Source organism: Sphaeramia orbicularis, chromosome 22 (assembly GCF_902148855.1).
Source record: "Sphaeramia orbicularis chromosome 22, fSphaOr1.1, whole genome shotgun sequence".
In the NCBI taxonomy this organism is placed as follows: domain Eukaryota; kingdom Metazoa; phylum Chordata; class Actinopteri; order Kurtiformes; family Apogonidae; genus Sphaeramia; species Sphaeramia orbicularis.
Window position 1 is genome coordinate 18158513 of NC_043978.1, and position 72089 is coordinate 18230601.

The window sequence follows — 72089 nt, forward strand, 5'->3', positions numbered from 1 at the left end:
TGTTTATCTCAAATCAGCATGAACATAACATCTTACAGCTGTAGCCATGATATGTCCAAATATTTTTGTCCATATAGTTTATAAACATCAGAACACAGTCATGGATTAAAAAAAAATATATATGGAGAGGAATTAAGTAAAAACTATCTCTGAGGCATTTTGGAAGCAAAGATTTTTAAAAAATTAAAGTAAACTAACCAATGAAATGATATTATCACAATATAAAATGTGTCCCAATACTTTTGTCCATATAGTTTATGTTTTTAGTATCGGAAACCACCAACTTACCTGACCATAAAAAACTGACACCAAAGAAACACAAAGCCAAACATACGGTGAGCAAGAAACACAAAATATTCTTTATTAAATATACAAAATTTGTGAAACAGAATTGCATCACGAATTGTAAACTTTCCAATCTTACACACTACCTTGAGCACATTCAACCAGCTACACAACCGAGGACGACGAAACACAATCTCAACTCAAAAGGTCATTAAATGGAAGACATGGAGAGGACATTTACGCTTCGTTAAGTGCCGAGTCGCGCTTTTTAAGATGCGTTGCGGTAGAACAGCAGAACTGAGATGACGAGGCGGGTTTTTGTAGACGCGTCGTTAGTTCATCGGTGAGTCTTTCGTCGTCGTGGAGGCCAAGGACGGCGAGCGCTCAAATCCCCGGAGCGATCGGAAAAGTGCGGCAGGTACTGCGTGACGTTAAATCTAACTCTACCGATATCGACGGACGGAGACGGTAGAGTCATGTTCGGACGAGTAATTAGTGCAAGAACATCCACGAATGCTGTTAAAAGTGGCTTCATATCAGAATACTTTATGGTGTATTGATCTGCTCCGAAGGTTAAAGTTCAAGGCTTGGCTTTTTTTTTTTTTTTTTTTTTCTTTTTTTTTTTGTGTATGTGTGTGTTTTTTTTGGCTTTTCACAGTAATCACCTACTACTGGTATGCATACAGGTTATTTTTGTGCAGTGATCTAAAACGTATAAAACAAAAAAAACAGTGAACAGATGGCTTTTCTTTTCCCCCCTGACGAGTACAATGAAGTGCAGAACGGAACAGAAATAAGGCAGCGTTTGGCATTTCAATACGGCATATATGCTGTAAATGCGGTATATATCCCTTTGTAACACCTGAAAGCGGTAGCGTTATGCGTGCTTGTGCAGAAGCAGATGTAACACACAGACACTGAGGAAAAAGAGGTCAAGTACCAGCACGTCGCAGGCATTTTTTTTAATTCTCTTTCTCTACGCTGGAGTCGTGTTGATAAAGCGGGAAGAGCAGCTGCGATGGCTGATCCCGATACCGATACCGACGGGATACTGTCTTCACCTGATAACGCCGCGACCCATACTAGACTCAGGTAGCGGACGCCGCCGCTGAGCACTGTGGGTAAAGTTTCAAGACATGCCCGTATTTTTTTTTTTAAAAAAAAGGGAAAAACAAGGAAATAAAGGGGAAGGAACAAGCAAAAAAGATAAACCGACGCTGGAAAGGAAAACCGCTCGCTTGCACTTTGCTGGCAGAGAACACTGTCGGACATTCGGAAGCTACAATCAGTTGGTGTTAATGTGCACACGACAAGGCTGAACTGTCACACCGCTCATTTGGTTTGTAGTTTCCAAAACTAGTCAGAGCACTTGGTATTTATCAGGGAACATCTGTAGAGCGTCAGTCCACAACAATATACACTTCAATGCTGGAAAATTACACTTATTACAGTGATTAATCTGCACCGATTGGACTTTTTTTAGAATATTATATCAGTAGAAGTTGGTGCAAATTGTTTAACATAGGAATTCTTAACTAGGAATACTGACTTTGAGGGAAAATAAAAGAAATGTTTATTATCAGATATTTTAGGTGAACACTGCTCCAAATTTCCAGACTTACACAGAAGTGTTTATTTGATTAGATGTTACTTTTATTACAGTTAATGGTCATATTTTGATCCCATGTGAATTATTCCATCATTTCCACATTCTTTTACTGCATTTGATGTTGTTTAAAGTGTATATGACTTAGTTTTTACATGTGTGGTATTTTATTATGTGAAGCAACATGTAACTTGTTTTGACATTAAGGGAAATAATGTAAAAAATAATGCGGATTATCAGATACCTCAGGTGAACACTGCTTTAAATTTCCGGACTTACACAAAAGTGTTTATGCTGTTACAGTTGTTTCTGATGAGATGTTAATTTTATTACAGGTAATGGTCATATTTTCACCCCATGTGAATTATACCATCATTTACACATTATTTTTACTGCATTTGATGTTGTTTTAAGTGTACATGACTTAATTTTTACAATTATGTGAAGCAATATGTAACTTTTGTTTTGATGTGAAGGGAAATAATGTAAAAATAATGGTTATAATCAGATATTTCGGTGAACACTGCTCTAATTTTCCAGACTTATACAGAGGTGTTTATGCTATTACAGTCGTTTCAGATTAGATGTTAATTTTATTACAGGTAATGATCATATTTTGATTCCATGTGAATTATTCCATCATTTACACATTATTTTTACTGTATTTGATGTTGTTTTAAGTGTATATGACTTAGTTTTTACAGTTATGTGAAGCAATATGTAACTTTTGTTTTGAGGTGAAGGGAAATTATGTAAAAATAACATTTATTATCGGATATTTCGGTGAACACTGCTTTAAATTTCTGGACTTATACAGAGGTGTTTTTGCTGTTACATTTGGTTCTGATTAGATGTTAATTTTATTACAGTTAATGGTCATATTTTGATCCCATGTGAATTATTCCATCAATTCTACATCATTTTACTGCATCTGATGTTGTTTTAAGTGTATATGACTTAGTGTTTACATGCGTGGTATTTTATTATGTAAAGCAATATGTAACTTGTTTTGACATGAAGGGAAATAATGTAAAAATAATGTTTATTATCAGATATTTCAGGTGAACACAATACAAGTATTTAGGCTGTTACAGTTGTTTCTGATTAAATGTTAATTTTATTACAGTTAATGGTCATATTTTGATCCAATGTGAATTATTCCATCATTTACACATTATTTTACTGCATTTGTTGTTGTTTTAAGTGCATATGACTTAGTTTTTACATTTATGTGAAGCAATATGTAACTCGTTTTGATGTGAAGGGAAATGATGTAAAAATAATGTTTATTATCAGATATTTCAGGTGAATACTACACTACATTTCCAGACTTATACAGAAATGTTTATGCTGTTACAGTTGTTTCTGATTAGACGTTAGTTTTATTACAGTTAATGGTCATATTTTGATCCCATGTGAATTATTCCATCATTTACACATTATTTTACTGCATTTGATGTTGTTTTAAGTGTATATGACTTAGATTTTATATGTGTGGTATTTTATTATGTGAAGCAATATGTAAAATTTTGATTATCGGATATTTCAGGTGAACACAAATGCTACTCCACATTTCCAGACATATAAGGAGGTGTTTATGCTATTACAGTTGTTTCTAGTGAGATGTTAATTATATTACAGTTAATGGCCATATTTTGATCCTGTGTGAATTATTCCCATCATTTACACATATGATGTTTGTCAGTTTAACAGATAATTTTCCAAGTGAATAAAGTGTAAAACTCTTTAAGTATCATTCTGTGAAAGTACATAAATATAAAGATTTTACACCTGTTAGTCATGGAGGTGACATTGTTGTAACCGTTTCTGTTCAGAGTCTGAAGTCGTCTCTGCAGCTTCAATGTGACCAGAATGGAGGGATTTTCACCTGTGATATAATTTTTCACGTCGTTCTTGCAGAACAAGGTGAAATATGATGATTAACAGTCATTGTAGTGTTAGCGATGTGTATGGTGTGCAAGTAGAGATGCAGTCCATTGAGCCGTTTCATACTAAACTAGATCTTTCTGTAGTATCTTCACCACAAACTGTAACTTTCTTCACTTATAAAACTATCTTCTAAACTGACAAATGTGCATAAATGCTGACACAACTCAAATGTGATCATATTATTTGTTTCTTGGCACTGACCATCATTCATATTTTTTTCCATAGAGAAGGGACAACTCATTCCAACTGGAGAAATCGAATGTGATTTACAGATTTTACCTCATTCTTTTGCAAAAAGTCACCGAAGTAGAAGCTGGAAACACACGAAACAAGCAGGAAAAACAAGTCAGTTATGACAAAATGTTTCAGTTGTATTGTTAATATATTATTTAGACTTAATTAATCTATTTTAATTTCCTTCTGACCATTTAGGAGACAGGAAGTGAATGTTTCATGTAACTGGAAAAGCTCTATCTTTCTAAAGAGGGCGTTTTACAGTCTATATCCTTAATTAAATTTTTTTTTTTAACTATTTCTTTTGCTCTATTTCTTCTATGCTAAAAGTTCACTATTGGTCGACACATTACAAACAGAAAGAGACAGATGAAGTAAAATAAAGAATCCGGCACTGACAGAAATTAATGTTATAAATAAATGTTTAACTTCATTAGAAACTGGATGCTTAGATTTCGATAAATAAATCTGGATTACTGAACATCAAACACAAGGTAATTAAGTAATAATGTGGACTTTGACCTCAAACTATGAGCAATTTCAATTATTTCTGACTTCTTATTTTCCCTCAAACTCAGTAATTCCAGGTGAAAAGTCTGATGTTCGCCATCACCTCAGTTCCATATTTTACATCTTTGTCTTCTTTGGTGCAGCCACTGGTTTCCGTAAATTTCAGTTTAGATGAAAAAATCAATTTACAAAGACATGAAACTTAACTTTCGTCACTGATCATCTGGCTTTAGTTGTGTTTACATGGACTCTAATGTTCCACTAATAGAATCATAACGCACTATGTAACCGAACCAAACCTCTGATAAGCTTTTCAACAGGAAAGCATTACAGCCTGATCATCAAACGCATAATCTGATAATCTGATTAAGTCTTTTTTTTTCTACTGTACATGTAAAAGATGCGCTGTGGAAACAATTAATGCCTCGGAGGTCAAAACACTGAACCAAGAACTATGTTTCTGTAGAACTGAGGTCTGAACAACACCCAAAAAAGACAAACTAAATAAGTATACCTCCGTGTAAACAATTGTGAATGTCCATGTTGGGATCAGAGTTATATCTGTGTAACTGAGACTAGCATGTGGAAGAGCAGTTGTGAGAAAGGGCAGTTTTGAAGTTCTTTCCTTTTTTGCAAAATACGAAGCCTGATTGTCGGTCGTTACTGCAAGGCACAAACACATTCACAACTGTTGACTGATTGATTAGTCAATCAACGAAAAGGAATCTGCAACAAATTTGATGATCTGTCAGTCATTTCAAGCAAAAATACACAACACATTAGAAGATTAGCCGCAATAAGTCATTTCTCTTCACTTACTTTTTATCTATTTCTTTTTTAAAAATTTATCCTTTGAGAATAAAATCTCCTCAACTGTTCAGTCAAATGTATCTGAAGACAGAAACACTTATGGGAATGTTATCGGTCATTTCTGATGTTTTTATCAACACTCGACATTACTTGAGAAAGTTAATCAATAATGAGAATCATTATTGGAGTGTTTTCTGAGAAATAAGCGCAACATTAGTGCAGGTTTTAAGATAAATGTTCAGTTTTCATTTCCATCACTGCCTCGAGGAAACAACTACGACCAAAAGCAAAATTGTCAAATCTCAGCAGGTTGATTTTCATGCTGTGCTGAATTCACTGAAACCAAACTCTGCCCTGAAGGTAAAATATCATTTTCCAAGCTGGTTCACGGAGGAAGTGGCCAGCATTTTTTGTCATGTACATACAATCTGTAGTTAATGGGCTAAAAAATGTGCAGCCTTCAGAGACGTTAGCCCTCCTGTTCATTAATCGGCATCATTTTGGTATTTTCCTGCATTCCCATACATCACTGTGGACTGAAACCCTACGTTTTCTCTCTGGTGTGAAAGGGTGACAGAGGTGGCAGGTGAGGTGAGAAGGACAAATCAATGTTTCTACAATCAGGATCCTAAAATGGAAGCATCGGGGTCTGGAAACCCACGTGGCTCACTTCCCCGTGAGCTTAAAACCAACTGGCTGAGTGAACCTGAAAACAACCTGAGGACCCGCTACATTCAGAACCGCCTGACCCGAACCGTTCGACGAGGACGTGTTTCAGTACAGTAAAGCATGCTGTCTGGAAAACATCTCTCAGTGCCTAAATATTTGTATCAAAAAGGACAGCATAGCAGTGAAAAGACTAAAGAGCTGTTGTGGAGGTTAGAGTGAACAGATGCGGACTGAACTGCAAACCCTTTTCTCCCGCCTCCTTCGTCACTTGAACTTGGAGCGGACTTGTAGGAGGGTGGGCTTCTGCTCCATGATGCGCACCAGCAGTGTGTCAATGTAGTCCTCCAGATCCTTGACCTGTGGCTTCAGCCTCCGCAGCTCCACCTCCCGCTTTGCCAGCACAACTCGCTGACGCTCAAACTCCGTCTTCTGACGCTCCAGTTCCGCCTCCCGCTGTACCAGCAGAGCCACCAGTTCACTGTGGGTGAGGTGGTAGTACGAGCCCGCCCCCTCCGTCAGAGGCTGAGGAAGGACGGACAAGGGGATCAAAGGGGTCAGAGGTCAAAAGAAAAGCCCACATATGCTTTAGATGTACAGATATATAGCTGTGTACTGATGAAACATTACAATAGGAAGGAGGAGAAAAAACAGAGGAGGATGAGACAACAGAACAAGGAGAAGAAAAGAAAAAGAATGACAAAAGAGAGGAGGAAGAAAAGAAAAATCCATTTTTTTGAGATTATTTGTCTTATTTAGTTTGAGATAATTTTCTACACCGTTTGGGGAGTTTTTCCTCAACATTTTGTTGTGTTTTGAATGAATAAATAAAGATGTGTGACTATTGTGTCTACTCTGAGACTTGACATACAAGCAGTACAGCAGTCTCCTATTACCAGGGTGTGATTTGATGAGGGGGATGGGGGAGATCAACCATCCCTCTGGTTTTTACATCCCTACTTCTGCTGAATTAATTTCATCCTCGGGGGGGACAACCAACCAATGTAAATAACAGGCAGGTAGAATTGGTATGTTTGGTCACGGAAATTTTTAGGATAACACAGCATGAATTATCACTGTATCATGGGTCATTTTGTTTATATCAGTGCATCATCGTATCATCTTTTATTCCCCGTACCTTCTTCCTGTCGGTGTCGTCGCTGAGATGGCTGCTCCTCCCGGGATTGATGGTGGACTTGAGCTTCTCCAGTCCGGTGGCCAGCACTGACCGGCCCTCAGTCCGCTTCTCTTCAGCCAGTATGGCAGTGGTCAGGGGCTTCACTGGGTGGGGGCTGGACGGAATGAAACGAAACGGTAACACAGCAGAGCGTCAGGTTTCCATTACATGACAGAAGACTTTACTCAGATGACGTTCAGGTGAGGGAACAGTCTGGATGCCACACTGGAGGTTTGGAGGTCCATGAAGATGTTATTAATACACAGTCTGTATATGTATAGTAACACAAATTTTGTTTAAAAAAAACAAGGTGAATTGTTTGAGCAGCATTGAATTTTCAGAGTGAATGTATTATAGAAGGATACAGAGACCTTCCCCTGTTTTAGCATAAATTTGAGGTATTTGTACTTTACTAGGGTATAATCCTACTTTACACCAATCAGCTATAACACTGAGCCCATTTACATGACCAAACAAATCCGAAATAAATCAGATTAACAGGTATACATGCACAAAGAAATCACAGAAATCCAGGTTTGTTAATCTGATTTCTCATAGTCAGATTACTGCTGTTATCTGATAAAGCATATCACTTTATTCTGTTGATATGATGAATAATCTGATAACTCCAGAAACTGGATAATGATCAGAGTTTTAGTATGCATGTAAATAAGCTCATTGTGTCCACTGACAGGAGAAGTATTAATAATGTTGATTATTTCATTTTTAAATTTCATTTAATATTTTTCGTTTTTAGAAATACATGGCTCTCACAATATCTTATAGAATATGATGCATCACTATAGAGCAAAATACCAAAAGTCTATAAAGTAGTTAAAATAAGCTCAACCATAAACAAATACAGTGCTAAAAACTACTTTTACTCTTCCTACTTCAGTGCATTGTGCTAATAATTGCATACATGCATGCATAGTTGAGTACTTTTGCAGCATGCATTAGTACTTTTGCTTTGTATTCAACAACTGCCTCTTACACACTCTACTTTCCTTTAGCTTTAAAAACATGATTTGCAATTAGGAAAAGGAAAAAACAAAGGCTATTAGGCTTAGACTCGGCAACTTAGTGAATGATTAAACAGCTCAAAACGTTGATTTTGCTTCTGCGAGAATAGCACAATTGAAACCACTGCAGATGCAGTTTCCTGTATCAGTGACCTACATTTACAACAATATCTTTACCAGACAAGTCTCTAACTGCTTAGTTTTGCTCCAGTGTAATAGATTTCTGTGTTTTCGAGCTCATAACAGTGTTGAACCCCCAGTGTGACACCAGATATTAAAAGTGAAAACAACCTTTGAATTCCCTGTAAATGTTTGCTTTAGTGACTGAAAGTAAAGGAAGTTAGACAGGTGTAAGATTCCTCATTAATGGAAACACTGGTGAAAATTGAAATTAAATGAGCTCAAAATTGAAAGACTTAATTGCATGCGTTTGTGCAATCAAACATGTTAAATGTGTTATTACCCTGAGGTGAAAAGGAAATGTTATCGTGAGACAACAACACTTTTTTTCTGTACAAAGTCTGGTTTCTGGTTGAGATTTTAGCAAATGAGTGTGGTTGTGTGAGAAAAGTCTTTGCCCTGTGGGAGGGGGGAGGTGTGTGTGTCTGGTGTGTACATGTGTGTGTCGAGGGGAGGGGGTGAGTGGTAGGAATCAGGACAAAATAATAACTGCTAATTGGCCTGAGGCTCTGTTTCGCCTCCTGTTACCACAGAGCCAGGACACACTAGACACCTGCAGTGGAGTCCTGTTAACACCTGAGTGTGTGTTCATGTTTGTTCATGTGTACGCGACCAAAAGAGCAGGTCACACCACAAAGGAGAAACCCCAGGAGATATGGCGGCAATCAGGTGAAGCCGACGGAAGCAGAGCGGCGGAGGCGCAAAGACGAGACGAGAAAACAGGATAGAAAAGTCTGAAAGTGGGAAAAAGAAGAAGAAGTGCGTCCCTTCCACCATTTTTCACCTCTGCACTGAGCATGTGCAGCCTTACCTGTTTTGGTGGCCGTCTGTTTGCTCCTGCGTGTCCGGCTGCATTGGTTGCGGATCAGCGGTGTTCGATGGCGATGTCGCCACCAAGTTGGCAAAGGGAGGAAGGGGACAGAGCGCTAAGAGAGAGCTACTACTTTCAGGAGTTAGAGAGGGTGCGAGGGAGGTCAGATGGATCTGGGAGGATGAGAACGAGGACTCCTTCATTGCGCCGGGATCGCTGCCGAAGGAAGCCCGACGTAGTTCGTTGAGGTCTGGTGCCAGCTTTGACTCGGACAGGGAGCGGTGTAGCGTGGCATTTTCCGCCTCAAGGCGCTTTGAAAACACGCCATCCACAGATTCTTTGCAGAGCTGCTTCGGATTACAGCTCATGTAAGAGTCTACAGGGACTAAACCGAAGTCAAAACCTATTGTGAAATCTGACTCAAAGGTTGCTCGTCCCTCAGATACAACAGTTCTTTTATTTTCTTCAGTAGTCGATTCCTCTAGGCCTGGGATTTTGCTCAGCTCCTCACATGGCATCAGGTTTGTGTCAAAGTTTGGTCGTCTCTCTTCCACCTCACAACAAGATTCTTCAACTATGCTAGTGTTTTTATTTTCTTCATTACTTGATTCCTTTAGGCCCTGGATTTCACTCTGTTCCACATAAAGCGTTGAATTTACGGAGTTACAAGTTGCTTCATTCTCATTTGTTCCACAACGAGATTCCTCTAATACATCAACTGGGTTGGTTCCTTCAGTGGTGGATTCCTTTACACCCTCGATTTGACTCATCTCCTCACATGGCTTCAAGTTTGCAGAGTGGACGTCTGAATCCAAAATTGGTCTTCTTTCCTCTACCCCAAAACAGGATTCTTCACTTTCACCAGTTTTTTGGTTTCCTTCATTACTTGATTCATTTGACTCCAGGGTTGCTCCTCTCTCCTCCATCACACAGTAGGATTCTTCAAATACGTCAGACGTGTTGATTTCTTTGGTGGATTCCTCTGGTCCTTGGTTTTTGCTCAACTCCTCACAAAACATCACCTTTTCAGACTCAACATTTGACTCCAAGGTTGCTCCTCTCTTATCTGTCACACAGTAGAATTCTTCAAATACATCAGGCGGGTATATTTCTTCTTTGGTGGAATCCTCTAGGTCCTGGTTATTGCTCAACTCCTCACAAATGGTCGAGTTTGCTGAGTGTAGAGTCTCAGAAAGCTCCGAGATGCATTTGGATGAAGTCTCGGACTGGCAGGTTTGGTATTCCTGGGAGTCTGCGCTAACATACAGGCTTTGGAGAAAACTGCTGTTGCTGCTTTGGTCGGATGTTTGAGTATGCAGAAGTGTATTGTCTTGGCTTGGACTGATATGACTAGTGTTGAGGAAATCACCAAAAACTTTGAATGGCTGACTAGCATCATCCTCTCCTAAGGTAGTGCTCTCAAAGATGGAGTCTGAGAAGGTCTGGGTTACCCCTGGGGAGGAGGTTATGATGAATATGGATGGGTGTGTGGAGCAAAGTTCATTATCTGGAGGTGTAGAAACAGCTACATCTGGCAATAGATTGGGAATGGAATAGTTTGACATCTGAGTATCTGCTCCTTCCTGAATTGCAGCAACAACAGGAAGATCTACTGACTGTGATGGTGGCAACTCTTCCAAACCCTTTCGGCCATGATCATTAATAACAGTTAAGGACAAATCATCTGACTTGTCCATAACATCATCTTCAGATTCTGGGGTCTTTAAATCTTTGACCAAATCATCTTCTGGGTACTTCTCAACATCCAGGAAGCTGCTTTCACAGTTCTGTACCTCAGATTCCTCTGAAGATGATGCAGAGAGTTTGTCGGATGCTGAATAAGAAGAGACACATGAAAGGAAATCCTCCTCTGCTGAACTACCCAGACCTGAAGAACCGGGGTCCGGGGAACTGCTGTTGATCTTTTGAGATGAGGTTTGACCAGTCATTTGGTGCATGTTAGTGTCAGTTAAAAGATCTGTGTTAGTAGTGCACTTAGTTCTGTTAGTCTCCATGGTGACATCCGGTTTTGTTGACATATTTGACGATTTGTGGTCGTCTTCAAGGCTGTTGTGTTCTGGGATTGTGTCGAGAAGTTTGGCAAATGTGTAGAAGTGATGTATGTTAGTGTCGGTCAACTGACTGATAGCTTTGTGCGTTTCAACTGCTGCGCAGGGGATATTTAAAGGCTGACGATTTAGTGTGTCATTAATATTTATGTGTTGATCAGCATCTGCTGTGGGTAGAAATGTTCCTTTATTAATGCTGTGTTTTGGTGGGTCGCCACTGGGTGTGTTTTGCTGTGTTTTGCAATCTGTGGTGAGATCCTCTGGAGATTGGAGCCTGCCAGCTGCAAACTCGTCAAAAGACTGGTCCCACTCTGAATCCATCTCCAGCTCCTTCGCCGACACAAAAGGGTTTGACGGCTTCGGGCTTAGAGGGTTTTGTTTTTCTGATAAAGCAGGAGAAAGAGGTCGATTCTCATCTTTGGTCATCACTTCGCTCTCTACATCCAAGCCAGTGACGGAGTCCTCTGCAGGTGGGTTGTGGTGGGTCAAGGTAGGGATAGGGTTACTTGCCTGCGGAAAGAGTTGAGCTATAGGGGGGCGGGAGCTGGAAAGAAACGGCAAAGGAGGCGGCGAAGGTTTTAGGGGCTGAGCAGTTAGCATGTCTTCATAGAAAGGATTTTGCTGCAGGAGAGAGAAGAAAGGGTTGCAGGGGGATATGGGAGGTGGTGTGGACTGTGAGGGGTAGAAGGGGTTAGGGTGGTGCAGAGAGGGATCTACAGTGGGACCCAGGAGGTGGAGGGGTGGTGGATGGGGGTCAGTGCTGGACTCTAGTTTAGGTGACACCACCAGGCTGTGAAAGAAGGGAACACAGTCCTTGTGATTAGTGAGGATTGTTTGTATGGATCAATAAGAGCACCATGAATGTAAAAAAAAAAATGAAAAAAGGTGTACTTTGGTGCCTTATGCCTTATAGTCGTAAAATCCCAGCTTTCCTCAAACACACTTGGACTGACCTACAGCAAGAAACAAATTCACCTGCATGGCATTGCACTTCATCTGTTCAACAAAGTTTTTTTTCGTTATACAGATGGCTGTAAATACACTGCTGATGTCATGATGATTGGAGTTTTTCTTTTTAATTAGAAATAGTAATAGTTTCAATTGTTTCACTGATTCTTGTATTGTTTGTTTTACTTTTATTACCACTGATTACCCATGTTCTAAGTGTAATAACTTTCTATTTCTATTATGTCTGTTAGATTTCACCTCAGTATATACTGAGATGAATAAATTAAAAAAAAAAACATACAGTCCTGTGCAAAAGTCTCATTCCACGTATATCTTTGTTGTTTTTGCAGGGTTTATATGATCCTACATATTTATTCCTCAGTCTTTTTTTCATAGGAATTATGTGCACAGCCTTAAAAGACGCACAAAAAACCGAACTAAATGTGTTTTAAAGGTAAAAGTCGCTATTTAGTGTGACCTCTGAACCCATGACAAGAGGCAGCACTAACAATTAGAAACATCTGATATGTGTTGACTGAAACCTGGTATAAAGCATCAGAAAATTTAAGCTATAAATCTCATATTGTCTAAACAAAAGAGTTAGACACGTAAAGTGCAAAGGGAGGTCACACTAAATATGACCACTTTGGTTTATAGAAGCTGTTTTTATGATGAAATGTTTGTTTTTCCTGTTGTACATACTTCACGGATATCCAAATTGGATCTAAATACAGAGATTGACATATGCATATATGTGATCATCACAAACATAATATTGGACTAGGACTTGCACAATATTCTATAAATACGTATATGTATTTTTTAGGTCATAATATCCCAAAGCTTTAACTGTTGCTTTAAACGTGACAGTAAGAGTGAAAAATGTCATGATTACTTTCCACCTGCTCCGATAGCGACTCTAAACCTAATGCACTACACTCATCCGCGAGTCTCTTCTACGTTTTCGTCGGCTCATGATGTAATATTTCCAGAGAAAACGTGGCTGTAGCTGGGTGTAGTGATTACTTAGTGCTACCTCTGCCAACTTGGCACTTTCCCCAAGGATGTCTGAACATGGGGGTGTGTAAGCTGTGGAAATGTATAGTTCCAGAGCTGGCTCAAAGGTATTGGGTGTACTACAGTCCAGAATAGCTGACCTCGCTTCACTCACAAGGTGCTTATGGGTCCAATATTTTACTTCTGCTCTGTGGATAAAAATATTACGGCAGGAGAGCGGGCTTGGTCTTTTTTTAATCTCGAGCTTGGTTGGTTAAATGAAGAGTAATAAAAAAGAAAACTTACTCTAAAGTAATTAAAGTACTGATATTGAACGCCTGGATTAAATATTAATTCTAAGGCCAAATAAAAGTGTGGAGGCAACACGTTCAACCGTGAGAAGTGCAAATACAGCATGTGACACCCCCAAAATAAATTACCCACTTAAGAGCGTGCTTGTGTTGGAAGTGGAAATAAAAATAAGATGTTTTTTTTTCTCCCACACAGATTCATACACACAAAACCTGTAAAAGGAATAAAGACTGTTCCAGCTCACATCATCATCGACATTATCACTGAACCATAAAACAGCCTGTTGTAGATTCTTAAAGATAATTTCACTGGAGCAGCTCTCCGCTCCCATCTGCATTGCAGATACCGGCTGTAACCAGAGACTGAGCCCGGCAGCAAAACGACAGATTTCTACGGAGCCGGGAATGACTTCCAGGACACAGGAAGTGAAAGGGAACTGCTCCGATGCCAGTTTAAACCATAGATATAAACCAGAGATAGGAAGGCTTTGGTCCAAGTCGCCGCCATCTTACCCAGGGAAGAGGTTTACTGTTTGGAAACAAGCCTCGCAGCAGGAAATGGGAACCAACGGGAGTAATAGAGTATAAATAAAAATAGCTGAACTATCACGGCTGATGGGGAGGTAAAAAAAAAAAAAATCCTATAGGAAACACTGATTAAGTATTGAAAAACCATCACTACTTGTTCTATTTCCACTTCAGCGCTTCCAGGCCACAATAACATTACACCAAGCCAACTCAAGCTTAAAATGTGTTTGAAACTGGACATACATTTTGGTGAAAAAGTCAAATTGTGATTATTATCGACTATTATCTATTTGCTTTGGTATCAAGCAAAATTCACAGCGTGCTGATCATTGTCAGTTAGTAATTTATCATTAAACTTATCATTTTATATGTACCATTTCCTTTTAAAATGTGGATTTTATCTAACTTGTTGCATATCTTTTCTTTTCACATAGTGTCACTGAATCCACAGAGGGCCTTTAAACTATAGCCTGTTGTGATCATAACTGCAAAGGTTGACATTATGGTTGGATTAATTGTGGAGTTTTACCTGAAATATTCTCATATTGGTCCACTGAGTAAAACTTTTAACTGCATATAAGTTAAATACCTCATCATAGGATCATTTTCTGTAACATGCAAAGACTGAATGAAATGCAGTCCCTGGTATGATTTGTGGCATACGGAAACTCTTATTTCTATATCTGTAATTTAAATATGTTGCTTTATTCTTTCTTATTCCGATGATTTACTGTTACTTTATGGCATTTTCACAATCATTCTACTTCTATGAAAACGTCAGCCTATACATGGAAAGGTACACTTATTTCTGCAAAATAAAGTCATATTTGCAGCAACAGTCTAATCTGTGCTAGTTCATTCATATGCACTATATGGACAAAGATATTGGGACATGTTGAATTCAGGTGTTTCTTTTCTAACGGGGGTCTGGGATGCAAAACAATAATGACAAATGTCCGAATATAGTTTTATATTGTGATAAATATCATTGCATTACACTGGTTGGTTTTGTTTAAATTGTTATCTTTGCTTCCAAAATGCCTCAGAGATGGTTTTTACGTAGTTTCTCTCAACATTGATTTTGTTTTGTTTTTTATCCATGATTATAATTTTAAATGTTTTACCTCTAAATTTCTAAAATATTGAGTGTGCTCTGACTGGAAATAATAATTTTCTACCACAACTAACCATCTGCTTTCTTCACATCTCACTTAGGAAGAAAAACTTCCCATTAAACTTTAAGTAAATATTGAATATGGATATTGATGGTTTGATGAAAACCATCTGAGGCATTTTGATAGCAAAGATAACCATTTAAACAAAACTAACCAATACAATATTTATCACAATATAAAACTATATTAAGACATTTGTCATTATTGTTTTGTATCCCAGACCTGTTAAAAAAAACACTGGAATTCAACATGTCCAAATACTTTTGTCCATATAGTGTATTTTACTGCTGATGGCTCAGTCGTCTCCGTGGTCTCGTGTGAATCTCACCTGAGTTTGCTGTGCGAGTCCTTAGATCCAAACCACCCCCTGTGTTTGTCCTCTGCACCCGGGGCCTCTTCAGACTCATCCTTGGACTGATTCGACCCTTTTCCAGAATCACTCCTCCCATGAGAGAAAAAGTTCCTCCTTGGTTTCTTCCCCTCGGTCTCTGCTGCAGAGGAGGAGGAGGAGGAGGAGGTGGGCTTCAGCAGGGTGGCCTCTCCTAAATGCTCCTCTTCATCACTCACCATGGGGCCACTTTTCTCCAAAGCTGCTGCTATGGCAGCCTTCTCCTCCTCGCCGGGCTTGTCGAAGGACCAGCGGCGGCCATCTCCCACACCTTTGGACAAGTCTGTGGAGGTCCGCGGGCTGAGATTCTGCAGAGACGTGGAGAGTGGCAAAGTTTTCTGCAACAGTCCTAGACCTAACGACCCTGCAGGTTTTCCTGAACCTGAGTCCTTGGTTGCATGGCTTCCGTTAACGCACGCTGAGGGCTGAGGCACTGCTATGGTGATCTCACCGGCCTCATCACCGAACTCACATCTGGGAGAGGACAACTTTGGTGACGTGTTTGCTGTGTGCTCTAGAAAAATGAAGCAAGAGAAGGAAATAAGAAGATGCAGAAAAGGGAAAGAGAGAAGTGGTTGCATGTAATCAACACAGATTATAATAAGAGTCAGTTTAATCAGGTGATGACGGCTTTGACCAGACAGTGAGTCTGTTTTCATGACCATAAAAAGCTGATAACTTAGAGTAATCAGATAATTATCCGTAATAATCAGATGTTAATGTATTTACATGCACTTCACAAATGCAATAATTGTTTCAGTCCATTACTGGATTTTTTGGAGAGTACATACACATGCAGAAATGGTAGAATCAAACTTATTATTGTCTTCCACTTACATTGGACTACATCACCTCCATTTTTTACTATTTTTAATCATGTTTACACATGCACAGATGTACAAGAGCAAGTATAATCCAGGTGGGTTAATCTGATTTCTCATAATCAGATTACTGCTGTTATCTAATATAGCATATCAGATTATACCAACCACACCAGCACTTGAATAATCGGATAACTCCAGAAATTGGATAATGATTGGAGTATTAGTGTAAATGTAATTGGGCTCATTGTTTTTCCGAATATCTGGTTAGAATTACTTTCAGATTGGGGTCAAAGAACAATCTGAAATTCATGAATTGATCTCCAAGTGAAACCTAACATTTTCCAGTGCAACACAAACTCCTGTTCTACTTTTTATTATGAACTTTATGCTGGAACAAGGGTGAATATTTCTATATCACAGTGGCATGATGGTCATTTTTCTTCTTATCTCTATTTGTGTTTTATTGCTATGAAAGTCATCCTAACTACACAAAATGACAGCAACCTTTGAGCTGCAGCTTCACCCGAAAATAGCAAATGTCATTGTCTTTTGTAGGAATTTAGTCATCTTAATACTACTTCAATACTACCACTTCACTGGAGGGTCACTTCCTGTTTCAGCATCACATGGTATCTCCAAAGCCCCGGCTCTTTATGTGGCTGGACGCAGCCCTGTCACATCTATTCTTGCAGTGGATGTAAACATGATTAAGAGATTACAACAAATTGTTTCACTGCTGAGACGAAAACATAAATATTTAACCCATTTTCCATAAGACACATGTCCGCTGAACATTCTGACATTACAATGACATTTCTCAGACACAGATCAGGAGAAAAGTGACTTTGTTTGAGGACTTGTGAGATCTTTTATCACAAATCTCATCTGAAGGAGGTAAAAAAAACCAAGAAAATTAAATGAAGTAGAACAGCGTTCGTTACCTGCAAAAAATGTGTTTTATGAGCGTATTTTATCTAGACCAATGTGACCTCTTAAGCCCTAGTGCCTCGAGTGCCCACAGTTCCATCTGTGTTGCCATGGTAATGCTATGTGATGCTTGTGGCAATATACACGTTCTATACATCCATGTGACCAGAACATCAGTTAAAGCTCACCAAAACGAATTCTTGGAAAAACAGAACTCTAACAAAAAGCCCTTAAATGGTGAAATATGTAAACCAATCTAACAGTCTGAGACCAGCATATGTCATGAATAATTCAATAAAACAACAGACCAAGGAGACAAACTTAAGGTAACACTAAGCAGATCCAACAGTACAAATATTATTTCTATACTGATAAAATTCACTGAACGAGGCAAAGAAGAAGAAAAATAAAGGTGACATTCTGAAGAGATGATTCTGAATATTATCTTACCTTAGCTGTTTTCTGATCATAACTTGATTTTATATGAAGAAGCCTGGAACTGGACTGGAAATAAATGGCCTAGTATAGGGTTTAACAGTTTAATCTACCTTCATCCATCCAGACAACATTCATAACCCTTTACTTTAAGGTACTTATGTCCAAAGCAAATCATGATTTAGATAATGTTTCTAAATGGTTTGCATTCAATAAACTATCTCTTAATGTTAAAATCCAATTTCATCATATTTACATTAAAAAACAAAAAATACTGCAATTCTAACATCTATTTATCCACAGGAAATGACCCAATTACTCAGGTTTCATCAGCAAGTTTCCTTGGAGTCTTGATTGATGAAAATTTGAGCTGGAAGAGCCACATTGACTTTGTAAGAAAACAGCAAAGTCTGTTGGCATCATTGATAAACCCCTCAGACCACGCCCACTTAGGAAACAAGAAGTGAACCACCTCATACCCACCAACTCTACCTTCCTTTAAAAACCCACTAATGGTTGACTCTCTAGTGTCCCGTTGTCCTCACCTGGGCTGTTGTCGGCTGTCAGGTTGCTGCTGTTGCTGGGTGAGTTGGACAGGTCCGAGACCACCACGCTGATTCCTGCCGTGGGACTGAGGCTCCCACCCCGTGACGACGACTCGCTGCTCTCCGAGCCCAGCGACGTGCTAGACCGAGTGTCTGACGACTTCCTCAGCTTCCCCCTCAGGAAGAAGGTCCTCATCTTGCTCCGTCGCACCTCACCGCCTTCGTCATCCTCGTAGTCCTCTTCGCCCCCGCCGTCGCTGGGCAGCCGCTGACGCATGCGAACTAGAGACCCGTAACCGCCGGGCAGCACAGCTGACGACGAGTCCTCCTCGCTGGATCTCCTCTTCCCCCTCATACGCTCCTTCAGCTTGATGAAGGTGGAGACGCCCTTGTCCTTCATGACCAGGTCGTACATGCTGGCTGTCAGGTTGTTTCGGGTGAACTGGACACTGATTTGGATGTCGCCTCGCTCTTTCTCCTTCTTCCCCGTCTTGGAGTTGAGTCTATACCACCTGGAAAACATGGACCCACTCATTTCAGTGACATATTTATCATTTAGTAACACTTAACAAAGGAACTATGACCAGTATGAATGAGAGAATTTGAGGCTTTTTCTATCCAAAATAAGTAGAGATGCACAGATTGTAAAATTCTGGACCAATACTGATATTTCACAGAAGAATTTGCCCACTAAGAGGTCTGATAGTGAATATTTAAAGGCTACGATATAGTAAAATAAGATATGAACGGATGCAATTACAATATTTTGGAGTACTACTTTAATCAGCCAATACCCCTTCACATAAAATATTCAACACTGCTACAAATGAATCATCTTTGACTCCATTAGAAGCTGTGTTTAAGGGCTAAAGCAAAGTAATTCATCAATAACTTTAGAAATGGTCATCAAACTGGCCATAAAAACACTGACTTTTCTTCGAAGTTAGTGTTTCTAGTAGAAAAACCTCATATTACCAACCAAGGTCTGGTTTTCCACACCTCAAAAAAACATTTTCTCAACTACTCTGCAATGGTAAAACTCAAACTAAACTAAAATGTCCAAAACTGTAATGCCTAGTGTTTATATTTAAGCATCTAAAGTGTTAAGTGACTGAGGGCTGTGAACATGTGAATGGTTGTATTGTTATGGTCATGAAAGGGGCTAATCTGTCCTCACACAGTCCGACACTGTGTTTCTGTGTCCTAATACCATAACACTGTGTGTGGCCAAACATCCACACAATTCCTTGGAGAGGCCTTCTGTTTTTGTTACCAGTCCCGGTGAGCAAGAACAATGACGTACAACAATGCAGGGCTCTGATTTAATTTAGCGTCTGTCCTACATAAACTCATGCGTCTGAGCGACAGGTGACCCCAAACAGCAATTCTTTAACTGAAGGGCACACTTCTTAGAAACACTGTGGGAGGAAAGGCGCCAACATGTTGACCACATCATGACTCATGGGAAAGTCTCATCTGTCTGGTTATAGAAAAAAAAAAAACACAACCAAAAAAACGATATGACTGAGAAAAATCCCCCCAGTTTGCATGTGTTTCTGACACTTGGTGCTGCCAACGGGAAGTTATCAGCACAGGGAGGATGAAAGAAAACTGGGCGTGAAACCAAGGCCTCCTTTATTCTTTCACTTCCTGTACTGCTGCTGGGCTATTTTCACCTCACACCTCTACCACATAGTTGCTTTTCTCAGCCATTTCTGCTTCTGTACTCAAAGGCCAAGTCACAAACAACTGCCCGAGCTGACAACTCAATCGAGAACAATTTTTACACCTCTGTGTGTAAGAAACAACCCTATCAGGCTGACAATTCAAAGTTTAGCAGACTTAAAAGTACCTTGAAAGGGAAACTAGGTCAAATAAGGCAACGTAGGAGTTGGGAGTACAGCCAAAAATGTTATTATGATAAAAACTTCTGTATCAGCTGAAAGAGATAATTACCATAATGAATGGAAAATTGTTATGTCATAAGAGTTTGAAGTTTAAATTTAAGCTACAGTTAAGGTTAAAGGTTAACTCAGTTTACAGCTGCTGTAGTGAAATTCAGTTTGCATCCCATTGTAAAACATACAGTGCCTAGCATTAGCATTTAGCATATTAAAAGCAATGAGCTGCCGTTGAAAGACAACATCCAGATCTTCATCAGCATATATGTACCTGTTTTGTACCTGCAAGTCAGTTTAAAGTTTGATTTTTGGGTATGACTAAAAGTTGAGGGAGAGACATAGTTATTTGTGGTGTATTAAATTATGTTTCTTAAATTATGACAAAAAACTAAAACGATATGAGACATAACACGATAAAAATGAGACAAAAATGAGAAGAAAACATGCAACAAGACAAAAAGAAATCAGCATAAAGACCAAACTAAATAACATGACACAAAATGAAAACAAGTTGAAGAACAAAAACAACATAAAAAGACCTCCAAAAAAGAAGAAAATGACAAAAAACAATAATAAATGTTGCAAAAAGAGCAAAACAATACAAAAGACCAATTTGATGTTAAATTTGATATAAAGCTGGATGTATGAACTGGATTTTAGCACTAAGTATTACACTATCACTCACTAATAAATGAATGCTAATTACGTCAAGCTATTCCTATTTTGTAATTACATGATGTGGATGTGAAACTTCTTAAAGCAGTGAGTGAATTCAGTCTGGATGCACAAATACAGAAAAAGAGAAAATAAGCAGGAAGTCAAATGGTAAAGAAATGCTGTTTCATGAAAGCTCAGCGATGTCCTGTTGGTGTTGAGTCAACAGGAGAATCTAAATGTCACGCTGTGGGATGAAGCATTCATGATTTGAGGTTCAATACATAAAAGACCAGACTCGAAAGTGTCAACATGAAAGAAAACTGAGTGAGGTTCCTCAACTCAGAAAGGAAACGCAGACATCGACTGCTTACTGAGCTGGAAACCAGAATGCTTTTTATCTCCCCACAACATCCTCTAATGTAATGTAACCGTACAGTGTAACAACGCTACAATCAAGACTGAAAACTAACAGATAGACTAATTAAAGTTTAGACCAATAGTCACTAAGTTTTATGATTTGGCTAAACAGTTATATTTAACCCTGTAGAAAGTACGGCATCTTTTTTTTCTGATATGATCTTACGCTTTCTTTATCAGGGTGTAACTAGAACATTTCCTCCAATATCAAGCAATCTATATATCACACATTACACCATTAAACAACAAAATATGACACATTAAAATGTCCTCTGACACCTATTGATTCTGTTCTAGAGTTAAAAGTGTTTTTACGGAACATTATGAAGACAAAGTGGAGCTGATCTTTGAACTTCTGGATATAAAACACCATCTCTAATCATCATCATTTTATTTTCTTGTATATTAATATTAATACATTTGTGCAAAATCCTAGGTGGACATTTGTGCATAATTTGAGAAATTCCTTCAAGATGTTTGATGAGATGTCACATTCACAGCTCAAGGCACGTCTCAAACATCCAGCATGGGGGCCAAAAACCTGACCGCCAAAGGATCCAATCCAGCCCGTGGGATGAATTTGACAAATGCATAAATTATACTGAAGATATTAACAGTCAAGGATGTCAATATCATTTTAATTCAGGCTCCACATAAACACCAATATAATCTAAAGGGGCTCAGACCAGTAAAATACTACCATAATAACCTCTAAGTAATGACGACTACATTTTTTTCTCTTTGTTTAATTGTTAAAAAAAAAGTAAAATTACATGAAAATGTTTAAATTTACAAAATATCTTTTCACAAAACATGTAAATAACCTGAAATTTAAAAACAATTTTACCAATATTGTACCTGTTACTAAATGTTTTGTGTATTTGCAGATCCACTGTGACCTGTAAGTTGTAACGCACACGTGTAAATGACAAACTGAGGAATAATATTGTTAAAATTGCACTAATTTTTCCTTAACATTTTCATAATGTAATTTTACTTCTTCTACCGTTATTATTTTACTGGTTTGGCCCACTTAAAGATCATATTGGACTGAATGTGGAACCTGAACTAAAATGAGTTTGACATCCCTGGCTTAAGGCATTGAAAGAAACATGGGCGGACCCTTTGCTAAGCCCCTCCCAATCTTACGTTAGCAACTGTAACCAGGCACAGGAGGTCTGTCAACCTTTTAGAACAAGTGAAGGCTGTGAATGGAGCTCAAAGATATAAATCTTTATATATTTAGTCACATAATGTGTTGTCAATGATTGTCTGCTATTTATCAACCAGTAACTCCTCTGTTTCTATAACTGATTAAAGTCATGATTGACATAATATAGTTTACACTTTCTATGAAGTCACTAATTAATTTATATTGTCTGTGTGTTTATAATATCTATGACTGACCCTGTAAGTCCAACAGCAGATTGGCCTTTACATTTACAAGAAATAATTATTGTCATTCATCAGATTAATCGCCAATAACAGATGTGATTTTTTTTTTTTTTTTCAGGATAAGTTTTAACTGCAACACTAGAGGATATACCAGGGTTTACTGATGCCAGATGTTCTTTTTAGGTTAATATAGCACTGTTGGGTTACATAAGAAATAAAAACACCCTGAATAGTAGAAAGCAGAAGTCCTCTAAGTCACCACAGAGGCTGTTATGTAATCGTATCTGCCCCTGGCCTGAAGTTCAGCTCTGAAAACTCGGCAACACCCAAGACGAATGAAAACAATTAGAAGAAAAAGCAGCTCCTTTCAGCTCTGAGGATCTGAATAATGAGCAGGTGGAGTCCAGAGGAATGCAGACGCTTTTTATAGCACAAGACGTCATACGGACTAAATAGAAAAACAGCACAACTGTGACAGACGTGGGAAATAAAGTTGTTTTCATTAACTAATCCAGACAGGAACGCAGGAAATATGACATGTAGAAACAGAGACACTCCTATTAGGTCCTACTACTATTAATCAAGATCGCAGATTATCGAGACACAAAGAAGAATTTTATCTTTGATCGTCTGTTTGCATTGCCAGGTGTCCAGAAAACCAAAGTGTCTTAAAGTGTGCTGCCACAAGTGCCTCTAAGGTGTGGACTTAAGTTTCACGGTGATGGTCCAACAATAGTATCAGTTCTGCTCCTGACACGGCAGCCAACTCCCTGTGGCCGAGGTGGGGTTCGCATTCCTGCAAGCAGCGAAGGGAGGCATTTTTAATCTAAAACCACCAGCTACACCAGTAGTAACCAATAGAACCATTAAAACCATTAAAAAGAATTAAGGCGTCAATTTCAGCTTCCCAATACAGATTTTTTCAGGTATCTTCAGCTGAGGAGCTTTTAGATAAAACATAAAGAGTGGAAGAAAGTCCTGAATCCCTCACCAGTTGAACAATTATTGGTAAAAATTCAACATGGGAACAGACTTCCAAAAGCAATTAGCCAGTTTTACCGAGCACTTTCAAATTTTACAATTAATAACACTTCGAACATAAAATGTAGATGAGAATTGGAAATTAACACACACATACCAGATGAGGTGTGGGCAGATATATGCTCTGAAGCCCACATAGTCACTAATTCTAGTTCATGGAGAGAGTTCAAATGGAAAATTGAATAAGATTTTTAGGACAACGGAGTTAATTTCAAAAATTAACCCTGTGATCCTCAATACCTGTTGGCGAAATTGTGGGGCTCACTTGGGGAACCATACCCACATATTCTGGACGTGTCCTTATATTAGACTTTTCTGGGATGATATATTTGTCGCTGTGAACACAGTTTTCAAGCAAACATTTTGTAAAGATTTGAAGTTTGCTATTTTAGGTGTAATCCCAGAAAGTTTAGAGGGAAATAACCAAAAATACCTCTTGAGAATTTTACTAACAGCAGCCATTAAATGCATCACTGTCAAGTGGTTGAAACCTGAACCTCCCACATGTAACTAGGGGTGTTAGAAAATATCCGTTCCGCAATATATCGCGATATTTCATTTCACAATACTGTATCGATATTAAAAAGTACTGTATCAATATTTTTAAGTATTTATTCAAATGCAGATTTTGTGGAGGTTCATTTTGTTCTTTTTGTTTTTCTTTTTTATTCCTATTTCATTTATTATTATTTAACACTCTTTTATTAAATAATGTTAGTCCCGTTGTTGGGATTGCACAAAAATAATGTTCTGATGTTAGTTCTGAACTAACAGAATATAAACATTTGAGCAGGATCTTAAACTGTAATGTCTGTAAAACATCATTTCAGTTTGAACACAGGAACATTTTGTGATATAATATTAGATCCTGTTGGGATCAAATAAAAATGTGTTTAGTATTTGTGCATATTTCTGGTGTAATTCAATTCTACAAGGAAATAATCTTTTTTTTTTTTTAAAAAAAAGGAACGGACAAAAAAACTGCCTTTTTTTTTAACAGTATCACGATATATCGTGATATATCGTATCGCGATCCTAGTACTGGGATTTGTGTCGTATCGCCAGATTCTTGCCAATACACACCCCTACATACAACATTTGGATTGAGAAAGTGAGGGAAATCTATCAGATGGAGTAAATTACTTATGTACTTAGAATTCAGGGAAATATATTTACAAAGACATGGAGTCACATGATTAACCTTTTAATGCAATAAACATTCAGAAGTGGTCATATACATGCATGTTATAATATAATATGTATATATAATATAATATGACAGTCCCTCCCACTCCATCTAACATTTGTTTGTAACTACAGAAACAATACTGACTGCATCTTCACCTGCAACTCGTGTCTTAAAATATAGTTTTCAGTTACAGTAAGTACACTTTTTTTTCTCCCCTTTTTATACCTATAACAGTAACAGTAACTACACTTCAAGCAAAAATAAATCGTAAGCAACAACAAAATACAAACTGCTGAATCCATCCAATCTAATTTTATCCAGCACCTGAAAACACGCCTGGACAGTTGAGTCATTTAATAATGTGAACAGTTAACGTTGGCATCTATGGACTGTTATTGAACATGTTTCACATCAGTGTGTTATTACCTTTACTCTAAAGGGAGGATGAGTACATTAAATCAGCACTTGTCGAATAGTTATTTCGTTGCTGTTGGGCGGAAACCTCTTCTGTCCAAAACAGTTATTTTTTGGAAAACTGGAAAAAGGATGTATGTTCTAAATAAATGAAGGGAGTTAAGAGATGTAGTCACAAGCCATTTTCAACACAAATATTTCTAAAATTGTCAGGCCAACGTGAAGACTGACCAATAGAATCATTTTATAACAAAAAAAAAGACCAATAATTGACTTACGAAGTTTCGCCCAGAGATTGACAATTTATAAGTGTTTTGATATTCATCATTTTCAGAGCCCCAGTTCTAGAATATCCCTTTCACTTCATGATGATGTTGTTTTTAACTTTATATGGAAAGCTTTCATTGTGTTTTTATTTGACATTGCATCGCTGTGGCCTGTTAAAGTGAGTCAGAGCTGCTACTGTTTGCCATTAGATACAGACATGATGATACAGTCCATTCTTTGAATTCCTCAGATATAGAAATGTTGTGTTCTAAGCAGAGCAGAGGGGCCTGAAGCACATCATACAACAACCAACAGAGACTCAAGACTTGACTTGGACTTGAAAAACTGACTTAGTTTAGCAGCTACAGGTACTGTTTAGCTCATGGCCTTTGTAATGACATGTAGTTTGTCTTATCTACTGTTGCTGATGCTTTACTTTTCACCTCCTGACCGAACAGCCTCATCTTATTGCAGATAAAACAGTTGGGTTGAATTGGGTTTTTAGCTTGATTCTGAGTTGGACAAGTAAATATAAATTCTATCAGTTCAACTAGTTCAGGGGTGTCAAACATAAGGCCAAAACTTGCCTGCTCAATGGTCTGATCCAGCCTGTGGGATATATTTGAAAATACTGAAAATATTAGCAGTTAAGCGTTTTCAGGGGCCACATATAACTCAATGTGATATCAAGTAAAATAATAGCATAATAACCTAGAAATAATGACAACGCCATATGTTCTCCTTGGTTTAATGTGGAAAAAGTAAAATTATATCATGAAAATGTTTACATTTACAAACTATCCTGCCACAATAAAATATGAATAACCTGAACAAATATGAACAACATGAAATGTCTTAAAGATATGTGCAATTTTAACAATATTATGCCTTTTAATAAATATTTTGTGCATTTATAGATCCACTGTGATGTATAAACTGTGCTAATAATAAGCTGACAGATAATATTGTTGAAACTGCACTTATTTTTCATTTCAGATATTTTTATTGCGAAGCCTTATCATAGTACAGACTTGAGATCAACTGATTAGTACATTATGCTTCACTTTTGATATCAACATAACAAACGCAATCAGAAATGAAAAGAAAACAACATGAAATTGGACTTATTTTTTTAAAAGATATTTCAATGTATACATGGTTGTTCAGGTTATTCACATTTTTAGAATGTAATTTAACTTTCACACGAGAACAAAGAGAAAAATTTGGATTCTTATTTATAATTTATTATTATACTGGTCCAGCTCACTTGAGATCACACTGGGCTATTTGTGGTTCCTGAACTAAAAATGAGTCTAATACCCCTGAACTAGTTCATTAGTTTAATCCAAATAATGGCAGATGATGTTTGCAAATGCTCATTATTATTATGTTTGATTGGCATTTCCTCTATCCACTTCACTAAATCCTTTTAATAAACTTAACTTAGAGTTACATCAATAAAGAGAACAGAGAAAGACCAGGGGTTGTAAACACATATTCAAACTTTAATCATGCAGGAAATAATTGTCGATATCATAGTAGAATTTTCTCTATCTTCAGGCTTTGTTTTTATGTTTTCAAGTAAACAAGCAAAATGTTTCATTGTTATGGTGTTTTATTTCATGTTTTTAGTGTTTTACATGTTTGTAGTTGGCTTCTTCTTCTAAAAAAAAAAAAAAAAAAATCAGCCTGTATAACTTATTATAAAAAGGTATAAACTTTTATCAAGATGATTATTTATTCCAACTGATTTCACTGTTTATATTTTTGGCCCAAATGTATTATTAACACAAAAATTTCAACTGCAATTCTGTTTGATTTCAGTTTGTTTTAAATCATTTTCTGTAGTTTGTTTTATTTCAGTTAACAATAATTCTTTTCACTGTTAGTTTTTGTCTCTGACTAAAATAATTCTCAGTATAAAGAGCTGAGTTACAAAGTTAAAAACAGCACCACTGATAATTTTAACATCTATTCTCATGATACAGAAACCTCCTTTTGTTTCTATAGGACACCTATTTATACATGTGCACCTGCACTGCTTTATGTTTGTGCAACAAATGAATAAATACGGCAACAAAAAAAAAGAGGCAACTTGACAGAGATTTAAATAAGGAAAGTGCAACACAGACAAAAAATCAGCTGCCTACATATTGAGCCCACGTACAGAGACAGAACAGGCTGTTACTGAAGAACAGGACCCAGTTTCCTGAAAGCATCGTCCCACACAGCAGCTCAACAAGGCACTGTGCAGGTTTAAGCTGAAGCATCCGCATTTTATTATCCCCACTGACTGTCAGAGACCTAGAACTGTTTAGTTTATGGGTTTTCTAACCTATCAGAGAACCTAAAGTTTTGCCGAATTCATGCAAAGTCACAGTTTTACATTAGCTTTATCTGAGGATGGGTGAATTTAGCAGAAATTAACCCAAAACACAGTAGTAAAACTGTAGTGTTTGGAACTGTTTTTTGACACAGCCATTAAGATGTTTGTTCTGAATGTAAATGCATTAGACCTCCAAGGGATTTTTTGTCTAAATCGAGCTTTTCCCAAGCAAGTTATAGCCTCCAGTTAATTAATTATAACAAAACTATGCAGCCTACGGAGAATGTGAATGTCTAAAATCCTTCTTCGCTTGATTTTATGAAAAATATGACAAGGATTAGTGGTTTTAAATAGTTTCTATGTGGTATTGATATTCAAAATTGATATTCCAAGTTCTCACTGGCAGGTAGAAGTCTCATACCAGAACACAGTTAGGACCAAAACCATCAATGAATCAATACCATATATCCACAGACTGCATCACTCACTAAATAAAGTATAAAGCTCATTGTTTACACACATCTGTATTATGGCATCATCAAGTTTTGTTCTTCAAACTAAAACACATAAACACTTATTTTAACAGTCGCTCAAAATAACAGTCAAATAATCTTCACGTGCTGCATCAGATGAGAGTTTACATTATAGCTCTGTTAGCTTAGCTCCGTTTTTAGACTGAAAACAGCCACAGTAAAACCACTAATCATCTCTATTTTCTGTACGGTTTGTGTTGTCAGTAGCTGAACTAAAGATCTGTTTGGAATCCAACAAACAAGGTCAGAGCTGTCACAGTTTAGTCTGAACCGTGGACCAACAAACGACAACTTAGCAAAGATAAGAACATCCCATAATAACTTCATACCTCCATTATCGTCAGAATCAAACTCATCCATGTAGAAGACACGCTGACATTTCAGCATCAGATTCTATTATTTTCATTCACAGCTGAGTCCAGTGGAAACAACACAATGCATCCACTTATTTTTCTTTGACTCTACAGGTTGTTTCTTAATGGTTCTCATCCCATCTGGTCACTGATGCTTTGGTCAAAATCCCCATGGTGTTGGTTTTCAACACACGTCCTGCCCCCTCAAAGTTTCCAAAAGTAGGGAAAAAGAAAATTTGCTGCACAACAGCGGGAGGCTTAGAGGAATTAGTAAAGCGTCAATAAGTTTCACTTTCACGATAAGGTCCGATAGTGATGCGCAAGTCGGACCCACAGGGGCTCTTGTGGAAATATTCGACCCGACCCAACCCACCCCGCAAATAAACTGACATTCTTTTGACCCGCCCCAACCCGACCCGTGAGTAACCGGCTTTACATCACTAACGCATGACACCGAACGCACCCCCATATAATACCTGGACGGGCCTGTCCACAGACACACTACAACAGTGGCAAATATAAGGTTGTAATTTGTCCCATAGTATAAATTTGGAAAGTGCAAAAGTTATACTAAAGTTATTAAAAGTCAAAGGTGTCATACTTGTTTTAGTTCAGGTTCCACATTCAGCCCAATTGTGATCTCAAGTAAAATAATAGTATAATAATAATAATAATAACAATAATAATAATAATGATGGATTGGATTTATATAGCGCTTTTCTAGACACCCAAAGCGCTTTACATTATTGACCCATTATTCATTCACTCTCACATTCACACTCTGGTGGTGGTAAACTACATTTGTAGCTACAGCTGCCCTGGGACAGGCTGACAGAAGCGTGGCTGCCAATTTGCGCCTCTGACCACCACCAAACATTCATACACCAGTGTGGGTGGCACGAGAGGCAGGGAGGGTGAAGTGTCTTGCCTAAGAACACAACGGACTGACTAGGACAGAGCAGGATTCGAACCGCCTACCCTCTGTTATTGAACGACCCGCTCTACCACCTGAGCTACAGCCGCCCCGGTCCGGTATAATAACCTATAAATAATGCCTCTAAATTTAAATCAAAATGCCTCTAAATTTAAATCAAAATTTCATTGTAAAAAGTCTGTATTGGATTGGTTTCGGCAAAACTAATCCCAAAAAAAAAGGAAGCAAAAAAATCCATATCGGGACATCACTAGTAAAAAATACTACATAAAGCAACTTTAAAATTCTTGCACATTTTTGACCAGTAATCATTTTAGCCAAAGATGGTGTTGTTGTTGTTTGAGGGTTTAAGTACTTTCATAAAAGTCTCCACAAACACAGTCTTAAGTCTTCGTCTGCATAGGTTTCATTCCTTCGCAAACAATCCCATTCCAGAGCTGCAGAGCATAACCCCGTATCTGCTTCCCCATCTTGCAAAAACAGGAAATCACAACACTCCACCCCATCCCAGCGTGACACCATCTCCTCATCTCCTCCTCCTCCCTGATGATCCACTGAAGTGCAGGAGCCGCCGTCTTATTCCAGGCTTCGGCTTACAAAGTATATGTCTTGTGTGGAACGAGTCGATCCCTAGAAACCACCCTCCGAGGCAGGAAAGGGCTGAAATTACAAGACAAGTAGGCTATCAACCTATTTTATGCTGCATGTTCGCCGTCTCAGTGGAACGCTGAGAGTCTGTGTGGTATCAGAACCAGACAGAGGAGACTCGAAATTAAACTGGTGCCAAAGGCGGCGGATCTGTGTCAACCATGGAATGTGTTAGAAAACCTATGTATATAAGATTATTTGGGCTTTTCCTCCGAGATACACTTGTGCTTTCAAGAGAGTAGTCAGTGTTTTCAGAGCCTAACACATGTTCACACTGCAGGGTTTTCCATTTTACAGATTTTTGTAGCGACAGAACTGTAAAACACTGTATCATGAGGTCAGCATGACTCTGTAGAGGCTTTTTTTTAAAGGCAGAGGTAGAGCAAAAAAACAAGGAAATAGAGTGATGGAGATTTCACTAACCACCGAGTGTATAAACTGACAATTAGTACAGAGTGTTATCGCTAATAATTTAGTCACATTTTTAACTTCTCTGATAGACACACTTTTAGCTTCTGTCTGTAAAATCTGCAGAAGTTTTATCTCATTTTAAACATCCCTGATCATTATCAACACCGATTAAAACTGCACAGTACTTGGTTTTTAGCTTCTCCTCATAAAAATTGACATATTTTTGTCTTATTTTTAATGTCACCTTGTAAAATGAATATAACTCTTTGCTTGTTTTTACCTTCTCATAAAATTTGCACAGTCTTTATCTTGATGTAACTGAAATTCATGGAGTTTTTCACGTAGCTTTATATTGCCATGAGTTTTTTTTTCTTCTAAACTATTCCAAAATTATCTGATCAGTTCTCATAATTTGAAGTTTGTAGATTATTTTAATGTCAAACTGAAACTCATGAACTTTTAAACACTTAACTGCTGTTAAATTTTTAAATATCACTTCATAAAATTTGTGTAGTTCTTAGCTTCTCCTCATAAACACTGCATGGTTGTCATCTTAATTTAAATGTAAAACTGTTAAATTGATGGAGTTTTTAACTTCTGGTCAAATTTGCATTAGAGTTTTTAGTTTGTTTTAATCATCACTGTGTTTTTGGAGTTTATCAGTTGTTCTTAAACTTCTCTCTGTAGGCTGTTGGCTACTCAAATACTTGTTGAGCAAGTAGCCATTAGGTTTTCAATGTTAATGATGAAACTCATGTTTGTTTTTTTTAATTGCATAGCCAGAGATGAACAATAGGGAGATCCTAGACAGTCTATGTAAGGTTACAGTGGATCATCCTGTCACACAACCTATCTCACTGTGTTAAGATGGAGGCTCATGTTATGACTTCTAATAGGTTCATTACCCCGCCCCCCGAAGGGGAGGCAAGGGCTATTGTTTGTGGTTTGGTTTCTTTGTTTGTTAAAGCTGCAGTATGTAGGAATTATGTTCTAAGTAATTGTAAAATTGCCTTGACTGTCACCAGACATTAAGGAATCCTGTTCATTTCAAATACTGATCTCACTGACAGTAGTAGTCCAGCCAGAATATTTGCATTTGAAAACCTCAGTGTCAGCCCTGAAATGATGTTTATGTTGACATTGTGTGTTTTGGTCTGATGCCCCGCCCATCACCTGTCTGCTAATCACAGAGTCAGAAGCCTTTCAGCATCCAGGTTGCCAGTTCCACTGAGCTGCAGCTGGAACATTTCTGATCACAAATGTCTGACGTTATTAAACCTAAAAGGCCTCTTATTATTCCCAAATACATCGTGACAAAGTGAGAAATAAAACAAGGACATGTATAGGAGATGATTTAGAAACATGGAGACGGCTGAAAGAGCAGAAGGATCTGAAGACCGACGCTGGCCCTGCCTTAGTCTGACCACCGGTAAGAGCCACTCAGAGCCGGGGTCGCAGCCTCTTCACCTGGTCCCTTCTCCCGGGGCCGGGCTGCAGTCTCTTCTCCTGGCCCCAGTGAAGAGACTGCCGGTCCGGGACTGGTGAACAGACCGGGTACTGCTGTAGGACTTCTCTCTTGCCATGGTAGTTCCTTGTAGTTCAGTGTTTTCTGTGGAAGTGACCTGTTCATTTAGTGCTGTGTAATCTGAACGGGGGGTTCGGTCCGTGGTTCGGTGGTGGTGGTGGTGGTGGGGGGGGGGGGGGGGTCGGTAGCTCGGCGTCCGTGGTTCGGTTGGGGGGGGTCGGTAGTCCGGTGTCCGTGGTTCGGTGTGTGGGGGGGGGTTCGGTTGGTCGTTCGGCGTCTGTGGTTCGGTGTGTGTGTGGGGCGGATCGGTAGTCCGGAAGGGGGGGGGGGGGGGGGGGGTCGGTAGTCCGGTGTCTGTGGTTCGGCGGGGGGGTCGGTATTTCGGCGTCCGTGGTTCGGTGGTGGTGGTGGGGGGTTAGAGCGATCGTGCGGTTTGTAGTAAAAGTGAAACCTAATGCTCATTTCCCTTTTCTCTATCTCCTGAATCTTCGCAAACTTTCATTTGAGTGTGCAGGACGTTTGTCCTGGCCTGTTATATATTAGACGGATGTAGAATAAGTCTGGTGATGATTTTTTTGTATGAAATTTATGGTGTGGTGGCAAGGATTAGAGGAAACACTAGTAGTGGATGCTCATGCGGGATCTGGCAACCCCTAGCCTGGGGGGAGGAGGAGAGGATACCACGTTCTACAGTATTTTGAATGTGATTGCAGTACCAGTTTTGGCCACAATCCTACATACTGCAGCTTTAACATTTTAGCAGCAAAACTACTGGTTGAATTCACACCAAACTGGGTTTAGAGATTGCCAGTGACCCACAATATATCTAATTACATTTTGGGAAATGTAGGTCAAAGTTAAACTTTTTTATGAATTTTTAACACCCCCCCCCGCCCCCATTTACTTATAATGGGCAGAATTTCAAATGTCTGTAGCAGCAAAACTATTGGCTGAATTCATACCAAATTGAGTTTAGAGATTGCCAGTGACCCAGAATAAATCAGATTAAATTTGGGTAAAAGTAGGTGAAAGTTCCAAATTTTTTAATGAATTTTTATAATCTTTTTTTTTTTTCATTTTCTTATAATGGGTGATATTTCAAATGTCTATAAAAACATCAATTTAATTTCAATTTACTTCAAACTTGGCACATATATAGAGGCAATTGATATGCTGACATCAGTACACGCATAGACATGATGACATTAGCTGGATCAATGCCAAAACAAGCTCCAATATGTGCGAGGGGTGGGGTTTGTTGTGCTTGGCACCACTAGTTTCAGTCTATTTTAGTGATTCGTTAGAGTCTGTCAGCGCTCAGAGTGTTTAATTTGGTCACTTTAACCTGAAGACATTAGTGTTAAGTGTTGGGCTGATGCTGTAAAGTCATGATGCTAGACTGAAAACGCACCTTAGAAAACACGTTCATCTGCAGGTTAACCATGACTGAATGCCCGACCTAAACTGAATCTGGATCTCAAGTGGCCGTGGCTTTGTTCTGCTTATTTCACCATGTTACACTGTTCTGTGACTGCTTTATCGTTTGTGTTGTGCCCTATTTAAAAGTACAACAGGTTGGCGAAGCATGACACTGCCAGCGTTTGCACTGTGGCATCAGGATGATGATGAGCCTTCATATAAGTGGAGATAGGAGTGTGAAGATGGTCTACAACAGGGGTGTCCAATCCTGGTCCTCAAAAGCCACTATCCTGCATGTTTTAGATGTATCCCTCTTCCAACACAGCAGATTCAAATGATAAACCTATCATCAAGCTCTGCAGAAGCTGATAATGACCATCAGGTGTGCTGGAAGAGGGAAACATCTAAAACATGCAAGATAGTAGATCTCAAGGACCAGGACTGGACACCAATGGTCTACAATATGTGCCACATCCTTAGTGGGTTGAACACCAAGTAAAAACCTCTCATTTATATCCTTCTGATGCTCTGAATATTAGCGGTCAATGACTGATGAAGCACCGAGTCCTGGAAAAGGGAATCAGACCAGACGAAGAGGAGTTCATCCTGAAAGACTTCAGTCCAGTCTAAAAACTAAAGATTATGTTAGTAATTGTCATTTTATTTAATTTTTGTAATTATCATTAGCTGCTTAATGTTTTGTATAAAGTACTGTCTACTTTGTCTGCAATAGATAAATTCAATTTAGCAATTATTTAAAAAAGAAATTCAAAGAAAAAACTAGGAAAAAATGTGATTACTGTTGTTTTTCATATTTTCACATCATTTAATGTAAAAATGTAGATTCAGATTAATTCATTTTGAACTTATTTAATAACAAAAGTTCTCTGAACCCAATGCCCTCTTCCACCACTGCAAGAAAAAATCCCAGAGGAAGGACTAAAGTAATCAAAAATGACAATTTATTATCTCAAAGGTGTCACTAGTGACAAATGCACAACCTCATCTTATCAGCAGCTCTGCATTCGCCTTCAGCTCTACAACATTTTAACTTGTATTCACTCACAGTTTTGCTGCAGAATTGGACAACGTCAGTGTTTCAGTTCTCTCTTGAAGCTCTTATCAACACAATAACAGAAGCCAGAGAGCAGCAGGGGGATGCATACCGCAAGAAAACACATCTTCTGCTTCTAACAGAATGAGAGGGTTTCTACATCTTTTTACACATATTTCCAGCATTATACTTCTGTAACTTTTCAGACCTTTTCATGGCATTGGACCACAAATAACCAGATGAACATCAGATTCTCACAATATATTTCATTATGTTGCCAGACGATTGTAAGTGCCTGCACCAAATTCAGAAAAATGTGTGCAAAATTAGTTTTTAAAGGGGATTTATGAGGAGGGAGAACTATTCAGATCCTTTAAGTAAAAATGTTACTACAAAGCTAAAAAATACTCCAATACAAAATAAAGCTATGCATGTCAAACTTTACTTAAGTAAAAGAAAGTATCATCAGCAAAACATAATAAATGTATGAAAAATTAAACTACAAAGGTAAATGTTTTACTAGTATATCTGATGTTCTCATTCATTTTCCTGTTGGACATGTTTAACTTTGATCTCACTGAACATGAAATTGTGAAATCACAGATGGTCTCCTAAATAACCGTCTCTGATTTGATTCATATTTTAAAATAATAATGTTATTAGTTTTAGCAACAACCGTACAAAAATTCAGCCTTATATCACCATTTGTTTTGGAGATTTTACAGCTTTGCAAATGGGATGTGATACTTACTTTACTGTTAAAACAAGTTGAGAAAGAGAAAAAAGAGAAAAAGATGCAGAGTTCATTAAATCATAACTTTTCAACTATTCATGATAGATGCACAAATTTTTTAGGAGGCTCTCTAAGGTGTAAGGTGGTCATAACATCTGTAAAAGAAGATCCACTGTTGCATATTGCCCAAATTACAGCTTGCTGAAAATTGTATTTAAAAAAAAAATTGGTTTGTGCTACAGATAAATTTCAGCCCTAGTGTATCAACATTTAAATACACACACTGATATTTATTTTTCATGTTGTAGTAGTAGTGGGGTGACTAAATATGTTTGTAAAAGGAGAAAAAAATAATTTCACATCTACATTTCAAATGCACAATGGTCATGTATGACAAAGTCTACCATAAAAACAATTATATGCATGGAAAAAATTAATATGTGTACAAAATATAAAGTTTGTAGCTTTAACCAAACTATTTTTAGCAGGATTTCAATTAACTGCATTGTAATTCATTCATTGTTTCCCTCTTGCCCATATACTGAAGATTACTGATCCCCATGTACATCAAGTGGCAGAATAAGCACATGAGCATCATTTTTAAAGCCCAGTCATCACAAAACTAATGAAGATATGAAGGTAGAATTTAGTATGGTGCTTACCCGGACTAATACCATTATTTTCTGACAGTATGAAGCAAATCAGAGATGATCAGTTGGAAACATTATCTTAAATTCCCTGATCTGAGGTGGATTTCCCTTCTTTACCCTACCGTCACTCTCCTGTGCGACCAAGTTTTTTTAATAAACAAGTCAACTTTTCATGAGCTCTGAAAAATACGCCTTTGTGATCATGTATTTCCCAGCAATCCAGAGTTTATTCCGCTTACGAAGGAAGAGATGCTTCTCTACCTAAAGCGTCAGTCGGCAGTATTTTTGGCAGTCTTGTCTTAACTCTGGGTCTTGGGTGATTGACAGCTGCAGTGACCAATCACTGTTAAGTGATATTTTGGCTTCACTTTTCCACAACAGCATAAAATAGCATTGGATTTTCCATCTTTGTATTTGCTGTATGCTTAGGATTGAGAAAAGCGAATTGAGCTTTTTAACAAATTCGGAGATTGGTGGTTTTCACTGGAGTAAACCTACAATATTTGCCTCCGAGATGGAGTGAGTTTTTTCTTTAGTGTTTTTCTGGTTTTTTTTACATCGTTTTCATCTTGTGTCTTTTATGTTGTTTTTGTCTTTTTTTTTTTTTCACATTTTTATCTTTTTGCATTTCTTTATGTCCATTTTGTCATTACATTTTATTCATTTTTATCTCCTTGTGTCCATTACATCATTGTTACCTCCGCCAAGGAGGTTAGGTTTTTGCTAGCGTTGGTTTGTCTGTCTGTCTGTGTGTGTGCAAGGTAACTCAAAAAGTTATGGATGGATTTGGATGAAATTTTCAGGAAATGTTGATAAAAATGATTAAATCTTGGTAGTGATGGGGGGGGGGCTGATCTGCCTTGGCGGAGGTCTGCGCTCTCCGAGTGCTTTTCTAGTCTTGATTCTTTTTTTTTCTACATCATTTTCATCTTGTGTCCATTATGTTGTTTTTGTCTTGTTTCCTCTTTGAAATAACTTCCGTCACATTATGTTTTTGGTTTTCATCTTAGAATGCTTTCTCGAATAAAGTGTAACAATCTCAGAATGCTGCCTGAGTAAAAGCACTGGAATCATAAACACTAAATAAAGGAATCCAGAGAATTTAAAACCATCAGCGTTAAGTTCCAAATGGAGCCACAACAACCCATCGACACCAGACCATCACTTTGCATATCTTCGAGAACATGTGAAGTACTTGCATCATCGACGCCAAGTGGACACCTCCCATCGTGTCTCCATCCATAAACGAGGTCAGCGAGGGCCCAGGAGGATTGTGGGTGATGTTGGTAATGTGGCCTGGATTCCAGCCTCATTTGCAGAAGTAGCAGACAGGCCACAAGGCCAAAACTACATTCCACATCTGGATGCGATGTGCTCTAACCTCACCACTGACTTCCCATGTAATAGATTCACACAACGCTGAGCTGTACAGTATGTGTCAACCACAAACATTAGGAAGAACACAAGAGGAATGATCAGATAAACAGAACGTCATAACAGTGATAGTGAAAACAACAACGAGATCAGCTAAATATACTTTATCATATAATAAATATCATCCAGTGTAGATTATGTTTGGGCAGTGGCCAGACATTGCCATGATAGTTACATATCTTATTTTTGTTCAATATATAGCATAAAAAGTACCTATGAATTCATGAAGTTGGTACAACTGCGTCTACATCTTTTCAATAAACAAAAAAAATTAAAAAAAATCACTAAATTATGCTATTTTTGCAATGAGGGCATATTTTCTTGCATACAACTGAATATTTTCTGTATAAGGATTTTTTAAAAATCATGTCAAAAACCATTCCAACAGCTATTACAATATCAATATTTAACCATCATCTGGATAATGCTATGTGTTTAACTACATAGGCACAAACAGGACATTTGTTATTTGCTTTTATGCTTTTACTGTTTTTACTGTACTTTTATTGTGATTTTATTACTTGTTCTAATTTCATTGAGGTCTGTTTTTATTGTGTGAATGGGAGCAACTGACCCATTATAAAATAAATCAATCTTATCTTATCTACATGATTCTGAATAGGAAGAGGATTCTGACCATCCTCGTGTCAGAATTTGAGAATTTGTTGTTATTTATCTAGTTTTCATGATTTTCTAAAGGCAAAAGCTCATTTAATCCCATTAATTCCATATATCCTCCAGCCCCATCCAAATGATAAACCTACTGTTACACATACCGTACATAGCTTATTTTTTTGTTTAAATTTTATATTTTATTTCCTCACTTAAAAACAGTAATAATGAATCTTATTTTTGTTATGCTGCTTATTATTTTTTCAAATATTTATGCTGTAGAATTTACTTAGTTAAGGAAATAAGGATGAGCAAGATGATGATATTAATAAAAAAAAAAAAATTCCTAATGTTTTTATTATGGTCAAATGGTCGCCAAAAAAAAAAAAAAAAAAAAAAAAATCAACAAAATAAACCATTAAAATGAGAATTATCCTAAATATACCACAAGGGGTTCCACCAGAAAGTTCTGGAAGCTACCAACATATCTATGTAACTCCAATATCTGAGTACCTTTTGTTATTTTATTTTTTTAAATTTATTTACCAATTTATTTTTTTCTTCCCCTTTATTAATTTTATTGATGTGTATGTGAACTTGCAAATATGCATGTGTGTGTTTATGTATACACTGAAGGGGGTTTATATCATTTTGTATGTATATTATGTCTGGCTGTATATAAACTTAATGAGGGTCCAGTACTTGGAGTGGGTGGGGTAGATTGAAAGGAACTGGATATAACAGTTTCATGTTCAAATGTATGTCTCTTCTTATATATTTGAAATTAAGAAGACACTGATCGGGGGAAAAAAAAAAAAAAAAAAAAAAGAGAATCATGATTAAGATGATATTCTACAGGGTTAATATATGAGTGGAGTTGAATGCAGCTGTTTCTGGTAAATTTCCACTATAGCTTATCTGAAGCTTATCCATCTGTAACATCCGGATGACTTGTCAGGTCACTGTTACGTAACCTCCAACGTCCATTAGAACATATTCTGTCTGAGCGTCTGTCAGCTCCTGGACCAGGGCTTTTCTGGACGTACATTACATACCGACACATACTCGGTTTGTGCTCCACTCAGCAGATGCAGCTTCAGATCTCAGGCCTGAACTGGTAACACAACATCAGAGCTTTACTTCTACAGATGCAGGGAGGATGATGTTTATGGAAAATGCCAGCATTTAAATCAGAATATCAGCCCTGCAGGGAGCATCCACTACAGCTACGAAGGATCCCTGACCTGCACAAAAACAGACCATCCTCCAGGGAAGAAACTGATTATGAAGCTGAAACCTGCAAGTTCAGTGTTCAGCAAAGTCATGTTTTGGTTTTGGTCACAAACGTGAGAGGTGTGTACATCTAAACAATAAAACAATAGAAATACCAATACATAAGTTTTAATAATATTGAACTTATTTTCCTTTTGTCGTGAAAGCCAACGTACTGCAAAACATTAAAGCAGCGTATGACTTTTATCACAAGTCTTTTTTTCAAATTTGTAAAACCTGAGTGACAGCCTAATTATCACAAATGCATTAGTCTTTCTGTGCTTATGCACCTGAATCATTTCCTTTACAGTGAACAACTTCGAAGATGACTCCATCATAAACACATTCCACTTCTTTAAATGACAAACAGAAATGTCTCTCGGGCCTTTTCTGAAATTTTGTCACAAAGTGCATTGTGGGAATGGTGACTAAGCAAAAGCGGTTTCTCACTAGGGGTGTAAGAAAATATCAGGTCTGCAATATATATCGCGATATTTCATTTCCCAACAATGTATCGATATTAAAAAGTACTGTATTGATATTTTTAAGTATTTATTCAAATGCAGATATTGTGGAGGTTAATTTTTGTTTTTCTTTTTTGTTTGTATTTAATTTATTATTATTTAACACACTTATTATTTAACACTCTCTTATTAAATAATGGTTATCTGAAGCTTCCTAAAAGCACTTTTTATTATCTAGAGGAAGAAGTTAGTTCCTGTGTTGGGATTGCACAAAAATAATGTAATGATGTTAGTTATGAACTAATTGAATATGAACACTTGAGCAGGATCTTAAACTGTAATGTCTGTAAAATATAATTTAAGTCTTAACACAGGAATATTTTGTGATATACCATTCGATCCCATTGTGATTAAATAAAAATGTGTTTAGTATTTGTGCATATCTCTGGTGTAATTCCATTCTTCCAGGAAATAATCTTAAAAAAAAAAAAAGAAACAAACAAAAAATTGCTTTTTTAACAGTATCATGATATATTGTGATATATTGTATCGTGATCCTAATATTGTGATTTGTATCGTATCGCCAGATTCTTGCCAATACACACCCCTATTTCTCACAGATTAGGCAAGAAAATGAGCCAGATCGCTACAACATAAAATTCTACAGTCCACCAGGGTTGTTTTAAAGAATGAGTATAGTCGGCGGATGAAGGTAAAGACAACATTTGGGTTCAGCACTCACGAAGAGACAGTGAATTTGCTGCTGCATGGAATTCCCATTCCCACAATGCACTTTGCGTCAAAATTTCCAAAAAGGCTCAATGAAAGTCATACGCAGCTTTAAATACATTAAAATGAGTGTTTCGTTCTTGTCTTTGACAGCCTTTTTGTGCTGTATTTTACATCTCTTTCTTCTCGTTTCTTTCTCTACATTATTGTCTTTTTGTTTTTTTCCATCTTGTTACATTTTTAATAGGTTTTTCTTAAGTTTCTTTTTTTATATCATTTTCATATTGTGCATGTAATGTTAATTTAATGTTAATGTTGACTTCTTCAGCTTTCACTCAGGACCAAAAACATTCCTTTAACAGAAATAATGACTAGACATTAACAGGACAATTACAGATATGGACTGATATGATCGGATATTTGGCTACTCGAGTTCTGTACTAGATGGAGATCTGTGTTAGTGTTGTTTCCTCTTGACATAAACATAAGGGGAATTCACAGACGCCCACCGTTACAGGAATCTGTTCCACAACAGATTCACATGCAAATACATCAGTGTAACCTCCACAACAGGGCAGCTGTTCTCGACAGTTAATAAAGAAACCAAGGACATGATCAGATGGTTATTCTGTTTTTATGAATGTCTCATTTGTAACATTAACATCTGCCACATGGCCATTCATTTACAACTTTTTTAACAGATATAGGAGGAAACACAATCCACAATCTGTTCTGGACTCTTCATTCGTTACAGAATAATAGTTTGTATTTAACTTTTTATAAAACTGAAAGGAAATTTCCAAATTTAGTGGTTTAAGTTTAACTAGGCCTATGTCTTGATATATTTTCAATCTCACAATATGAACACTTTTATGTGACTAATTTAATTAAATATTGATTATTAGTTTGGTTTATACAATATCAGAATATAGACAAACGTCTGTGAAAAATATTCCACAAAGAAAAATGTTTAAAGAGTTAATTCTCCTGGCAAACAGTCCAAACCAAAATATATGACATTAAACTAGAAAAGTAACTAATACTAGATCTGCATAATGTTTGGTATTATTAGAAATCAAGGATTATCAAAATGTTATACAATCAATTCAAGATGCTGCTTATTTCACTAATAGTTTAAAATTTTAGATTTTTATTTGAGATTAAAACTCTTAAAACTGGTGGTTGTGATTCTTCATTTACTTGCATATTATTTCCATTATTAATTAATTGATGGTTTAGAGATAGAATCAGCAAAACCTGGCACCTTAGAAGGCAATATTTAAGTATTTTTGCTTAAAAAAAAAAAGAAAAAAGAAACAGAAGCAGTTAGCTGATCATTAAATAATTGCTTTTTACTGTTTTTCTTATTATTACTTAATTTTCTATCTGAACTAGGTCATTAATGGTGTCAGTTCAAACTGCTTTGACTTGACAAGGTCTTTTGTGCATTTCTGTAACATTAATAGGCATAAACATTAAGTATAGTCATGTATATCACAAATTCATTTGGTTGGTCAACATATAATGTGTGTCTTCCTGTCATTTTTACCATCCAAGCTAAACCAGTGGGAAATATCCAAAAACATTAGACTAAACCAACCACACATATGAAACTACTATATTCATGCCTGAAAAACATCTACTAAACCTAAACGTCACTATGACAACCAACCACGTACACCCACAGTGGTACCAAAACCGAGCCAAATTGATCCAGTCGAGCTCCATTCTCTGGTCAGACCGTCCTGGATTAATCATTCCTGATCAAACCTGCAGAATAAACCCATTTTCTCTGACCTCAACCTCCCACTAACTGTGACGGGAACATGCTGATTCAGATGTCCACGGTACACAAACCCAAAGAGAATAAAACTAATCAAAGCTACAATATTTCAACCTGCCATTCGCTCAAATATACGACCTGGAGCTTCATATGTCTGCGAAACCTCCGCCTCCTGGGGGGGCTTTATAAATATTAGAAATTGTTAAGAGAAGGAGTCTTGGCAGAGATTTATCCCCTCCCCATGGTTCTCAACTTCTGCAATAATAATCACTTTTGTCCCTGAATTGAAAAAAAAAAAAAACCCACCCAGTGACGTTTATCAGTGTTGGATCATCATTTTAATTATTAGTTGCAGTTTTGTTTGTGATGAAGTGACTTATTTTCCTGTTTTTCATCCTCACCTGAGTAGCTCATTGACTGTTCTCCTCCTCTGTGCGTTTTAGTGCTATATTTTACTGCCATCATTCTTTCTGGGTTTTATCGCCATGCAAATAAAGCTCATCTTACACCCAACACCACCTTGAAATACCTCTTATTACTCTATCAAGGTGGAATAAATCACAGGGCTTTAGTCACAAAGGTGGAGCTGGTAGCAGCCCAAAACTGCAGGACAAAATGCTGATAAACTGTGCAGTCAAGGCCCGCTCTGAAAAATGCCATAAAGTAAGAAACGCAATCGCTCATTTCTAATCAAAACAGTTTTCAATGCGGTGTTTGCTGCCAAATGGTAGAATGAGACCGACAATTAATCAATGAGTGGATCAACAGAAAAACCATCATATTGGGATTATATCTAAATCTGAATTCATCCATCCATTCATTTTCTGAGCCACTTAATCCATGAGAGCACTAAAAAGCAAATTATCCCGCAAAAATACTAGACTATGGCAGTACAGAGTTCAACAAAATACACTGTGGCATTGACTAAGAAGTAGGAAATTTGGTTAACCAATTTATTCTTGAGTTAAGGTCAAAAATGAGTTTTGTGGATGGAGCCACTATGACACTATGAGGGTAAAAATCTGCACTTTAGGAATAGAAATGGTGTCGATTCGTACATAAAAAGAAGCATAATAGAAGCCCTGGTCAGCCTCCTGAAAAGCTGCTATCGTTTCACTTCTAAACTGAGACAGCATTGTTGCAATAGTTCATATATCTTATAATGTGCACGAATTCTGTATCTCCTTTTTATTCTATTTATTCTGTACGTTGTGTGCTTGTGTTATATGGACTTGTGTCTGCAATAAAGTTTATTATTATTATTATTATTATACTGGGTTACAAAAAAATGTTTTTTGCAAGTTGTCTACGTTTTTTCAACTGAATTAGGACCATTTTGCACCGCTAAATCCAAAAATGACATCTATTTTTCTCAATCAGGTCAGGTTTTTTTTTTTTGCTAATTTGATTTTGAAAAATTTGATCTTCTCACAAAATTGATTACATTTTTGTGACTTTATCAGTTGATTTTTTTATATAGTTCTCACCCAAAATAGGTTTTAAGAGAAAAAAAATCATTTTCTAACAGGATTCCTGTTAGGTACAATGGTGTATTCACCGCAGATGTAGCAGAATACGTCAGGCTTATTTTTGCAAGATCTTCTAGTCGAAGCCATTTCATTCACCTATAACATTAAAAAAACCGTTAATCATAAATTGGCAAACGTAAAATCTTCAGAACTCGTTTATTGCAAGAAATATGAAATAATTTTGTATCATATGATGCGAAAATGCCCATAAATGTAAGCAAAAATGTTTAAAAGCCAATATGTAGCATAGTTCAGAAAGTTGACCTGATTGAGCAAAATTAATGTGATTTTTGGATTCAGCACACCAAAATTATCCTAAATCAGCTCAAAAAACTTAAATTTGTTGTTGACCAGTGTTATTATTATTATAATGGACTAGAACCAAAGATGAATTCATTATATTATACTGGTTTGTGCTTAATACACCTAAAACAACTATGCAGGTTTCTTCCCAAAGACCAAGATGACACATTCATATTACGAATAAAAGCATCATATTCTAATGTTTAAATAGTTTGTTGATGAAAAATCTTCTGTCAAGCATCTAATGGATTAATCAACTGACTAAATCAATCAAGTAAAACTACTTCTGTAAGACAATAAAGTAGTAAACGTATTGCCGCCTTCGCGTGTTATAAGGAAGATGAACCTTTGCACTTGTGAATTCGCAATTATGAGTGTGTTATGTTCAAGTCTTTTTGTTGTCGTAGGTAAATGAAAAATCATCGACACACAATTTATCATGAACTGCCACTTGGGTAAAACAGTTTTGGATGTGCAAATTCATCTGCTAGAGCATTTTTTTTTTCAACTTTTTTTGCAAATTGCACACTCTATAAATGTGCAAAATCATCTAACAGCTGCAGAATGCAAATAAAAGCATTGCTTATCATTGGTGATTTTGAAAAGTTCAAAGGTTATTTTCATGTCGGCAACATTCATGTGCGATTTTCAAGTTCATAATTACTAGGGATGTAAATAATTAATCGACTATCAATTAATTGTTGATAAGAATTTACTCGATTAAATTATTAATTGCAACAGTGTGTGTGTGTGGGGGGGGGGGGCATCTCCACTGAAATCTCACTCCATCATGTCAGTGATGCAAAGTCAGAAATGCCCTTTTCTTCTAAACTGCCCCTCTTCAGATCCATTAAATTTATTGAATTTCTCTGCAGAGTTTCTTTAGTTCTACTCTATAAATGTTATTGCCTGTACTGTATCCGACGGTACAATAAATCAATCATTTATGAATAGGACATGCTTTTTTTATGAAGTATATAAACAATATTTAGCTTTTATTCTAACAGACCCTATTGAAAGAGAAATTCAGGTTCTCACTCGCTGCTTACCAATTAATTGTTAATCAATCGATAAGGTCAACCAACTAATGGTTAATGGATTCATAGATAATTTGCATCCCTAGTAAGTACTATTTATGATAATTCTCATAGCACGAGAAGAGCTGCCTTCTATTCAGCCAACTTCAAACAGATCAACCTGTACAATTACTTTTGTTCATTCAAAAAGTTTTGTCCTATCTTGTTTTGTTTGCTGTGCTCATGTTCTGCTAGATGTTTGCAGAAACAGTTGATACATGCGAAGGACTGCCTGTTATGGAAATACAGCGACTGACCAGCCCAGATTCACCGAATACCACATGGAGATACAAAATGTACCAACACACCAAACTGCTGACACATCATCACTACAGCCGAGCTCTAACCTTCAAGTGACCAGCTCTAACAGGAGGAGACTGGTTCCCCTTTCAGCTCATATTTACAGGTCAACCCCAGTGAAAGCACAGGCGGGTCAGATGATGGCGTTCAGGTCAACCTCACAATCAGAGACTGGAAAACCAAACCCTGTCCGTGCTACGTTATCAGTCCTGAACACCATCTGAACATGTTGCACTTTTACTATCAGACTAACTAATACTAAAATTATCTGTTGACAGAAACATTCACCAACAAGATAGAAACAAACCAATCCTATTTTTGACAGCAGACTCAACAGACCAGACCACTGCAGCTGTAGAATGCACAGTTACATAATTACCTCTCAATCTTTTTTTTCTAGATGGTTGATAGGACAGCAAGAGCGGCAAGAGTCCAATGACTAATACTAGGCTTCCCAAATGAAATTACTGACTTTTACGGAAAAATAACAGCTCAAACAAGAATAGTAAATTCAATAAGATGTGTCAATAATCCTAAAATCATAATCTGTTCATGCACCTCTCTACAGTACAAGCAGTAATAGTGCCAACAGCCTCGACCTTTGACCTTTGGCCACCAAAATGTAATCAGTTCATCCTTGAGTCATTTTTTTTTTGGGTCAAATCTAAAGCCATTCCTGTAATTTTCACACATAAAACTAGACCAACAAGAGGTCACAGTAGCCTTGACCTTTGACCTCTGGCCACTACAATCTCATCACTTCATCCTTGATTTCATGTTTGAAGACATTTTCTCCCACAATTCCTGGCATTCCCATACATAGACTGGACAAACAAGAGGTCACAGTAACACTGACCTTTGGCTGTCAAAATATTTTCACTTCACCACTGTGTTTTTTTAGACATTCTGACAGACATTTGGTCAGAGTGTAACAAACCAATCAAAGAAATTGACTTACAGACAAACCTTATATGCAACAAAACGATACTGGATTCTGATGACAGTTAGAAATTTACTTCATGTCTAAGATATGAGTGCTGAAAAGCATTGTGGGGAGTACTGAACATTTTCCATTGGACAGGACAGGCTAAACTAAATTAAAAACCACAAAACACCTAAAATCGGACCCAACCTCAGCAGGAAAAGAACAATATTGGTGTATAAGTCGGTTCAAAGTAGAGATAGACTGTTTATAGGACATTTTACAAAGTACTGGTAACAGCAGAAGTCAAATTGCAGAGTTCGAAAAGACAATAACAGCTCAAAAAACAAGACATGGTGATTTCTTATGGCTGGTTTGATTTTCAGTTCAACAATTATCTCAAAGTTTTGTCAACGATAGCTCAAGTCACTTATTTTTATGATGGATGAAGAGAGACAATATCAATTATTTCCTGCTAAAAATTATCTTACAAATTGTAGTTAAAAGAAACCTATGTTTACATGGATGATTTTTTGCAGTTGTGTGAATAATTGCAAAAAACAACAATAATAAGAAATTATGTAATAGATGGAACCATTTACAAGTGAGGTCAAATGTTATTTATTATATTTTCATCAGGGTTTGTCTGTTTGGCTGTTAGCAAGATAACTCCAAAGTTATGGACGGATTTGGATGAAATTTTCAGGAAATATTGATACTGGCACAAAGAACAAAGGATTACATTTTAGTGATGATCAGGGGGTGTTTTTGTTTGTTTGTCTGTCTGTCTGTTAGCAAGATAACTCCAAAGTTAAGGATGGATTTGGATGAAATTTTCAGGAAATGTTGATACTGGCACAAGGATAAATTGTCGTAAAAATGATTTAATTGTCTTTCCGTGGTCATTTTAGGCCACTAGCATAGGATAGAAGTAGCTAATCATGAAATACCATTTACTGACACTCTGGGACAATCACAACTACAAACTATATTTCTGTTTTTCCTTACGGACAGTGATATCTCTGTTAGGTTTATCCAGCTGTTTTTATCATGATTATGCATACTAATTGCATTTAGCTTAAAGAAATCCAATAAAAAGTAGTGGCTATGTCAAGACAAAACTTAAGTTCACCTTTCTTAACCTCATTTGGATATTTCCTGCCTACTTTTAATCCTCATATTAAATATTAGAACCAGCTCTAGTTCAAGGAAAATAACACTAAGATACCTGTTTTGGTGGGAAACTCATACAGGGTGAATATTTAGTCAGTAAATAAAAGCATAATTTACTTAATAAATACATTCAAGGTGGTTTTGACAAATATTAGGCTGATTTAATCTACAATACTGAGAAGATTTTAAAAATGGAAAAGTACAAAAATGTATGTTTTACTTATTTCAGGTATTTTAAGGCCAATCTAATTCTGCATTTCATAAGCAACATTTTGTTTGGTGTCTTAGTTTCAAGACGCTTGAAAAATAGGTCAAACACAAGTAAAAATGTGTGAAGCTTTTCTATTTATGTGCTTTTTAGAAAATGTATGGAAACCTTGCTACAGTGAGACTTAGGTGATATTGAAAAGATCTTAACTTCTTTAAAAATGAAGTAAAACCTACTAAACTTCAACCCATAAAGACCCAGTGCTACTTTGGTTAATTTTTCTCTCCATTAAACCTCTACTAAGTGATTTATCACCATTTATTCTAATATCATCCTCTGTATTTTGCACTTTTTTAGTGAGATCACATATTTTCCTACTTTTAATTTACTGATCATGTAGATGTTCATAAAAGCTCTGATAAAAGTTGAGGGTTATTACATCAGAAACAGAGAAAACTGAAGAAAAAGTGACATTTTCGACAAAGATATCAATAAATGATCATAAACCAAGTGTTTCCATCCACTATCATTTACGACACTACATGGCTTTTAGTAGTGAATCAATGTTGTAGAAGATGACGGTGTTACCACATTCACTATGGAGCTTCTGAACATCCAAATGGGTCATATCTGATGATGATTTAAAGCTGAGAAACTGTGCCTTACTTCAATTATTTATGTATTTTTATAGGATTAGTGGATCAACAGTTATTAAACATTTTACATCAGTAGATGCTTTTGGGTTATGGGTTAACTTTAAATATTCAGTGACACTACTTTTTCTGAAATACTTATTGAATCAAACTAGAATCCAACAACTTCTGAGACCACAGTTTATTAACTTTAAGTCTGCTCAGTAATAGCACGTATTACCATTTTTCAGGTAACAGATGATGACAGCGTGGACGTCAAGTGGACACCCCACTAAAAAACATCTGGAGAACATTCAAACTCCGCATGGAAAAACTCAGATTGGACCAAGACTTGACCACAGGACCTGCTTAACCCAAAGGAACAGTTTTAACCCCTGAGAGGAAATTCCAGGTGAAAATCAAACCTAAAAGTTTGTTTCCCTCCTTCCCAACACGACCATGTGTCTATCCTCTGTACAACAACATGTTTTTTCTAAAAATACCTCAGAGCATTTCCCATCATAAAACTGTTTGATAATCCCTGGAATTGGGACAACAGTAATCCCCACTCATCTACGTCACATCCCAGCTATTAGGAAAACAAACACAACAGGCTGCAGACCCTGGCGTGGACACCCACCAGGAGATGAGCTGGTGTTTCTAGAAGGTTTTAAGGGCTCGGTTTGTGGAGGTGTGTGTTGGTCAGAGTTAGTTTAGTGTCTGATGGAGGAGGGAGGGTGTGTCTGCAGGGCCTTGATGCAGCACCGGAGATTTGACAGCTGTGTTTATGTCTCAGAGCAAAGTGTGTGGCAAACTATGAGGACAGGAAGACCATAACAAGACAAGAGACATCCTGATGAGTTCAATGTGCATGGGAAAACACATAAAGGGGGTGCAGACGCATACAGTGCACACACACACACACACACACACAAACACAAACAAACACATAGACACAGACACATGAACCTACTCATTTTTTACGCATCTGCTGTCGTGGAAGAGCTTATCCAGGGGGATCACAGCCTGCCCCAGGAACACGTCCAGCCCGATGAGCGCCCGGTGCATGACGGTGAGGACCAGCTCGTTGCTCCCGGCCGGGTACGAGCCCCGGTCCCGGCTCTCCAGGACGCCGGGCTGCATCTCAAACGAGCACTCCTCCCTCCACTCCGGTTCGGTGGTCTTCTCTGCCACGCAGGTCGAGTATTTCTCCTTCCCCAGCTGGATGATGGTGTACACGTCGCTGGTTCCGTGCTTGCCCTTGCCCCGGAGTCCTCTGCCTCGGAGCACCGTCACCTGGACGTGTGTCGGTAACCATTTCTGGTCCTCGTCTGGGTTTAGAGAGGACATGTCCGGCTCCAGACAGACCGACCGACCGACCGACCGACCTGGCGCGGCAGATGAGGCGAGGTGGTGGTGGAGGTGGTAGAGGAGGAGGTGGTGGTGTCGGTGTCCGCCGCTGCCTCTCCTTCTCCGGCTGTGAACGGTCACATCAGCGCCGGGGTTTGCGGGCGGTGCCGCATTATGGCCGTGGTCTCCGGTTGTTCGGTGCGTTCCGCAGCTGCTCGGCGCGTCCTGCCTCTCTCCTCCTGCCGTACGGGCCTCTCTGCGGGCAGCGACGTCACGCCTCTATCCCCCTCCTGCAGGACGAGGAAGTTCAGCACCGACACAGCACATGGTGTCTGAGCACAACACAATATATGAGGCTGCAATGGAATGTGGGCTGTGTTTGGGTTAACGGTAGTTAGTGAGTCTGCAACCGAATAGACACCAGAATCTACAGAAACACAATGTGTTCACACTGCACAGATACTAATAAAGGCCTCTGATTTGAACAAAAAATGTAATCCACTTAAAGACTAGTGTACTATATAGCACATAAAGCAAATGAAATGGTATTTAACACCTGATAAGTGCATAAATGTGTTAAATAAGGCTAAAAAAAAGTGAAAATGTGTGTCTATCACCAAACATCAAGGTGATGAGTTCATATGACAAACAATCATCCAGTTTATATTTGACCTAATTCACACACACCATATTTAGCACCTGATCAGCTACATAAACCTGTGATATATGAGGCTCCAGAAAGTGGCAATATCTGTTTATCCGATGAAGGCCTCTGATTTGAACAAAAAATGTAATCCACTTAAAGACTAGTCAACTATATAGCACACAAAACATATGAAACGGTATTTAACCATTAAAGTGCATAAATATGCGTTGAATAAGGCTACAAAAACGTGAAAATGTGTGTTTATCACCAAACATTAAGGTGATGAGTTCATATGACAAACAATCATCCAGTTTATATTTGACCAAACAACACAAAAGTAAAATTATAGCAAAGAAGACAGCTAAAATATGATGGAATAACTAAAAATAATCAGGGCAATAAATGGTGTATGAGCACCACACAATATGAGGCTGCAATGGAATGTGTGCTGTGTGTTTGGGTTAATGGTAGTTAGTGTGTTTGGGTTAACGGTAGTTAGTGAGTCTGCAACCGAAAAAAACACCAAGAATCTACAGAAAATACAAGGGGTCAATGTGTTCACACTGCAGAGACACTAATAAAGGCCTCGGATTTGAACAAAAAATGCAATCCACTTAAAGACTAGTATATTATAAAGCATAGGAAATGGTATTTAATACCCGATAAAGTCCATAAATATGTGTTGAATACAGCTAAAAAAAATGTGCAAATGTGTGTTTATCTCCAAACATTAAGGGGATGAGTTCATATGACAATCAATCATCCAGTTTATATTTGACCTAATACACACACTACATAAACCTGTGATATATGAGGCTCCAAAAAGTGGAAATATCTGTTTATCCCCAAAGGTCAAGATGATGACAAGAGCATCAAATTTACAGCACACAAGTAAAACTAAAGCAAAGAAGAAAGCTAAAATATGATGGAATAATTAATAATAATCAAGACAATACATGAGCACCACACAATATGAGGCTGCAATGGAATGTGGGCTGTGTGTTTGTGTTAACAGTAGTTAGTGAGTCTTCAACCGAATAGACACCAGAATCTACAAAAACACAATGTGTTCACACTGCAGACACTACTAAAGGCCTCTGATTTGAACAAAAAAATGCAGTTCACTTAAAGACTAGTCTACTATATAGCACATCATATGAAATGGTATTTAATACCTGATAAAATGCATAAATATGTCTTGAATAAGGCTAAAAAAAAGTGAGAATGTGTGTTTATCTCCAAACATTAAGGTGATGAGTTCATATGACAAACAATCATCCAGTTTATATTTGACCAAAGAACACAAAAGTAAAATTATAGCAAAGAAGACAGCTAAAATATGATGGAATAATTAATAATAATCAGGGCAATACAGGGTGTATGAGCACAACACAATATGAGGCTGCAATGGAATGTGGGCTGTGTGTTTGAGTTAACAGTAGTGAGTCTGCAACTGAATAGACACCAGAATCTACAGAAAACACAAGGGTTCAATGTGTTCACACTGCAGAGACACTAATAAAGGCTTCTGATATGAACAAAAAAATGTAATCCATTTAAAGACTAGTGTACTATATAGCACATAAAACTAATGAAATTGTATTTAACACCTGATAAAGTGCATAAGCATGTTGACTAAGATAAGTAATTAATTAATTAATTAATTAATTAAATACATAAATAATTACTTATCTATTTTATTTTTTTTATTTATTTATTTTATTTTCTTGAGACCCTCCACGCTTTGTAGTTTGTTTGGTTTTTTTTTTTCATGTATGTACAGAAGCCCTCAATGTTATTATTAAGCAACATTGTATGAATGTCATGATCCAAGTGAAAACTCTAATAAAAATTTGAATTATAAAAAATAAAAAAAAACATGTGAGACTGCAGAGACACTGACAATGGCATCTGATTTTATCAAAAATATAATCCAATACAATATAGTGTACTATATATCACATAAAAAATATGAAGTGGTATTTATCACCTGATAAAGGGCATATACCTGTTGAAAGAGGCTAAAAAAATGCATGTATATCCCCAAAGACCAATGTTACCAGTTCATATGACAAACAACAGCATCCAATATATATTTGACCTAATCACACAAGACAAGAAATGTAAGTCTATTTCACACCTGCGCATATAAGTGCACAAATCTGTGATGTATGAGACTCCAAAAAGGTCACAATGTCTGTTTATCCCCAAAGACCAAGGTGAGAAGTTCATATTACAATGGAAAGCATCAAGTATGCAGTTGAACAAAGAAGACAACTAAAGCAAAACACGAAGGGGTAATTAATAATAATCAGAGCAGCACATGGTGTATGTGCAAACCACAATAAGAGGCTGTGTTGTTTGTGTTAATGGTAGTTAGCGAGTCTTCATCCAAATTAACACCGGCTTCCACAGAAAACACAAGGATTGAATCTGTCCTTGTTTATCCGACTGTTCACACAGATAAAGGCTTCTGCTTCTGTTGAACATGTAATCCAATTATAGACTAATCTACTAAATAGCACATAAAACCTATGAAATGGTATTTAACACCTGATCAAGTGCAAAAACTTGTGCTGAATAAGGCTAGAAAAGTCAAAATGTGTGTTTATCTTCAAAGACCAAGGTGATGAGTTCATATCCAACAATACCACCCAATTTATATTTGACTTCATCCACAGTATATTAAATGTAGCTGTATTTAAGACTAGGGGTGTAAAAAAATATTTGTTCTGCAATATATCACGATATTTCATTTCACAATACTGTATCGATATTAAAAAGTACTGTATCAATATTTTTAGGTATTTATTCAAATGCAAATTTTGTGGCAGTTCATTTTTGTTTTTCTTTTATTTATTATTATTTAACACTCTTTTATTAAATAATGGTAGTTCCTTTGTTGGGACTGCACAAAAATAATGTTATGATGTTAGTTATGAGGTAATAGAATATGAACATTTGAACAGGATCTTAAACTGTAATGTCTGTAAAACATAATTTTAGTTTTAACACAGGGAAAATTTTGTGATATAGCATTATATCCTGTTCTGATCAAATAAAAATGTGTTTAGTATTTGTACATATTTCTGGTGTAATTCAATTCTTCAAGGAAATAATCATTTTAATAAAAGAGGCAAACAAATTTTTTTTTTAACACTATCATGATATATCGTGATGTATCGTATCATGATCCTAGTATTGTGATTTGTATCATATCACCAGATTCTTGCCAAAACACACCCCTATTTGAGACCTGATAAAGTGTGTAAACCTGTGATGTATGACACTCAAAACAGTAAAAGGTCAGTGTATCTCCAAACACTAAGGTTAATGAGTTAATATTACAAAGAAATGCATCAAGTATACAATACAAAATAATACAGAAGACAGCTGAAGAAAAATATGATGGATTTGTTAATAATAATCAGGACATGGTGTATGTGCAGACTATAATACAAGGCTGTGTTTTTTCTGTTGATGGTGAGTCTTCAACCAAATCAACACCAGCCTCCACAGAAATGACAAGAATTTAATATTTTCTTGGGAGTAACTGTTCACACTGCACAGACCCTGATGAAGTCCTCTCTAGGAAAACAGGCTTTCATCAAATACCATCCAGCCCAGGTTTACGGTTGGTGAAATATTATTTATTGTTATTTAAAGTGTGTAAACCTGTGTTGAATGAGGCAGAAAAACATCAAAATGTCTGTTCATATGATAAAGAAGAGCAATAACTTCATTTTTGATATGTTAATCTACAAACATCTGTGAAAAGATGGTCAACTTTATCCTGTAAACGTAAAATTTAATGTTATTTACATTTAGATGAAGATGATACGTCGGGTTTATATTTGATCAGTGAATCATAAAACAACTAAAACTTCATAAATCAACTTTAACTAAATAAAAATTGAAAATGACAACATCTGGTCTCAGAAAATGAAAAAAAACAGGTGTTTTTGGTCTGTTTTTCCATTTCTGTCTGGTAGTAACTTTCTTTTTTGGTATTAGAAAGAGAAAACGAAAATCAATCTGTTTTTTAAATTTGGTTTTTCTGTTTTGACACTGAAAAAGAAAAATGCCTTGGAATTCAATTTTAATCCTTCAATTTTAAAATAAAAATCAATTCACCACTAGTTTTGCTTTTGTTTCTGAGAAGAAAATCCAGTTACCAAAAGATATGCTGACCGAGGCAGATGTGTGTCTTTGCGCTGCCTTATGTTTTCTACACATATGAATTGCCTGTATAATGTTGCGTCATTCGTCAAGCTGTTTTCCAGCCATGAGTTTACTTTCCATTCCAGTCTTTGAACACGCTGTCTTTGCTTTGTTTCCATCCGTCTCTTGTCTTCAGCTGTCATTGTATAGAAGAATGTACTCCCAGTTGACTCGACTGCTGAACTTAACTGACCTTCTGTTATATCCATGTGAGGTTACGTCTGTCTGCAGTGACTGATGGGATGAATGAGACGTTTAATGTTGCTGCTGGTGTTGGTGATGTAGTGCCCTGAGCATGTGAGGAAATCAATAAGGAATGAAAAATCTACCTCGGCTTGACCTGAGGAAAGTGGACGGCCTTCGCTGGAAATGTGTACTTCATATCCCCATACATCTATTTATTGACAAACAGTTTCTATGGATCATTTAGACGCCATTTACACCCGGTAATAAAATGTGATCTGTATCCTATGTTTTGATCCAACCTGCCCACATCTGCATAGTCTGGCTCATATTGTGTGTGGATTTTACGAAAGTGTAAACACAATATATATTGTGTGTGTGCACATAACAATAACTCACACTGACTTCCTTCTATATTCTTTAGTACCACATCAGCAAAAGTAAGAAAATAGGAAAGCACAAAGTGTCAGTGGATGAAGCAGCTGCAATGTCTGAAGGTTGAGCATCATAAAGCTGGAGATAATAAGATAATAAATAAATAAATAAATAAATATATAAACTAGAAATGCCCTCGGAGAGCGCAGACCTCTGCCAAGGCAGATCAGTCCCACCCCCAATCACCACCAAAATGTAATCGTTTGCTCCTTGTGCCAGTATCAACATTTCCTGAAAATTTCATCAAAATCCTTCCATGACTTTTTGAGTTATCTTGCTAACAGACAAAACAGACAAACCCAGATGAAAACATAACCGCCACTGTTCCTTGGCAGAGGTAATAAATAAAATAAGCTAAGATAATAATGAAGTGTTCAGATTCTGAATAAACAGCATGAATTATAATTTGCCCATTTTTCCAGGAACTGGACCAGATACTGAACCCACAGAGCATCAAACACAGTCAACGACATGACCTCGATGTCAGACTTTTAAGGGTAGTAATCCTGCTAATGTTAACCTTAATATGGGCTTTCGTATTGTCAAAATTATGTTGCTAATCATGTAACAATCTGCCACCAGTGACAGAGATCGAGAACAAGAAAACAATAAAAACCCAAGGTATAAATGCAAAGGAAACATCGGATTATCAAACCTCAAAGACCTAAGCAGGCGGAGCAGCCACAGGCATCTACTGATCTAAAATGTTTAATAACTTCTGATCCACTAATTCTATCAATACATATACATAACTGAAGTAAAATGCAGTTTGTCATCTTTTCATGGTCATCAAATATGACCCATTTGGAATGAGAGGTGTTCCTTTTATATAGCGTTCCGGAATCTGTTACTACCTCCAGCCGTGACAGAGGTGGGACCAAATGATCCCACCATTTCATTAACACAGACGTTGCTCCGGAATAAAGGTGAAACATGACATTAATAAATGACAGTGGATGGAGACATTTGTTTTTATGATAAGAAAATGATGAAAAAGTACTTTTTTTCTTAATTTTTCTCCATTTTTCAAATTTTTATGAACATTTACATAATCATAATGGAGATACTAGTTATTACATTCAGTTGATGATATTAGTAGTATTTCTATTCAGTACTAGTTGTATAGACACAGAGACCAGTGGATTAAAATGCATATTGTAGAGACGTTACATATTTAAGTCTTTTATTGTGACACATTTTTTTGGTTTACGTTTTTGTTAGTTTGTACTTCTAGTTTCACCCAAACAGTAGTCACTTTTCCATTGACCCCCAAATTGCATGAATATAACTTGCGCATAAAAATTTACTTAATGGAAAAACGACAATTTCACCAAAAGTCTTGTTTTTCGATCAAAAGTTTTTGTTCTTGCAAGAGGTGGTTTTACGGGCGTAGTGCAAATGGTATATCACGCAAAACTGCAATGGAAAGACTTTTTTCTGCAACTAGAGTCAAATGAACAAAAAAACAGATGTTGATGGACATAATAACAAGCAAAGAAGAAGAGTTTTAAAAGAAACATGTCGCGGAATAAGTGGACACACCAGGAAACCCAATCATTTTTTTATTTAGTACGAGATAGACGGGTAATATATAATAATAATGAATATATCTGTAAATCATCATATTTACATTTGTCGCCATGTGTACGGAATGACTTCTCCCGTCATCTCGCAAAAATAAATAAACAAATCATCACATTTGTGACTTAATGGAAAATCAACTTTATGCACTTATGTTTTTTCAACATTTAGTAAGTATTGGTAAAGCTTTGCACATATGTCCAATGGAAAAGAGACTATTAAGATGTGAAATTAAACAGTAAAAATGACTTAATGTGTTTTAGATATTTACAAGGTTAGGAACTGCCCTTTAATCATGGATGTCCGTGAGCCCTCTCTGGTGTTAAACTCATGGAGGTTGTGTTATGCTACTGTTTGTGTGTCTGTAAAAACTTGTTGGAAGAGTAGGTCGTGGGCCAAGAAGAACCCATTACACTTTGGAGCAGATCCAAACCACCATTTGGAAGGTATGTGCTTTGACGAGTTCCCTTCAAGGTGTATATCGTCTGTGTTTTAGATCTGCTGGCCTTAGATCTTTATCAAGCCAGCTGTATGCTGCCGGGTCTGGATTTTTAGATTTACCCTGTGAGGGTATTCTGCAAACCAAAACCTGCAGCACACTTCAACTCCTACATTTTTACAAAACATAGGTCTGTAGCTTATCTTGGGCCTCCTTGAACATGGTCTGGATCTGGATATGCCCTCCAGACTTCACTGGGATATTGGCTGCATTTTGACATTTTTGACATTTTTTCAGAAATGGAGGCAGATATTCCACATCACACACATACTTCCTGATATTATCTATCGGCATGATACAAGACAACAAAGAACTGAGAGCATATTTTCATTTCATTCCTAAATCTGCCATATTTGATGGGGGTCGATACTCCGACATCATCTGATAATATAACTGACAATGAAATCACATCCACTACGCAAGTAACCTAACAACTGAAATGGATCTTGGGGTGACAACTTGTTTATAAGATGTTTCTTTTTGCATGTTCGCTAAATCATAGCATGAATCAGCTTGGTGGATATGATCTAATGGGGTCCGCGATCTCTGGTTCCCAAAGTTTTTCACCTCAAAACCAGACACCTCAATCTTACGTATATCTCCTCTGGACCCAAATTTACAAAAAATATGTCATCACTTGCCATAATTACCTCCGCCAAGGAATGACAGAGGTTATGTTTTCATTGGGGTTTGTCTGTTTGTTTGTCTGTTAGCAAGATAACTCAAAAAGTTATGGGTGGATTTGGATGAAATTTTCAGGAACTGTTGATACTGGCACAAGGAACAAATTATTAAATTTTGGTGGTGATCGGGGGGGTGATCTGCCTTGGCGGAGGTGTGCGTTCTCCTAGTTTGTTCCGACTCCCGCAGTGTCAAACCAAAGCTGCATTAAATACACATTACTGGAGTGTCACAGCGTGTTACTTATAGTTTGATAATGTCAATAATCACTTTTAGCCATCACAAATAATATTAGAATGGCAGCAACAATGACGTAAAGTAAAGCCTAGTATACACACTTTGCACACTTATTGCCCCGCCCCCTGAAGGGGAGGCAAGGGGTATTGTTTTTGGTTTGGTTTGTTTCTTTGTTTGCTTTTTAACACTCTACCAGCAAATCTATTGGTTGAATTAATACCAAATTGGGTTTATAGATTGCCAGTGATGCATAATAGATGTCCTTACATTTTGGGAACAGTAGGTCAAACTTCAAATTTTTCATAATTTTTTTCCCCCCATTTACTGATAATAGGAAAAATTTCAAATGTCTGTAGCAGCAAAACTGTTGGTTGAATTCATACCAAATTCAGTTTCTAGATTACCAGTGACCCAGAATACATGTGATTACATTTTGGGAAAAGTAGGTCAAAGTTCAAATTTTTTTTTAATGATTTTTTAAAATAATTTTTCTTCTCCCATTTACTTATAATGGGCGAAATTTCATATGTCTATAAAAACATCAATTTTGTTTCAATTTACTTCAAACTTGGCACATAAATAAAGGCAATTAATATGCTGACATCACCACATGCATAGACATGATGGCATCAGCTGGATGCATGCCAAAATTAGCTACAATATGTGCGAGGTGTGGGGTTTGTTGTGCCTGGTACCGCTTGTTTATCTACATTTCTTTTAATTATCATATTGATAATATTTGTCTATTACATATTGGCCATATTTTGATGGTTCATAACATGGAAATGGTTAGAGATGTCAACATAGTTATTATTTTTCTAGATATAGTTATGATGGAGAGGTCAGTGTCCAGGATGCATGCAGCCAGTTGAAAAACCCTTAGTATGTGGGATGCTGTTTACATTATGGTTAAAGAAAGAGTGCAACATAATTATCTATGACTATCCTGATCACCTATTTGTTTATATCTGTAAATTATATTCTTTTTCATTTATATATGTGTATTTGTTTTTATTAGTGGTTTTTGTAGTTTGAGATCCACGTTGGGTTGGCATGGCGGTTGCCATTGGTTCTGGGGGGGTGAGGTTTATACTTTGTGTGTCACAAAATCTTATATCATAAAATGTGAATTTCTTTCTTTCTTGTATTGTACTTTTGGAGATACACAATGAAAATAAATGTATAAAATTGGAAAAACCCTTAGTATGTGGGATGCTGTTTATATTATGGTTAAAGAAAGAGTGCAACTTAATTATCTGTGACTATCCTGATCACCTATCCATTTATATCTGTAAATTATATTCTTTTTCATCTATATACATTTGTTTGTTTTTATTAGTGGTTTTCTTAGTTTGACATCCAGGTGGGGTTGGTATGGGGGTTGCCATTGGTTTTGGGGGGGGGGGTTGGGTTTATACTTTGTATGTCACAAAATCTTATATGATAAAATGTGTTTCTTTTTTTGTATTGTACTTTTGGAGATGCACAATGAAAATACATTTTAAAAATTGATCAAAAAAATGTATATATAGTTACTACTGAGCACTGATAGGAAGTCACATATGAACTTTGATTTAATTAGTTGAGTTCTCCTCCAGTGAAAGCACCACCCACTTCTATTGGGAGATTGATTTCCTGCATCCAGACCACAGGGCTCTAACAGAGCAGCAGAATGTGACAACCACGCAAATTCAAGCTGGTATTGATTCTTGATAGAACATGCCAGTGACCTACAGGGACATTTGTCCTATTTTTTCCTTCCACTTTAGTAACTATTGCACTTTTAAATTAAATTTTTTCCCCCCAATTGTGTTTATACTCTTATGCTTCTGGACTGAAACTGACTATTACTCAAGCCCATTTTTAAGGTATGGCAGTTCCCATGACCACATTTTATCTCTAGTCTCTGGGAATTCTGTTAATAAACTGCACTATCAGTACAGAAGCCCTTTATAATAAATGATGGATCTGACTTTCTGCTTTTGGAGGCTCCTAAGGAACGTTTGTGACTCTGTGATGGAATGATCTTCTACGCCGTGGTCTGCGGGGGAAACTTCATCTCAACCGCCGACAGGAAGAGGCTGCACATGCCGGTTAAGAAAAGAAAGTAATGGATAAGTTATCATCCAAATGGAGAATGTGGACAGACTGACAGCAGCTCCTCCAGCGATGAAGAGTGTGGAGAGGAGATACCACTGATCCTTCCTTCCTGCAGATGTCACACTTTACTTTCAACACTGTGGTATTCTTTCAGTGTTTTAGTTTGTTTTCTTAATATCAGTTTAGTACAAGTGCAAAAGTAGTTTTAGTTTGCATTTTTCTTTTCAAGATTTGGTTGACATATCTTTACTGCTTTTCTTCTACATGAATAATGGACAATAAAGTTGAATCTAATTTATTTAGTTTTGTTTTTTATCCAAATTTAGTTTAATATATTATGATGTATAGTTGAATTATTCAGTTTGGTGGATCTGAGAGGATGAGGATCTGCAACCTCTTACTTTCTTAGTTGATGTACAAATTAAATTTATTTAGTGATTCCAGCATCATTGCGTTTCCTGCCACAACTATATTTATCTTCTTATATTATTGGTTTGTCTCAAAATTCATCTGTTCCAACAACCCAACAGCATCCACTCCATTCCATAAGTCTTGCATTTATTTTATGTATTTTTATTTATTAGATTTATTTTTTCTCTTATTTGTGTATTCTGTGTTGTATTATCTATTGATATGGTTTTAATTCTCTGTATGGCAACCTTACAGTGATGTGTTTTGAAAGACACTTAAAAGACTTTAAATAAAATGCACTGATATGCTGATATGAACAGTTCTGAATGTAAATGTGCACTTTGCTCATAGGTCATAGGTCACCTGTTTAATGCATCCATCTATTTCAATAAGAAAGTTTGTCAGACCCCATTATATTCTCAGGAACAGTTTAATAAAATGTCTGAAAATTCAGCCCAAACATTCACTTGGATTTATGGATGGATTGACCACAATCTGGGGGCTAAAGGTCAAAGGTCATCATGATCTCTCAGAGTATTTCTTGGCCACAATTTAAAAATTCAACCTTAAATTCTGATACGTTCTGTAGACATGTGTAATAGGATATAATTATAAAATGGTGACATCTTAAAGTTCTGCAAAAACATTTTCTCTCCATATTTTGATATGAAAGTGAACTGTAACTTAGTGCAGTAAAAATGCAAAAAATGTTGGAATTATTTACTGATGATCAGGCAAAAAGATCAGTTGCTGTGAGTCATTGAATCCCGCCTAAGATACTCTTAATAATCATGTTGCCTAAAACATTGTAGTATTTGGAAACTTATCCAGCTCATAGTGTTGAAAAAATACTAACAGGGTAGAGTTGGGTGTTTTCTCAGACCCCATTATACTCTCAGGAATAGTTTAATAAAATGTCTGAAAATTTGGCCCAAACATTCACTTGGATTCATGGATGGATTAACCACAATCTGGGGGCTAAAGGTCAAAGGTCATCAGGATTTCTCAGAGTATTTTTTGGCCACAATTAAAACATTCATCCTTAAATTCTGATATGTTCTGTAGACATGTGTAATAGGATATAATTATAAAATGGTGACATCTTAAAGTTCTGCAAAAACCACTTTCTGTCCATAATTTGATATAAAAGTGAACCGTTACTTAGTGCAGTAAAAATGCGAAAAATGTTGGAACTATTTACTGTAGATCAAGCAAAAAGATCAGTTGCCGTGAGTCATTGAATCCCACCTAAGAGACTCTTAATAATCATGTATTTGCCTAAAACATTGCAGTACTTGGAAACTTAACCAGCTCATAGTGTTGAAGAAACACTAACAGGGTAGAGTCGGGTGTTTGTCAAACCCCATTATATTCTCAGGAACAGTTTAATAAAATGTCTGAAAATTTGGCCCAAACATTCACTTGGATTTATGGATGGATTAACCACAACCTGGGGGCCAAAGGTCAAAGGTCATCGTGATTTCTCAGAGTATTTTTTGGCCACAGTTAAAAAATTCAACCTTAAATTCTGATATGTTCTGTAGACATGTGTAATAGGATATAATTATAAAATGGTGACATCTTAAAGTTAAAGTAAAAAAAATTTCTGTCCATAATTTGATATAAAAGTGAACTGTTAGTTAGTGCAGTAAAAATGCAAAAAAAATGTTGGAACTATTTACTGAAGATCAGGCAAAAAGATCAGTTGCCGTGAGTCACTGAATCCCACTCTTAATAATCATGCCGTTGCCTAAAACACTATAGCATTTGGAAACTTAACCAGCTCATAGTGTTGAAGAAACACTAACAGGGTAGAGTTGGGTGTAACACGGTCACAACTGCTACACAATATTATCAGTCTTATTGAAGCTAACCACAGTTTTTTGCAAAATCATATAATCAGACACGTCACTATTTCAACATCAATTGACAGTTTCAGTAATTTCTTTGTAAATTTATGCAACATAGGTTTTGTATATCGTCACTGCTGGTCAGAAACCTCTTATGTCCAAACCATTATTTTTCTGAAAATTGGAAAAACTATGTACACTACAAACAAAAAGTTAAGGATATTTTTAATTTTTGGGCTATTTTTTTTCAGTTGGGATTCTTGCACAGCGCTGTTTACTTTTTTGTGTGTGAATCGAATTGAAACACATTTTTTTAATGATCAGACATAGATTTTTTTACAAATGGAAAAAATGACCAAAAAATGACAAATAAAAAAAGAAATATCCTTAATTTTTTGTTCATAGTGTATACTCTAAATATATGAATGGAATTAAGGGATGTAGTCACAAGCTGTTTTCAACACTTTTCATTAGTTAAACATTTCTAAAACCGTCAGGCCAACATGAAGACTGACCAATAGAATAATTTTATGACAAAAAAAAAAAAAGACCAAAATAGATTCACAAGGTTTCCCCCCTGACAGCGATGATATTTACATTATTCATCAGTAGAGTTTTTTTTTTTTTTTTTTAAAGATGTGTTTGTTACCTGCAGAAAAACATAATCAATCTTACTTAAATATTGTAAAGTTATTGAAGTCAAGGTCATAAGATGGAATTTTGTTCTGTTGACTTTGTGGTCAATTCAACATCGGATTAAAAACAGTTGAAAAGCAGCCATTTGACCTAAACTCTATATTGATAACATAATTTCAAGTTGCGACAAATATTATTATAGAATTATCTTAGGGTTTTATTTACATTGTCATCTAAAATGCTTCAGAGTTTGTTTTTACTTAATTTCACTCAACACTGACATTTTTTTTTTTTATCATTCTGTTGTCTGAAAGTTTTGCCTCTAGATTTTTGAAACATTTGTCACATTCTGACCATAAATGATCATTTTAAACCACAAGTAACATCTGGTTTCTTTAACTCAGTCTTTACACTCAGAACTAACATTGATTAACATTTATAGTGATCATTGTTCATCATAATAATATTTCTTACGTCCTACAAGCTCTAGGTGTGATGTGTCCCTGTATTTTGGTTCATATAGTGTTGGCATATGCAGACCCTTCAATAGCGACAAATATCACATCACTCTTACCAACTAAAATTTAACTTTTAAGTGTGAGGAAAAGTATGTTCCACTAAATTCATTAGGGTAGGCTTATATATTTATATCACAAAAACTATGAAACATTATTATTGCAGTCTCTCCTCAGTGGGCCTTTTGTTCAGCAGGATTAGTAGTGTTTTATTATTACAATGTCACATACTTGTATTTAATATATAGCAGTCATTCCGGTTTATAGGAGAAAAAGTACTTTCAGTTTTTATTTTAATTTGGAAGAACTGACTAGTTTTACTCTTTTCTGGTATTACGATGATGGACTCAATTTGGAATCTGACAAACGTGGAATGAAAAATTCGCTGCATCAAATAGGATTCACAAAACCGCTGTTATTAAAAATCTTATTATGCAAACTCAAATTATAGTTGTAGTGGTTTTTTATTACTTTATGATGTATATGATCTTGAACTACTTTAATTTATAGCAAACACGACAACTAAATTGGTTTATCTTTAATTCTATTTTTGTTCAGGTGTCATTTTTACTTTTTTTTGCATTTATTCATGAAACTTTACTTTGTTTTTTCATGTCAGTTATTTTATCACTGCGAATTACAGTACATCCCATAATAAACCGTGTAATAAAATAGTGCTAATGTGCAACAACGCTGATCTAATCAACTTTTGACTTACTCTTTATATCTTGTGTTGCTGGTCTTTCTTTCTTTTTTGCTCTTGCAGATTGTACTTTTTTTTTTACCATGTGACTGATAAAAGATTATCTTCTGTTATTGTATTGTAATATAATATTCACTCACATATTCTAAATAGAAAGCATGCTAGAGATTAGGGTGAAAAAAAATGTTAAATATCTTTGCTTATGCACAATTAATCATCTAATCATGTCAGATATAATCATCAATATTTCATCAGTCAGAAGGACCAAGCCTGCACTTTCCATGAAAATATTTGAGCTAAATCTTCAACACATTTGATAATTTACTTAAAAAAAAAAGGCAATAAACCGTTAAAATCATGTTTTTTTTCCAGAGCTGTTAACATCACATATTGACCTGAAATATGAGCGGACTACACTCTTCTCTTTCTACGATGCCTAAAGGTCGCCCACATTTGGATATCACTTTATGGCCCGTTCTGTGTGACAGCCGGCAACTTTTTCTTCCTCCGAGGAATTCTTGGCGGTATTTTGACAGAAGCACTTGAGATTTTCCACTCAGGTAAAGACCGAGGTAAACAGAGCGACTGTGAAGTGGCGACCACGAAGAGGGAAGCAACGTGGGCCACTGACAAATCTGTGGATGCATGAAAGTTGAAGTGGAAGGGCGAGGTTTTGTGCGAAATCAGTCGGTGTTGAAGCTGAAAGTGTGGGTGTTACAACAGCCATAAATAAAGCATTTCCCTTCCAAATTTCCTTCTTCCCTTAGCCAACTCCTCCTTCCTTCTTCATCTCCTACAAAGACTGAATTCATCTTTCGCCTCGGCTTGTTTCCAGCTCTAACAAATTAGTTGGTATCTCCACCCAGGGGAAACGCTGCTGAATTAAACCAGAAAAGCATTTTTGATTATTTTGTTTTATAATGTTATAATGTTAAGGATGTTTGACTCCCACAACAGCAGTTTATCACCTCCCTCCAATTCCATTTGTCCATTGTGGTCAATTTATTTTCGATACAGGACTCTGTCCACAACGCTTGATAGGAAGTTAATTTTAGAGGAGGTGGTAATGAGGTTTGACAGTAAATTAGTTTTGGAGCTGTGAGGAGCGCAGGTTTTGAAGGTCATGAATTATATGAACTTAAATAAAAGGTTGTAATCTTTCACTTAAAAAAAAAAATGGTTGGGATTAATAGTACAATCTGTGCTCAGAGAGTTTATTTTTCAGTAGGGAAAATATTTTAGCATTGCCAAAGCGACGTTTGGCTGTGGAGTGATGTGATTTTGCCAGAAAGATGGAGCAGGTCTGGTTGGTAAACGTCCAGATATCTGTAACTATATAGAGTAAGGACGGCTGTCAGACTCCGATCAGAGGGGTTTAGCAGATAAAATGTGTTTAGACACTATACAAATGTAAAAAAAACAAAACAAACAAAAATAAAAAAAACAGTTAACATTTAAAAGTCAGCAAAAAGAAGCATTACCTGCAATATGTACAGATATATTTGTGTTTTTCTGTATCAACACTCAAGAACTTATGGTAACCTTTAACATTTGCCTTCCCCAATCTACAGAACGACCCAAAAAATATGTAATGAAGTTGCTCTATTGGGTTCCCAGTTGTGTGAATAAAATGCATAACAATGATATGATCGTGAATTAATTTTCATACTATAGAAGAAGACTTTATAAATGTGGACCTCATGAGAGACTAAATGTCCAACAAAAACATAAGACAAATATGGTGTATAAAAGATGGAACAAGAGAAAAATGATCGAAACTGGAATCAAGACAGACATTGAATAAGTAGCTGAAGAACAAAGAGGGTAATATCAGTAAGCATACCCTTCATTTGTAAGGAAAACAGCAATGTTTATGCAAATACTATTAAACGTGGGGATTTTCTTTCTGTGCCGCCAACTGGAACAGTATGATTCACTGATTAACCCACTAAAGACCCAAACATCACTGGTGACCAAAAACCATCTACTCATCTAAAGTGTTTCATAACGGTGAAAACCATTAATCCTATCAATACATGTAAATAAATAGTGTAAAAATACAGTTATCATCTTTTCATGGTTATCAGATATGACCCATTTGGATGTTCAGAGGCTCTGTAGTTACCATGGAAACACTATCATCTTCTACAACATTGATTCAACGGTAAAAACCCATGGAGTTGGATCATTGACAGTGGATGGACACACTTGGTTTTCCATTCATTTCTTGATATATTTTGCTGAAAAAGTCCCTTTTCCTTCAGCTTTCTCTGTTTTGATGTAATAACCTGATCATGTAATAAGCTTTCATGAACATCTAAATTAAGTATAGAAAATGAATATAGGGAAATACATGATTTACAGTGGGAAAATGGAAAATACAAAGGGTAATGTTATAACAAATGCGATAATCATTAAGTAAAGGTTAAATATAGAGTAAAATTAACTCCAAATAGTAGCACTGGGTCTTTATGGGTCAATTATTATAAGGGACGTGATCCAGCTTCATGAATTTGATATTTTCTTCCCTCTTCTCTGTCATTAAACTGACTATTTTGTGTTTTGGACCAAATGAAACATTATAGGACATCATCTTGGTCTTATGGAAACACTAGTGGACCAGACCAAAAAGTCAATAGATTAATTCTTCTTTTCCAGAACTTAGGGTCAGGATCCATAATAAGGAACCAACTACTTCTGTTTCTGTGTATCAGTATTGAATAGTTTGTTTCTTGTGTGTTAGTTGATATTAACATATTTATTGTTTAACATTTAATGTTTAAAATTTCACAATGGCTAACATGACTTGTCTACATTCATGCAAATATAGAAAGCTACTTCCTGTTACCAGTATTTCGAGTCAAAAACTGCTTTTATATCATTTGTTAATATTAGCTGCAGTTCCTTTGTAAGCTAATCTTAGCTACTGTTATCTTGTTAGCTAATGTTACTGTTGTTAGCTCACTAATTAATGTCAGCTGCTGGTAGCTCATTAGCTGTATTTAATTGCTGTTAGCCCAATAATTATCGTTACGTGTTTATGACTAAAGATGTCTCAGGTATAAGTATCTTTGATACTAGCCACTGTAGCCCATAAGCTAATTTCAACCTGTTAACTTCTTGTCAAGGGATGATTTGAGTTTCGGGACGTTGTGAGTCATGCATGCGTAGAAAGCATTTATTTCTGTCGGCCATCTTTTACAACTTTTCTTCGGCAACCTCGCTAAGACAAAATCAATGTTGTATGAGTCAAATTATGTAAAAGTACAGAGACTTTAGTTTCAAGGAGTATCTTTCTAGCGATCAGCGGTGATTTTGAGAGTCAATTTATTTACCTACTTTCGGTTTCTTTCCAGCTGAGAGCCTGTCCAGCTGAAAAAGTAGTGATATAAATCTGGGGGAAACCGAGTAGTGGAGGGTTTGATTTGTCCTAATGAGATTGCCGTAGCGACTCGTAAAAGATGGCCGACAGAGATAAATGCTTCTATGCACACACGACTCAAATCGTCTGTTGACATTCCTGTTAGGTTGAAATCCCAGAAACTACTTAAATTACCCAGAAACACTTGGGAAGTAGCATTTTCACACATGCTTAACAAATGCAACGCAATTCCAGCTGCATTTATTCAACAGTGACAGACTCATTAATAATGTACACGCTAATGTAATTCGTCGAGTATTTTTCTAAGTTTGGGTCATGTGACTGAGTCGGTGTCCACCTTATTGTCAGAAGGCCCTTTAGTCAGAAAATTAGTTTGGATTTAGTGATAAATCTAACCCTAACCGTAACCTTTTCTGACTAACGGCCTTCTGACAATACAGCGCCACCCAATTAGGGGTGTGTATTGGCAAGAATCTGGCAATATGATACAAATCCCAATACTTTGATCATGATACAATATATCCCAATATATCATGATACTGTTAACAAGGCAATATATTTTGTTTGTTTTTGCTTCTTTTTTTAAAGATGATTTCCTGGAAGACTAATATTTGCCTCTTCAGACTGTAAAAAGTGCTTTTAGGATGCTTGAAATAACCGTTATTTAACAAAACAGTGTTATCAATTTTTTTCAAACTACATCTATGACCTGCAGTATCACAATAGTACTTTTGTCATATACAACAACAGAGCAAAATACCCATGTGAATATAGAAATAAAAGAGTAAATAACCATGTGAATATAGAAATAAAAGAGCTTGCAGGATTCCTACAAAATATGAACACAAAAGAACACCAAAAATAAACCTGCCATGTCTGCATTTGAAGAAATACCTAAAAAAATATCGATGCAGTACTTTTAATATTAATACAGTATCGTGAAATGAAATATCACAATATATAATGGAACGGATATTTCTGACACCCATGCTGAAAAAACAGTGAACAGGTGGATTCATCAATAAAATAGTCGTTGGATTTATCAACAATAAATCATCCAGTCTACTTCAGTACTGATCACTGTGTGGATCTGTTTCTTATTTGGTCACTTGTGCTTTCACTCTGTTCCATGAATCTTAAACCCATTCTGCATCTGAGGTTGGAACGCAGATATAAACCCTGCATGTAAACCTGTTGACCTCAAATCGACCTGCTCTGCTTCATAAACCCTGTACTCATGCAAATCCCAGCATCTGCAACACTTTGCATACAGGTTCAGCCCTGACATCGTCTTTTCTCTCTGCTCCTTTACTTATCTCCATATCCAAACACTGATGTCTGTTTCCTTCAGAAGTGTGAACATGTTAGATACCAACTGACGCCTACAGCGCCTCTGAGGATACTACAGGAAACACAGTTTGACATTTTTGCATTAGTTTGCATCTGGGACTGCAAGCTAACATCTTCAACACGTCACTTTTATTTTCCATTTAATTATTTGGAGACCTAATATGTGAGAAAGTGTTGAAAAATACTCATTAAAAGGACATGAATCTTAAGAGGTTCACTCGAGCACACAGAAATATTGAAATAACAGGTAAATACAGTATAAACAGAGAATTTTAAGAAGCTAAAGAAAATGCGCTGCTTTGCTTGCTGAAAATTGCCAACATGTATTCAAAGTCTTGAATATATTGGTGATTAATGTCTAGGCTGTGAAAAAGTAAAGAGAAATACCCATTAAAAGATGTATTTTTGGTGTTAAATACAGTCCAACAGAAAGAAATTGTTCATCTATTATAAATAAAGCAAAAAAAAAAATGCAGATAATTCTCTCATTTAAGAGGCTAAACCAGAGAGCATTTGCTCCTCTTGCTTGAGTTTTCATTAACACTTTCAATATCTAAAAAGCAAAATCAGTTGATGAGACTAATTGTTTAGGCTATAACATGTGAGAAAGTAAAGAAAAATGCCATTGAAAGTAAACACATACCAAGATTTTAAGTTGTATTTTTGTGTTAAAAACAGTCCAGCAGCAAGAAATATTTATTTTTTATTATCAAGCTAAAATAAAACAGATAATTCTCACATTTTAGAAGCTAAATCAGAGAACATTCGCTTCTTTTTATTAATTTTTGATTAATGCATGACTTACACAATGGAATATCTAAAATGAAAAACTACAAAAAATACTGAATTATCTGATCTGAATTATACATTTACCAAAATCTGATTGTAGAATGTCTTCATGGTGACATCTTCAAGTTCCTTTTTTACTTTATAAGCAATCCAACACCAAGAAATATTCAATTTACTGTTACTACGTGAGCAAATCAAGGCAGATTATTGTCCCACTGAAGAAGCTAAATGAGGCAATATTTGCTTCTTTTGCTTATTTTTTATGAATACATGACTAAAAATGTGATTTTTTTTGCAAATACTTCATTTGTCAGGTACACATTTATGCAAATCAAAAAAGTGGAGGCTTGTGATACTTTCAGGTGTCATATTTGGTGATAAAAACAATTCCATACTGAAAAAATATTTGATTTACAATTATTCAACACCAAAAATACATAATTCTTACAGTTTAGAAGTTACAACAGAGTAGATTTGCTACTTTTAATTTATTTCTGATTAATACATGAATTACACAATTTAATATCTATAGAAAATATCATAAAATTATCTTATTATCTAAATCATTATCTTGAGACATCTTAAAACTGCTTGTTTGGTGTCAAAACCAGTGAAACACGAAGAAATATTTAATTTAAAGTTACATAAAGCAGAAAAGTGCAGATTATTTTTGCATTTAAGAGGCTAAACCAGAGAACATTTGCTTATTTTGCTTTATTTTGATTAAAAAATGACATATACATGCACATTAATTTTCTTCTAATTTAATTATAATTTCTGGCACATATTTACTTAAATCAGACAAGATAATATATTTCTTATGGTGTTGCTTGATGTCTTCAAGTTGCTTATTTGATGTTAAAACCAATTCAGCACCAAGAAATATTTAATTTACTGTCACATAAAGCAGAAAAATGAAGATTATCATCACACTTCAGGATCACATTTGGTGCTTTTGCTTTATTTTTGATAAATACATGACTCAATATAGTAAAAAATGAATTATTTTTCTAATGACTGAATTAATTTATCAAATACACATTTATTTCAATCAAAAAATATAGTGTGTTGTGATACATTCAGCACATTTACTTATTTTAAACTTAGAAAATCTAATATGCTGATGATGTTACCAGCTAAACATTTACCTTTTTCTAGTTTCATAACCACACTGGCTATTATTTCTTAATACAACAGACGAATCTGAGCCTGTAAGATGTAACAACCCTGGTCTTGTACTAATCACACATGAGACAAACCCATAAAGGCGTCTAACAGGCTCTAAATGAGGAGCTGAACTGTTTAGTGATATTTTTCACAAACTAATCTACCTAATTAAGTTATTATCCCCGCCAATCACAGACACGACAGGGAGATCTCCGTCCAAAGCCTCGTGTGGAGATCAACCCTGAGCTTAAGGCCTCATCAAGGAGAGGATTCCTCAGATTCCCCTCATCTATTCTGGGAGGCGACCTGTCAATCAAACGCTGATGGAGCTCAGATTCATATCAAAGGCCGACATCGACAGCTGTTACATAACCACGGATAATCCAAGTGGACGATGGACGACGCATGCACGTACACACACTCTGACAGACAACAACACACAGCAGCTGCCGAAAACACACAATGAACACACACCTTATGAGGAGCCAAGAGAAACAGATAGACAAGATGGATCCAGTTCAAGCATCAGAGTGCAAATGGCCTACTTAGACTTTAAACTGGGTAATTAGAAACCTAATCAGGGCTCACTTCTCACCCCTGATGAACTTAATGAAATGCCGCGCTCCTGTCCTCGTATACGTGACACTCACAC

At 36.6% G+C, this 72089-nt stretch overlaps 1 protein-coding gene across 2 annotated transcripts; it reads right to left on the reverse strand.

Moving 5' to 3' along the window:
• Nucleotides 1–336: 336 nt before the first annotated feature.
• rab11fip5a (RAB11 family interacting protein 5a (class I)) lies at nucleotides 337–50272 on the reverse strand. Of its 2 annotated transcripts, XM_030126116.1 has the most exons (7): nucleotides 49675–50272; nucleotides 18398–18909; nucleotides 15607–16180; nucleotides 10996–12110; nucleotides 9252–10962; nucleotides 7200–7353; nucleotides 337–6586 (listed from the first exon to the last, which is right to left on the reverse strand). In XM_030126116.1, the coding sequence occupies exons 1-7, from the start codon at nucleotides 50049–50051 to the stop codon at nucleotides 6329–6331; spliced, it is 4701 nt and encodes a 1566-aa protein (XP_029981976.1). In that variant the 5' UTR covers nucleotides 50052–50272; the 3' UTR covers nucleotides 337–6328. The 2 variants fall into 2 exon arrangements, with proteins under 2 accessions (XP_029981976.1, XP_029981975.1); XM_030126115.1 differs by having other exon boundaries at nucleotides 9252–12110; nucleotides 49675–50271.
• Nucleotides 50273–72089: the final 21817 nt, after the last annotated feature.

Excerpts from the sequence above, each read along its gene's own strand:
- rab11fip5a (XM_030126115.1), bottom strand. The coding sequence starts at position 50,051 with ATGTCCTCTCTAAACCCAGACGAGGACCAGAAATGGTTACCGACACAC. Across the intron at positions 12,111-15,606 it reads GACTCGCACAGCAAACTCAG|CCTGGTGGTGTCACCTAAAC; the intron begins GTGAGATTCACA and ends CTTCTTTCACAG. Across the intron at positions 7,354-9,251 it reads ACAGACGGCCACCAAAACAG|CCCCCACCCAGTGAAGCCCC; the intron begins GTAAGGCTGCAC and ends CATTCCGTCCAG.